Raw genomic sequence first — 72,089 nt, forward strand, 5'->3', positions numbered from 1 at the left:
GCGTGCATTCAGCCTACATGAATGCACGCCCCTGTCAGTCCCCCAGATGTGATTGGGCCAGCGGATCCAGTGGGCACATGTGGCAGCAGGCATCATGGCCTGCCCGGTATCCTGGGTATTCAACATTCAGCACACCCACAGCACATTCAGCGGTTCCTGCTACGGATGCACGAGCGAACGGCTCCTGACTTCATCAGCCGCGAACGGCTTTCTGGTCTCAGGTAGCCGCGCTCTGAAGTGGTCCCCGTGAAGCGCAGTCTTCACCAGTGATACCGACACCTTGCTGTGCCGCTGTTTAGCGGTGTGGGCAGCCGGCGCCCACTACAGGAAAAGACACTAAAGGGAAATTTCCATCATTTAAAAGTGGGTAAGCTTCATTATATGAGACTGCACAATCAGTGATTTGGCTAAATTATCACTGCACATATATGGAAATTTGCACAAATTAAGCTACCCATAGAAAGTCTACGTGATCTGGATAAGACTGCAATATACAAGCTGATTAATACCATATAAATACTTCACTGTGGATGGACTTCCTAAACAGCATCTAAGGAACCCATGTGAATTAATTAGCCCATGCATGGAGCTTAACCCTATAAGTACTAGTACATTTTAATTGCTGCAGCATTTATTGGGAATTAAGAGGTTATGTTCTTTTTAAAGGTGATTATTTAGAATCATTGAATGTTTGGTGTGTATTGTATGTTGAACATTCCAGGATAAGCGGATTATTTTATTGAGACTATATTAATTATTTTTAATAAATAAATTTATTAGACTGTTCATTGGTAGCGCTTCTCTGAGTATTTATTATCATGGTGGTGGGATCTGGCAGGGAAAGGGTGGCTAGCGGCAGACCTGTATCCGAGAGGATCCAGCCCCTGCCAGCCACCATGCAGAGTTCGGCAGTGGGGAGAGGCTTCCAATTTAAAAAATGGCGCCTCAGCATCATTTTTTAAATTCAAGATGGCCGCCATGAGCCAATCACGGCCACCACATCATCGCCCCGCCCCCTCAACTGGCTTACAGTATATAAGCCAGCAGTGAGGTAGTGGCAGTCAGTCTGGCGGCAGGGATGGAGCAGTCAAAAGCTCCTGAAGACCGAAGACGCCGGAAGCCCTGGGGAGGCAGCGGCCATGCAAAAGAGCTTAAAGGCTGCCATCCCCCAGGTGAAGATGTCGGAAGTCCTGGAGTGGGGGCGGCCATGCAAAGAGCTTAAAGGCCACCTCCCCAGGTGAAGGTCCTGCACAATAAAATATTAAAACATCAGGTGGTGTGTTTTTATTTTAATATTTTCTTTACAGGCGGACTACAGGTGCCAGCAGGCCCTTAATGTCCTGGCATGCTGGCATTTGTGGTTCTCCAAGTGCTGGAATGCTTGGGCACGCTTGCTGGGACCTGTAGGGTGACTGTAAAGAACAATATTAGTATGCCATGAACCCCGCACCCACCACCACCAGGGGTACGGGGCATAGCATTGGGATTTCAGCCCAGCGCTGGTTGTTGCTTAGGAGGGGGGACCCCATTTAAATTATTGGGATCCTTACTTCCTGAGGAATTCCAACCCTGAGCTGACTGGTTTGGGGGGTGTTCAATGCAATGGCATTACACCCACTGGCTGGTTCAGCCTAGTGCTGGTCTTTGTAAAAGAGGAACCCTATGTGTTTTTTTTTGTTTGTTTGTTTTTTTTGGGGGGGAGGTGGCGCCACCATCACTGCCCTCACCGCACGTCACTGGGGTAAATTTACTAACATTCATAATTTTCCGTTTGAGGTCAAAGTTCAATCACGAATGACATCGAAAGTGTAAATATGCAACTTTTTGAATTGATTACGACTAATTTACTAAGCTGCCGTATTCTGCATTTTCGTTTTTTCCGATGTCGATGTCATTCGTTTTTTTAGGCAGTGTTTTACGTGAGTGACTTGTAAAACACTGCCGACTTTAATACAATGAATCTCGGCCGGATCTGAGAGATTCGTGCTGGGCTTCATTGTGCACCTTGTAAAAAAAATAAAAAATGTTTAAACTTAAAAAAAAAATTGCGTGGGGTCCCCCCTCCTAAGTCAAACCAGCCTCGGGCTCTTTGAGCCGGTCCTGGTTGCAAAAATATGGGGAAAAAATTGACAGGGGTTCCCCCATATTTAAGCAACTAGCACCGGGCTCTGCGCCTGGTCCTGGTTCCAAAAATACGGGGGACAAAAAGCGTAGGGGTCCCCCGTATTTTTGAAACCAGCACCGGGCTCCACTAGCTGGACAGATAATGCCACAGCCGGGGGTCACTTTTATACAGTGCCTTGCGGCCGTGGCATTACATACCCAACTAGTCACCCCTGGCCGGGGTACCCTGGAGGAGTGGGAACCCCTTAAATCAAGGGGTCCCCCCCCTCCAGCCACCCAAGGGCCAGGGGTGAAGCCTGAGGCTGTTCCCCCCATCCAATGGGCTGCGGAGGGGGGCTGATAGCCTTTGTTGAAAGTTATGAACATTGTTTTTAGTAGCAGTACTACAAGTCCCAGCAAGCCTCCCCCGCAAGCTGGTACTTGGAGAACCACAAGTACCAGCATGCGGCGGAAAACCGGGCCCGCTGGTACCTGTAGTACTACTACTAAAAAAATACCCCAATAAAGACATTACACACACACCTTGAAAGTATAACTTTAATGCATACATACACACCACCATATACACATACTTACCTTATGTTCACACGAGGGTCGGTCCTCTTCTCCATGTAGAATCCATGGTGTACCTGTTGAAAAAATTCTACTCACCAAATCCAGTGTAGAGGGCTCCTCGGGTAATCCATTTGTAATCCACGTACTTGTAAAAATAAAGATAAACGGACACCCGACCACGAACTGAAAGGGGCCCCATGTTTTCACATGGGACCCCGTTCCCCGAATGCCAGAAACCCCCTCTGACTTATGTCTAAGAGGGTTTCCTCAGCCAATCAGGGAGCGCCACGTTGTGGCACCCTCCTGATCGGCTGTGTGCTCCTGTACTGTCTGACAGGCGGCACACGGCAGTGTTACAATGTAGCGCCTATGCGCTCCATTGTAACCAATGGTGGGAACTTTGTGGTCAGCGGGTGACCGAAAGTAACCTCACCGCTGACCACAAAGTTCCCACCAATGTGGTTCTCCAAGTACCAGCTTGCGGGGGAGGCTTGCTGGGACTTGTAGTACTGCTACTAAAAACAATATTCATAACTTTCAACAAAGGCTATCAGCCCCCCATCCGCAGCCCATTGGATGGGGGGGACAGCCTCGGGCATCACCCCTGGCCCTTGGGTGGCTGGAGGGGGGGACCCCTTGATTTAAGGGGTTCCCACTCCTCCAGGGTACCCCGGCCAGGGGTGACTAGTTGGGTATTTAATGCCACGGCCGCAGGGCGCTGTATAAAAGTGTCCCCCGGCTGTGGCATTATCTGTCCAGCTAGTGGAGCCCGGTGCTGGTTTAAAAAATACGGGGGACCCCTACGCTTTTTGTCCCCCGTATTTTTGGAACCAGGACCAGGCGCAGAGCCCGGTGCTGGTTGTTTAAATATGGGGGAACCCCTGTCAATTTTTTTCCCATATTTTTGCAACCAGGACCGGCTCAAAGAGCCCGAGGCTGGTTTGGTTTAGGAGGGGGGACCCCACACATTTTTTTCAAAAAAATTAAAACATTTCCCACCCCTTCCCACTGAAAAACATGCACGGATCTCATGGATCCGTGCATGCCTATACAAACACGGGATAAAAAAGCAGGTCTGTTTTTTTTTAGCACTTTTTCACGATTTGTATTTCATCACGGCAGTGTTTGGCTATTGTCGGCAGTGTTTGAGTTTTTCACTTTTTAGTAAATGACCGATTTCTACCAAATTGCAGGCGTATTTGACCGATGGTGTATTGATTCGTGATTTTTTCCTAGGACTTCCAAAATATTACGAATGCCCTCATCACTGCCGTGATTTTTGCTTAGTAAATTACCGAGATGACACTTTGAAGAAAAAACGGCATCTCGGTCAAAATCGGGACCTTAGTAAATATACCCCACTGTTTCCAGTCATTTTGACAACCTCACCAACATAGGCCAAAGTCTGGCTAAGCAACAGAGCAGTGGCACAAACACACGGCAGTTATTTCTGTTTAAAAATGTTTACAAATTAGTTATGTATTAGCAATAACCAATCAAACCAACTTGCAAGAACTATCAATAGAAAACAATCCAACACAGAAATTTCCTGAGAACTGTGTGTAGAATATAATTGCTCTAAAGCAGTTACCAAACAGCAAAGAAAAAAACTTGAAACCATGTGTAAAATAGCAATAGCTGACTGCACCCTGTGCCCATGTAATCCCCCGATCAATCAATCTTTTTGTCAAGCAGCTACCCAAAATCTCCCCAATCACAAAAAAACAGCATTCCGTATCTGTGTGGTACAGAGCAGAATACTTTGGGACACACAGTTAAATATTGACCAGGTTGCAGTACTGGTCAGATACAGTGCAGGTCAGACACATGGGGTAATTCAGACCTGATCGCTTATACACCGCAATGTGCAGGTGCATCGCACGGGTACAAAGCGAATAGTTGCTGTGCGATGGGTTTTACGAAGAATCCATTTGCACAGACTATCGCAAGAAGATTGACAGAGAGAAGGCGTTTGTGGGTGTCAACTGACTGTTTTCAGGGAGTGGTTGGAGAAACGCAGGTGTGTCCAAGCATTTGCAGGGAGGGTGTCTGACGTCAATTCCTGTCCCAGACAGGCTGAAGTGATTGCAGTGGCTGATTAAGTCCAGGGCTACTCAGAAACTGCACAAGATCTTTTTGTACCACTCGGATGCACATGCGATCGCACACTTGCGCAGCTAAAATATACTCCCCTATGGGCGGCGACTATGCGAACACAGGACTGCAAAAAACAGCTAGCAAGCGATCAGGTCTGAATTACCCCCACAGTGTGGTATACAGAGCAGATTGGATACAGAGCAGGTCATATACAATGCAGGTCAGTTACTCTACAATGCAGGTTACAGTGTAGGTCAGATACAGTGTAGGTGGATACAGGGCAGGTCAGATACCGTGTCGGTGTAATTCATTGCAGGTTGTATATAGTGCAGTTTGCATAAATTGCGGGTCAGATACAGTGCAGTTGGATACATTGAAGGTCAGAGTGCGGGCTGGATATAGTGCAGGTTATAGTGCTGGTCGAATAAAGTGCATGTTGGCTACAGTGCAAGGTCAGATACAGTACGAGATACAGTGCAGGGCGGATACAGTGCGGGATACAGTGCAGGTCGGAGTGCGGGTTGGAAACAGTGTAAGTTACAGTACACATTGGATACAGTGCGCTTCGGATATAGGGGGTCATTCCGACCCGTTCGCACGCAGTGGTTCTTTGCTGCGGTGCGAATGGGGTGGAACTGCGCATAGGTGGCATGCGCGGCGAGCGCATTGTGCACACATGTCATTGCCTGGCGGCATGGGTCACCGGGCAACCACGCGCACAGCAAAAAAATAAACCGCAGCGCTGATCACAAGAAGATTGACAGCGGCGAGGCTTTCCGGGGCGGATACTCACCGTTGGATGCCGTTTTCGAGGAGTGGTCATCTGAACGCAGGCGTGTCCAGGCAAACGGAGGGCGGATGTCTGACATCAAAGCTGGGTGGAACGTCGCTGGATTCGTCGCAAAGGGTAAGTAGCTCCAGGGTTACTCTTCCACTACACAAAACTTTTTTAGCTAAGCAGGGCTGCACAAGCGAACACAGCCCTGCTAAGCTAAAATACACTCCCCCATAGGTGGAGATTAGTTGATCGCACCAGCAGCAAAATGTTGCTGGCTGCGAACAACTCGGAATGACCCCCAAAATGTGGAATACAGCGTGGTTTGGATACATTGCAGTTTACAGTGTTGGTCGGATACAGTGCAGGTAGCATACAGTGTGGGTTGGCAATAGTTCAAGGTCAGATACAGTGCGAGTTGGATACACTACGATATACACTGCAGGTCAGAAACAACAATAGTGCACTTGCTGTGGCTGGGAGTGTCGGCGTTGTCCTCAGTGTGGGGCTGTGCCTAGTGCGGAGGTGTCCTCAATGCAGAGGTGCCATCAGTGTCAAGAGTGTGATGGTGCCAGCGGTGTCCTCAATGTGGGTATGCTAGTGATATCAGCAGTAATGAGTGAAGTCGGGGTCCTCAGTGTTGGTGGTGTCGGCAATGCAGTAGTGCTGGCAGTGTCATCCTTGTGGGGGTGCCAGCAGTGTGAGAGTGCCAGTGGTGTCCTCAATGTGGGTATGTCAGTCAGCAATGCAAGGGTGTCGGCTTTTCGAGTGGCCCAGTGGTGTCATATGTGCAGGGGTTCTTGCTGTGTCGGCAGTACAGGGGTGCCGCTGGTGTCCTCTGTATGGGGGAGTCAGCAGTGTGGGCTATATCCTCTGTGTGGAGGTGTCCGCAGTGTGGTGGTGCTGGCTGTGTCATCAGTGCAAGCAGTTTCCTCTGTGCATGGGGTGCCGGCAGTGTTGGCAATGTGGGAGTCATGGATGTGTCTTCAGTGCAGGAGTGCTGGCAATGTGGGAGTGCTGGATGTGTCCTCATGCAGGAGTGCTGGCAGTGTCCTCGGTGCAGGGGTGCCGGCAATGTGGGAGTGACTGAGGTGTCCTCAGTGCAGGAGTGCCGGCAGTGTCCTCAGTGCAGGGATGCCGATGGTTTCCTCACTTCAGGGGTGCAAGCAGTGTCGGCAGTGCAGGTGTCCCAGTGGTGTCATATGTGCGAGTGTTCCTGCTTTGTCAGCAGTGCGGGGGGGCACTGGTGTCCTCTGTATGGGGGAGTTGACAGTGTGTGCTGCATCCACTGTATGGAGATGTCGGCAGTGCTGGTGTGCCGGCTGTGTCAGCAGTAAAAGCAGTTTCCTTAGTGCAGGGGTGCCGGCAGTGTCGGCAATGTGGGAGTGATGAAGGTGTAATCAGTGCAGGAGTGCCGGCAGTGCTGGCAATGCTGGAGTGATGGAGGTGTTCTAGGTACAGAAGTTCCGGCAGTGTCCTCAGTGCAGGGGGGCCGGCAGTGTCAGCAGTGCAGAAGTGACGGAGGTGTCCTCAGTGCAGGAGTGTCGGCAGTGTCCTCAGTGAGGGGTTCTGGCTGTGTCAGCAATGCAGGAGTGCCAGAGGTGTCCTCAGTTAAGGAGTTCTGGCAATGTCCTTAGTGCAGAGGTGCTAGCAGTCTCCCCAGTGCAGGTGTGTCGGCAGTGTGGGCAGTGTGGGGTGCCAGCAGTGTAGGAGTGTCGGCAGTGTGGGTGTCGAAGGTGGCAGTGCAGACGGCAGCACTATTAGCACTGTGGGGGCATCCATCTGCCCATTGTAGCCTAAGGGGACATGCTTATTGACTGAGAGCCAAAATAGACGGCTCTCTCAGCCAATCAGCGGGCCTCCACAGGTTACTATGGAGACCGGTGTCCGAGCCAAAACCTAAGGATCTGACAGCGGAATCCTGAGGCTTTGGCTTGCTTGGGGATCGGGGGCAGGCAGGGAGGTCAGAGCTGTGGCTCGTATCGCCCAAGATCCCCTATGTTCAGGGGGGGTTTGGTTCTCTGAGAACCAAACCTGCTTATCTCTATTAGAAAGATACATGTAAAGTAACTATTTTTTAACACTATTTGGTAAGTGTTGCAGCCAAGTTACTATGTTGTAGATGTGTATATTCACCTGGCTCATGTAGATGTTATGTTCTATAATTTTATTCTCAATTGTTGAAATGTTAGTTTCAGTTTGGTAAATTGAACAGATGCGCAGAAGTTTACCCCATTTGGTCAGTTCTATCACTCAGAAATGCTTTCAAATTAGTTTTAAATGGAAGACATGTTCCTTGGTTTGAAGCAGAGATGACTGGTGGGTTTTCCACCAAGATGAGATTACAAAGCAAGGCAGTATGGTGTCCATCTTAATGGCTGTGCTGTATCCATCTAAGTGGCTGTGCTCTGTCCATATAAGTGGGTGTGTGGTGTCCATCTAAGTGGCATTGCACTGACTCTGCAGGCCGTACCCACTGCATTCACATAAGTAGTGAATTAAAAAAATGGAAAAAATAATAATAATAATAATAATAATAATAATAATAATAATAATAATATATTTTTTACGTTTTAGAAAATGGTATAATTTGTTTGTACTGTTCTGTCCACTGCACCCCAGTATACTGCAACCCAGTATGCGCTGTACCCTAGTGCATGCATGCAAGCTGCCAGTTAAAAAAAGAAAAAATATATTGTATCATTTTGACATATGGTCAGATCTAGAAAAAAAATGCCTAAAATAAGTTACACCTCTATAATAACTCCATCTGATATGGTCACCATCCAAAGACTATTGGAGGATTATTTGCATGACACTGTACAAATAGGCATGTCACAGAGTCCCTTTGACTACTGGTATGGAAAAAAAGACAAGTTGGAAGTCTTTGTACAGATTGGATTTGAATTACTTAAGCCCCCTCCCCCCCACCTCCCCTCCTCCTGAGTGTACAGAGAGTTTTCAGCACAGCCTGGAACCTTTTCAGCAATTGGCATAGGAGGTTACTTCCTCAAAATATGGAAAAGATGATGTTCATAAAAGTGAACTACAAGTTCAACAAGAAAGACCTTTACTGGAAGTGATATCAAATTACAGAGACTTCTGTAATTGTGGATATCAGCAGTCATAAATTGATATTGTGTGAGAATGATTTACACACTGATGAGGGTAAGGAGAAGGAGGGTAATGATGATGACATCTTGTCACTGCAGAGCTGTAAGCATAGCTGCCTTAAGCCCATTTTAAGCTTGTTTTGTAGAGCCTAAACAAACCAAGCACTTCAGCCATAAAAGTGGCAGTCCCTATTGCTGAAGTGCTTAGATTGATAAACTGTTCTTGTCCTTTGTTTTATCAAATATAAGGGTGGTAGGAGGTCCCAATGACTATTACATCTTGCACCATTTTTAATTTCAGCCACTGCTGTGTGGCAATGTTTCATACATGTGCTATAAACTGCCATGTGTTTGTGCTGCTGCTCTGTCGCTTAGTAAATAGCCAGCTCGCTGTAGCCTTTGGCCTAAAGCAGAATAAAACAATATTGTGAGCTGTGATGTGGTCAAAATTAACAGAAAATTTGTGGAAATTAAAGTTGTTGGAGTTAATAATACTCTAGCACAGGCATTCCCAAACTCGGTCCTCAAGGCACACTAACAGTCCTGGTTTTAGTGATCTCCAGGCTGCAGCACAGGTGACTTAATTAGTAGCTCAGTTATTTTGATTTAACCATCTGTGCTGCAGCCTGGATATCACTAAAACCTGCACTGTTGGTGTGCCTTGAGGACCGTGGTTGGGAATGCCTGCTCTAGCAACAGAAAAGGCCCTAATTATGTAATTTTAGCTTTTTTGGCAATTTTTGAAAACAACAAACAAACAAACAAACTGTCACAGTCGAAATCCAAAACTGAATCCAAAGCTAAAACTGGAAAATGAATAAGAACCAAAACCAGCAAAAATCGTCCAGCGCACATTTCTATTTTGAAACTTCCCTGCACAAAGGCTTTTAATGGAAATGCCCAAATACAGTAATTCAGAATTTGCATAAAAAGCTTGTCAGCATATATATCCAAGCCTTAGGTAGCCAAGGAGGGATCATATGTATTAATGATGTGGATTTGTTAAATGTCAAATACAGTCATCTATAGTACAGTATATACAGGATAGAGAAAATTTTGAGGAAAGACATCAGAGATAAAAATGTTAGGTTAATGAGTTATAACTTCAGTAGTTGGGTTACTCATAATACAGCAAGTTAAAATCTTTTTTTTAAATATGAAGGATGCACCATAATATATAATTTACCAATAACCATGGGGGAAAAAAAATAGTTACATAACCAGACATAACCAGACATGCAAAATCTGTAATTGGGAAGTTGTCATCCCCTTGCTTGCAGCCATACACATTAATTTGTGATGATGATAGAAGAACCATGATGAATGAAGAAGTTTAAACCCTTAGACAGGTTAGGATTTATGAACTGGTCAGTACTTTTTTGTTATGAACTATAATACATACCATGTTGTCCAATCAGCTTATAGCTGATGGAGAGCCTTCAGTCTTCAGAAACTGATAAAAGTTATTTGCACCTTGACGAAATCCTCTTGAACTCAAGATTTCCACCCTAACTCAATCAGTTTTAGTTGTTTATTGCACTGACGTGGCAGCAAACCAGCAGATTAATGGTGCATTGCTAATTTGTTTTACTTCTAAGATGGCCCTGGCTAAATTCCCCTGTACAAGTGTTAGCAACACCATCTACCTGTATGGGTCATGGGGGGTAATTCCGAGTTGATTGCAGCAGCAAATTTGTTAGCAGTTGGACAAAACCATTTGCACTGCAGGTGTGGCAGATGTAACGTGCAGTGAGAGATAGATTTGGGTGGGGTATGTTCAAACTGAAATCTAAATTGCAGTGTAAAAATAAAGCAGCCAGTATTTACCCTGCACAGAAACAAAATAACCATCCCAAATCTAACTCTCTCTGCAGATATTATATCTGCCCCCCCCCCCCGCAGTGCTCATGGTTTTGCCCAACTGCTAACAATTTTGCTGCTGCGATCAACTCGGAATTACCCCCATTATGTGTAGGCATGCTATTAAAGAGAAAATTGGAATAATCTGGTCTTTGCTCCTTAGGCACCTTGCATGCTCCTGTATACAGCAGAGAGGCTGCTGCAGGAGTGTGTAGTTTGATGCTGCTCTGTCTCACCAACTCTGTTCTGCCACTGTCCTTCTTCATCCTTCTCTTTGCTTTATTTTTATTATTATCCTTTATTTACATAGTGCCACAAGGAATCTGCAGTGCCCAGTCACACAGTACATAAAGAAATAAGCAAAACAAGAAAACAGTGAAAATCTGTATATTGATGATACTACTTAAATGGCAACTATATTTCCTTGGTTTTACTTCAGTACTGTGGGTAGAAGTATGGTATCAAGGGAAATAAAATGCCGACTAAGGTAATAAAGGTAGCCTCCACCATTAAGGAGTGGAAAGTATATGTGCAGCAGTCAATGAAAAAAAAAAATGAATTCACTGATTCTGTAGACCTTGTGAATAAACTAGAAGTCGGAAAAATATGACATACTGGAAATAACTTTTTACATCATATTTAAATTTAAATAAATACAAACTCCTTTATTTCCTTTATTGAGAACAGTGGAAATTAATGTTTTAAGCAAGGATATTGTGACCAGTGATGTGCGGTGGGGTGAGGCAGAGCCTTTGCTGTCATACTAACATGTAAACCAGAGGTTTGACTACATAAAGTATATGAAAAATTCAAAGAATATATAAGAAATATCTTCTTTGTATTGTTCTAATCATTTTTATAGTCAAAACTCTGGAGCAAAAGTCTATGGCAGGTGCGGCAGTGCCTCACCTGTGTATATTTTCTGCACATCTCTGTTAACAACTCACCAAACCACCAGCAGTATATACTGCTGTACCTGTGCATAATGCCCACATGAACCCTTTGGCTCATATTCTGTGTGTAAATCTTTCTCTGGTACTAGCCATTGCCTCCTGAGCCTTTTCCCTCACTGCACATCCCTGATTGTGACACATCCTATTTACAACCTGTTTACTGTATGTGTGCCAAAAAAAAAAAAAAACACTTTTTTATTCTTTATTTTGTTAACAGGGCAAACGCATATTAATGCCTGCCAGTATTTTATGGTGGATAATTAGTGGACATTTTTGTATTATTTTTAGAAACAACTGGACTGCTTTTCATAAAGGGCATATAAATTAGTTACAAATCTTGTTCAGAATATACTGTACAACATAATATTTTGTGGTACAGCTACTATAATTAATATATACTATTTACAGCAAGAAAGTGCAAGAATTCATTATCTATCTAAAACTGAAAGTTATGAAACAAGGCATACTTTTGATCTATTTAATATTCCGCCAACTGTATTAAGCAATTATTTATAAGCAGGCCCTCGACACTCATATCCTACAGTATATGGCCATCCTGGATTTTTTTTTATATAAGGATGGCATGTGTATTTTTATACATATTTGCTCTGGTTTCATATCTATTCTCTTAAAAATGTCTTTGAATTTGTAAATGTCACAGGAATTTCTTGACTCTTAAAGCATTAAAACAATCAAGCTACTGTATATTCAGAAAAATAAAACAACTTTGACCTTATTTAAACTGTTTTTAACTTACTTGGGTGAGTTCACGCATGGTCATAAACATTTTATGCAAACGTGATACAATGTGATGGATTTCAAGTGCACATAGAAAAACCTGCCTTCAGAATTTATGGTAAATTGTAAACATGTTTGTGGCCATCAAATGAATGAAGTTTGATTGTGTTTGCACCTTATGCTGATGGTGTCAATGTGCAAGCACACTTTTAATATGGAAGTGAAAATAATAGGCTACTTGATTGCAAAGTCTGCACTTACTATACTACTGTACATCAAAACAATTGTAAACTACAGTGCACAGTTCGCCACCAGATGATTTTAGAAAAACACAGAAAAACGAAACAATCTAGTGTTCTAGATGGAAACAACCACCTCATTAAAAGAGCTCAATAGTATTTAGCTTTTAAGGTACACGTTCTAAAGAACTAAGATTCAAGTATAACTGACATGCTGGATTAGATACATTCAGGTCAATGTAAATGCAATATATGATTTGGCTAGCTTAAGTAGAATCTTATTTTGCTCTTGGTGGCTCTTAAATATCAAATCAAAAAACAAAATATATTCATCAACTGTGGCTTTCTGGCCAACTCATTTTTTATGTTCTTATTACTATAATCATTTTACATTATAAAACATTGTTAGATTTTACTCATTCTGTACTTGCCTACTTTTGAAAAAGCTTTTCAGGGAGATTGTGAAAATAATATCTACAGATGCTTCCTCTTCCAGCTTTGTTCCGGGCACTACAATTCAAGCTACACATAACACGCAAGTGCAGTGTGACTCAGTTTTTCCACAAAAATGCATCTTAGGTGCAAAGTATTGCAATAGGATGCACAAGCAGCTTCTGCTGATTAAAAGGATATGCAGCATGCCTATTTTCTGTATGTGACTGCAACAGTAATTGCATACAAAATACTATGCTACAGTGTAACGAGGCATTTTGGATGCAGATACAACTGCAATCACGCACAGAATATACTGTAGGCATGCTGCATATCATTTTAATCAGCAGGATCTGCTCATGCGTCCTATTGCATTACTTTGTGACTTAGATGTTTTTTCACGGGAAAACCTACAAAAAAGACGCTTGGCTCTAACGATTCCTGCCACGCATTGCACAATTTCAAGGGCTGTTTAGCCTGACTGCTGCAAGTATATAATCGACACATCTATATAAGCATAGATGTGTACTAAAACATCTGAGATGCATGTCATAAAAATAAAATATATTGATTTCAGAAATTCAATAATAAGACTGGAAGACTTCTAAATGTTTCTCGCCTTCCAATGTTGGTCCATCCTTTAAAGATGTGTTGTGGCTATCTTCTCAACTCCAACAGTCAAATCTTATCACTTATGAAAGAGTTTTATGAAAATTAGTACTCTGCCCAAACTCCTCCTGAAGATTTTTGTCCATCCTCCTCAACTTCTGTCAGATATGATTGGTCAGGATTTCATATCCACAACTGCCAACAGAATTGACAGATTCTTTTTTAACCCTATGACACTAGGAAACATCTCAAATGCGAATTAAGTCACGTAAACTTGCTAAGGCCCCTGGTCTGGATGGACTGGGTGGTGATTTTTTTAAACTTCTCTCACAATGGAATGGGGAGAGTATGCTTTCCATATTTAACCATAATCTTGCTCACAACTCCATACCTCTATATTTTAACTCTGGAATTGTGAAAGTTTTCCCTAAGCGTAGATAAGATTTCTGTTTGCATGAGTCATAGAGACCAATCTCCTTACAGATTTCTGATTACAAATTTATAAGAAAAATCCTTGCATATAGATTGAAGATTCTCCTTCCACATATTATACACCCTGTTCCACTGCCGTAACTAGACATTTTAGTGTCGTGTGCAAGAAATAGCATTGCCCCCTTCATGTTTTGATATTACTAATTGTAAAACTGGATGTTTCTTCCAGTTCCAATATACAATGAAAGCGACAGGAACCAGGTGCAGAGGAGGATTTAGACCTCAAGGGGCCCTAAGAAAGAAACTGATTTGGTGCCCTCTTTCCTCAAATAATCTATAGCACTTTATCCTGTCATCACCACCCCCTGACTGTAGTGGGGGCAGATTCTAGAGCTTCATCTCATGCTCTTCTCCAGCCTCCACCACCACCATCAGCTCTCCTAGTAGCTGTGCTGCTGCTGGGAGAGCTGCTGATTGTGGTGGAGGCTGGAGATGAGCAGAATTGTCCCCAAACAGCAGAGCTGGATCTATAATTTTCTTTTAGGGGGAGCTGGCAGGACCTGATTAAGGGTACCAGATGCCCTAGGCTAATACATAGATGATCAGTCTAAGGCAGGACAAACCAGGAGACAGGGTAGAAAGGCTCCAGCTTTGCACTTTTCCAAAAAGGTAATATAATGTATTATTTATACACAAACTCTGTATTCTCCACAAGGTGCTCAAAGCAGACATACATACTACACACCCATGCAGCCCTGGATGTACACAAGCCTGTGCCAGTGACATGACTATTACGTGGGTGAGTGTGCGGGGATCTCCAGTACCTGGGTGACAGCCTATAGAAAATGTGACCCTGCATCAGCGGTGTATGGATGGGTGCTTCAGTAGAATGACAGAAGACACAGCAATTACTCTGACATCCCAGGGAGTACAGGAAAAACAATGGCTGTACTCTCTCCCTACACTCTCATGTACTCATAGCAGGCAGGGTGTAAAGCAGGGCAGGTGGACATACTGTATGCCACAGCACAGAGTGGTAAGTAGGTAGAAATGTAGAATTTGATGGCAGATAAGAACCACTTGGCCCATATATTCTGCCCATTTACACACACAATTTATGATTATTATTTTTTTTTGCTGGAAGCCAATTAACCTACATATGTGTCCCACTACAGCATGCTGTAGTGGGATCGGCATTGCGGCATGCCATGAGCTGTTGCATCATTTCAGGTCCCATGCAAGTGAACTGGGGTTGGCCGCATGTACATGCCAGCCCCCAGTCTAGTCTATGGCATAGCGTGATCGTGCAGATGAGCATGTCCCGCTATGCCGTGCTGGTATGTTAGCAAGGATATAAGAAGACACATCTGTACCAGCATGGGAAGAAACCAGAGTAACCAGAGGAAACCCATGCAAGTATGGGGAGAATATACAAACTCCACACAGTCATCCAGGCTGCATACACCAGTCTGTTTGCACCACTAACATACAATGATTATTCAGCATACACTAATCTGTGTGTAGTGCTAACATACAGCATATATTAGTTGAGTCACAACACTTACATGTACACACTATGTGTATCACTGTGTGAGTGGTGTCTTTGTAGAACAATGGGCTGTTAGGACTCATTGAGATAACTAGCTCAGGGTAGAACAGAGGGAAGTAGAGTGTTCCTACACCAAACACATCCAAGTGACCGGTATAAGCTGCAGAGCAGGACATCACCACCATATAATGGGACACAGCCTGTGGATTCTGACTGGGGTCAGACTGGTAGTGAATGATGGAACCTGTAGGTTCACTGTGGCTACATAGCCACCAGATGGCTGTGATTAACACGTGGTCCAGGTATAAGGGCATATACATATTCCATTGAAGAGAATGGAGTAAAGATAGATAGATAGATAGATAGATAGATAGATAGATAGATAGATAGATAGATAGATATTAACAGTTCACTTGCTATCCATGAACCATTATGCCTGTAGGGCCCCTACTCAGCAGTGTAAGAAATGTATCTCATGAGTTAATAAGAGCTGCACTGTATAAAGAGGACAAGTTGCAATAACAGCACCAGTGTAACTAGGAGGCAGTGTGACACTAATCTTCATTAGAGCATAGTGACTCTTGGCACAGACCAGACAGTGGTGAGTAATCTTAAAGATCAAAGCCACAGTTCCTGGATGCCAACTGCTACCTCTGCCAAGCAGGTGAAGAAGATGGGCTCACTAAGTACAGGTCCTAGGTACATCCCAGCTGTGCCAGTAACAACCAAGCTGGATATGCTCATGAGTCTGCACTCACACTGGAGAGGATGGTGGTGACAGGAGCTCCAGGGACTCTAGTCTGCACCCTCTTTTCCTGGCCAGAGATAGGATGTGACAACATACAGGAACTAGGAAGTGCGAGAGATGACAATGGATACAATGCACGGTCTAGCCTCAGCATCACTGCATCTCCCCCAGCAGTAGCTGACATGGCTATGTTGTTTAGCAGTACTGTAAATCTTCTACTGGCCAGTGGAGGCAGAGCACATGGCAGACAGCTGCAGTGATGCCCTCTGTAATGTATGCAGTGGTGGGCCCTTCAAATAAGGAGCTGGGCACACCACTTCATTCATACATTATGTGGACATCACTGTAGCTGACAGCAGAAGCACATAGACATCACAGATGGATGTGGATGGTTATCCCCCCACCCTGCATATGCGCTGTGTACAGTGCACCATCCCCACCACCCTAGTTTTGGCCCTGCCCTCATCAGACCAGGTTTATCTGGAGGCGACATTCTGTGCTTAATGTGAGAATAGTGTTATCTGCAATACACTGTGTACATTTTTCTCCTGATGCCTTTTCTAGTGTAAATCCTTTCCCTTGATGCCAAAAAGGCAGTTGACCTGGTTCTTTGGTCACATTTATTTCAGATACTTGGTAAATTTTGTTTCTCTTCACAATTCATTTACAGTACCTGTAAACATTGCATACTAATCCTATGTCACAAGTTTCATGCAATGGATATGCATCCTCTACATTTTCCATTCAGAATGGGACTCTACAGGGGTAAACCCTCTACCTCTCCTGTTTGCAATTGCTATTGAACCTCCAGCAGTTGCTCTGAGGTCCGCTACTGTGTATCGTGGAAACTCGACTGCTGATATTCAACTGAAAGTCACACATTTTGCATACAATATGCTGCTATTCAGATTGGATCCTGCTACTTCAAAATCAGTGTTTATGGAGATTATAAATGTATTTGGAATAGTCTTGGTCTAATGCTATTCACTAGTCCGAAGAATTCTTGCTCACTATGGCTGCTGCTGTTGTGAATTAATCTTCATCACAGAAGGGAATCAAGAAGACTAGTAGTTTCAAACAAAAAAATTCTGTGAAACAATCATTTTCAAGAGGAACCAAGATAGTATACAATCAATGCATCTCTTTTTTGCTGATTACTAGAGGTCATGTGTCCACACTACAACATTTCATCTGGATTCTATTTTCACAGATTAGCAATTTCTTATTGGGATGATACACAAAAATGTATTGTTTGCCTACAAAATGTTATTGTACTAACTGTCTCCTTAAATAAAGGCATGTGCACAAGCAGTTATGGTCAAACTAAGATTAAATGACAATGACAGCCCACTGGGTGGATGTATCATCTGCAACAGCACCAGCATCTACACACAATCCAGGCTCTTTCACAAGCAGGGCACTTTCTGTATCACTGGCTTCACTTAGAAGCATACTGGTGTCAATCTGCTGGAAAAACTCAAGTACAGTATGTGATAGCAAAATTATTTTCCCCAATAAGACTCTCCACTTGATTAGTTATTTCTGATAATGGAACCAACATTGAAGAGCATTTCGACTTGGTCAATTGTACCATATTTTATGCACACAATAATGGTTCATTTTTGGCATTCAGCAATTGCATGTAGAACTTTGCAGCAGCTGCAAGAAAAGTTTAATTTGCCATGCCACCAACTGAAACAAGTATAAGAAAAGAGGTGAAATTCCATCCTTTATATGCTTTAGCAACTAGAGGAACATGAACAAGCCTCGTTCCACTCCAATCTATCCCCAATAATGCTGCACATCTCATATTCCTCACCAAATCTACTATATCCACCTCTCCTCTCTTACAAGCACTTCACTGTCTCCCCTACCCATACAGAATCCGATTAAAGCTTCTCACACTCAACCTTCAAAGCCGTCACCCACTCTTTTCCCTCTCACATCTCTGACCTCATCTCTCTCTACACTCCCACCCATCTTTTTCGTTCTGCTAATGCATGCTGCCTCTCCTGCCAACAGATTACCTCATCCCACTTCTACCTACAAGATTTTGCACATGCTGCTCCCTATCTTTGGAATTCTCTACCTCTCCCCATCTGATACTGTACCTCTCTACAAAACTTCAAATGGGTTCTCAAGATGTACTTTTTCTCCAAATCTAGCCAACTGTCCTCCAAACCCTCTTGTCCATGCTCACGGTCTACCCCTTCTGTGTCTGTTAGCCCTTCACCTTTTAGATTGTGGGCTAACAAGAGCAGGGCCTTCTCCCGCTCATTTGTTTATGCACTCTGTAATGGGTGCTGCAGATCACTTGTGGTGCCATATATATAAAAGATAATAATTATAATAATAATAATGAAAGGGGGACATGTTGCCTTAACTGTAGCACACTGAACAATACCATAAATTCTATGCAAGCTACTGAAACCATTTGGGATTATGTAATATGAAGTGCATTCAGACACTGCCGGGTCAAACCCTTATTTAAACTGCTGGAAACGTTAGAAGTATGTTTGACATTTTGATCAAGTACTTGTAATAAGATCTCTATAGTGTGGCAACCTAGCTTTATCCTAGGTTTAAGTCCTACATAATGTCTTTGTTTCCAATATATACAGACCTTAAGAGATGCAAAGAGCTCTTTATGTCCATTCTCTCAGCTCAAATAACACATGATGCGTCTTCTGATTCAGTGACCTTTTCCAAGAGACCCACTGATCATGATAAAGAACAAACTCAGTGCACCAGAGTGAAACATTATGACATCAGATCAGGCTTAAAAGAAATCCTCACATATACTGTACTGACTCCTCTACTATGACTCTGATACAATATGCATCAATAGAATGTAAAAGGATTACTTTAATGATAATGAACAAATTAACATCTCACACAGTCACTCTGAATACTGGGAGGAAAGAAATGGCAATTTGGAGCACTTTGTACAAACTAGCTATGATGTAATGAAACTGCTCACTCTCTAGTGTGTTCTAAGAAAGTGTGTTTACCACAGCCAATAACCTTGTGAGCAATTGATGTATCAGACTGCTTCCAAAACATATGGAAAAACTGATGTTCATCAAATTTAACTACAAATTCTATGAGGATTACTTTTGCTGCCAGCTACAAAGAGAGACTGTAATGGTGGATTTCAGTGGGGATGAGCAAATATTTTGTGATGTTGATATCAACAACAGTTTTAAGGGTGATTATGTGGATGATGACATATTAAACTTTGAGGATGATTAACCCTGTTAGCATTTAGCCCATTAAGAGCTTGGTGTAACCAAACCATAAAAAATATTTTCTATTGTGGGGGCCCAAACAAACCAAACATATCAGCCACAAATGTGGCAGTCCCTGTCTTTGTTTGTTTTGTAAAACTTTCCTTTGTAATAAACAACATAAAGATGGGTAGTAGGACCCATTGACAATTCCATTGTGTACAAATTATTAAAAACCATGCTTCCAAATTCACGTTTTCAGAGGCAAACTTAATTCAAACAGCAATTCATAGGACTTAGGTCAACAAAGGTAATCCAAGCAGAAGGAACAGCCTAGTGGAAATTATCATAACAAACTTCTATAACCAGCAAATCACAGGCCTCATGTCTATACAGGTAAATGGAGATGGAGTAACAGACTACATTTCTTTACACCAACACAGCAAGTTGATAAGGCTTATAATAATAACTCACATTTGAAAGCTTGGTTTTTAATTTGTTCCACATTTCAGATATGCTTTTCCTTATAGCAATCAATACTAAACACACCACCTACAATCACTGGTACTGGTCTGAAGCCTGTGATTTGCTGTTTGGAGTAAGTTTGCATTTGTAAACTAACATTTGGAAGGTGTTTTTTTAATAATTTGTTCAATGTTTCAGATTTACTTTTCCTTATATTAGTAAATACTTTACTTTCACGAAATACTATATCCAGTCACCTGTATTAGTCTTGGGCCTGTAGTTTTCTTTTTTGAGTAAGTGTGTTGGTAATCTAGTTTTCTATAAGATGTTACTCCATGTGCACATGTGTATATTTGCACCTGCGGCCCATAGACATTACATTTTCTAGTCGCGAGTATAAAAAGTCACAGTCAGGTGCACCTAATCACTGCCATGATGCATGTGCATATGCGTATGCATGATTGAAATAATCTAAATTTCTCTGCACATGTTACATCTGCCCCATCTGCAGTGCAACATGGTTTTACCCAATTACTTGCTTTTTTGGTTTGCTAACAAATCTGAATAAGGCCCATAATGCAATATATTTAGGATTTAAGTAATCATTGTCAAAAAAAATGGTGATGAAAGAATTAAGTGATAAAACTAAAGGAGCACTTGCTAAGGTACCTATTAAGTATAAGATACATTAAAAATACATGTTAGAAATGTATTACCTATATATCTCCATCTTCTTAAACATTGACATTTGAAATGCCAGACACCACACGGATCTAGCAAGGTAATCAATACTAGAATGTATTACACAATTTTCACATCCACTTTCAGTCTATACCATACTACATTTTACAATATTGCTAATTACATCTTCATAAAGTCAATTGATTCTAAGACATAATGGAAAAGTTACAGTCCAGTATGTAGGAAAGAAGTTCGTTAATCAATAATCCACAGAGATAATTAATAATAGTTGTTTATCAAGTTCATCACCACAAAGCAAGTGCAATGTAGAACATATTTTGTAATAGTGTAATAAATTAAAACATTTAGAAATAAGATATAAGAAAAGCAAAAATAAAATATTTAGATTTACAAAATAAAATAATTATATGTTGCTACTGTATTAAAAAAGAGACTTGAAAAAGAAGGTCTATAGAGTGAAGCCAGTTCTGAAAAAAAATTAAGTCCTTTATTTAATACTGTACATATTCTTTCTTTCTTTCTCTCTTTTTTTTCTCTTTCTCTCTTTCTCTCTTTCTTTCACTCTTTATTTGTATCTTTCTTTCTGTTTTTCTCTTTCTCTCTTGTTCTCTTTTCTCTCTTTTTGTCTTTCTTTCTCTTATTCTTTTTTCTTTCTTTCTCTCTCTCTTTCTTTCTCTCTTTCTTTTTCTCTATCTTTTTCTCTTTCTATCTCTTTTTCTCTCGTTCTTTCTTTCTTTCTTTCTTTCTTTCTTTCTTTCTTTCTTTCTTTCTTTCTTTCTTTCTTTCTTTCTTTCTTTCTCACTCTCTCCCCAGCTTGCCACCCTAAGAACATACTTTTTCTGTACCACAGAATATACTGTATGCATGCGACTTCATTTTATCACTCCTATAACATACAGGAAGCAGATGCTATTATTATGGAACTATGATATTAAGACTTACATTACCATACATATTGCCCATATTACCTTACTTCTCACAACTCCATATTTTGGATGGACATTGAAACCATATTTCTTATTTTAAACTTTCTTTCATCTTTATGAGGTTTATGAGACATTACATTATTTCAAATAAGATTTCTAGAACAATCATAGTAAATGGAAGATTCACAGACAAAATGATAACTTGATTATATATTTTAACATTAACAGAAAATGTTTGATCTATGACAGAGAGGTTAAGCACAAAAAATAATATAAAAATAAAAACTGAAATAAAATTGTGATTAACTTGTAATGCAAGGAAGAAAAAGGACAAAAGAGCACTGAAGGTTAAATGACTAAATTACCTTTAAAAATGCTGTTCAATGAAAATATTAACCCTTAAAACTATTCTATATTTTGTATACTCACTTTCCTAACTTTCAACCATCCATCAGCCCTATGAGAGTCACAAACTCTATAAGAGTCACAAATTAAGATACACACCCTAGATCTTCACCCCAAGAACATTCCCTATATGTACAACACAATATCCTGTATACAAGTGATTTCATTTTTCCACTCCTGTATTATAGCATAGGAGACAGAGTCATGTTTCAAGCTGTAAGAAGATCAGGGTAGGGGTGCCCTCTCCTGGGGTAGATGGGCACATCCAAACACACAGCAGCTAGAAAAATACCATACCAGTCCAGGGTTTTGTGCAATTTAACTGTGGCTGGCTTTATTGAGCAATATAAAACAAAACATAAAAATTAATAATAGCAATTCTACTGAACATAGTAGATTCCCTCTCTCATAGTAGTAGGTCTTACTGCCCCTACCACAAACATAGGCATATGCAGTTTACTTACAGTCAGTAAATCACAATGTCTCACAACAAGCTTGCTGCCCATTTCCCTAGGTACTGAGCTCTGATCCAAGCCCTGACAGAGCTTATATCTGCTTCCTACAGGTGCAGGCCCTAATTAGCCAGATCTCAGGATGAAGGCATAAAGACCCAAAATAGGCCTTGTGGATGGAGCTCTCCCTTCAATATCATATCCACACCATATCTAGTATTATTAAAAGCCCAAGCTCTCATCAAGTCTGTTTAGCAAAACAGAAATTTCCTGGGGCTTTAAAATACATAGGCCAGAAACCTGGAACAAACATATCTCCCTTCTATCACTTTACCAGTGTGTCTATCACAAAGAATATTAATCTCCTCAACTTAATTCCCTTCTTTCTCTTGATTTTTTTTTAAAGCAGTTGGATTTCTGTTTGTCTTAACTTAATTTATTTTATTTTCTTACCTTTCTTATGATGGACAATATACAATTTTCTCTGTGGAAATATACATTTCCTGGTCTTAATCTAAAACAACTTGCAATACCAACATTATTTAGTATATTCATATATTTAAAACGTCTCCCTGTAATTGTTTTTTTTATTAGTTCTTCCAAATCAGGCTTTTGTGCTCCAACCTCTAGTGAAAAACACAGAGAAATGTATTCCTGTTCATGAGCCACCACCTGTTGTAGAGAAAAGTAAGGAAAAGGAAGATAACCCATAAAGTAGTTATTATCACTTGGCATGAAAGGGTTAACCAGGCACACTGCAGTACCTGCACTACTTTTGGCACTGTAATGTCTACTACAAGATTTCATGATAAACCTGCAGAACAGAATCTGGCCTTGACCAATAGCATCTCAAATTTTCCATAGCATACCATATGACCCCTGGTGCTCAGTTGTCCACAGATTTTGTTATATAGTTTACCTTTATAATAAATACTGATACAGTATAGATCCCTGTACCAAGCCATGGAAATAATAAAAGTAAAAAAAAATTGAGGAACAAGTAATGCATATGGCAAGAAAAGTCAGATATAAGAGCATAACAGATTTGTTGTGTTCACAGACTGTGACCCAAATTTTAATCAGTGTAAGCACCAGAAAACAAATAGTCAGAATAGGCAGTCCAGGGTGAGCAATTGCAAAAGTAGTCAAACAAGCAGGGTCAAACAACAAGCAGGCTTCAAACTGATATAGAGCACAATAGCTAAGTGCTGTAACAAGTAATAAGTCAATAGTGTAACTAGCCTTATAAAGCAGTAGTGACTAATAGCAGGATTGGAACAATAATCCTTCTTATTGTTAATACTAGTGCTTAGCACATAAATAATTTAGACGTTACGCAATGTTGAAGTACTGTAACTAGTGCAACCAGTAAAAACAGGCTTTGAAGCATTGGAATACCTTTACCTTTCTCTGTTTTTATCCTAGCCACTTGTAATAATTAACACATAACCCTTCTCTAGCAGTTTGCTAAATTGTATTGTAAACATGGGAGGAGATAACTCAAGCAAAGTCTAACAACAAATAGGCTTCAAACTAAAATAGTCTGTTGAGGATTTCCTCTTAAAATGTAGTCTTTTATCCTACAGCTTTTCCCTTTTTCATGCTAAACAGTCATACTGTACTTTAAACATACTTTCTACTTTATGCCCGATCTTTGAACTCATTCTGCTTCTTTCACCTTCAACACCCTGCTCAGACTCCTGCTCCACTCATTCCCTCTTTCATATCTGCACTTGAATTTGCCACATACTTTGCTATTAGAAACAAATCCAAATATAAGACCATCTCCTCCCTCAGCCACCTCCTGTTACTCTTCACCCCCCCCCACCCCACCTCAATATGGCCTGTCCACCTTTTTTATCTTCTTTCTCATGACCAAATCCTCTTATCTTCATCTCTACCAGCTTTCTTTCTCTAAATTGCTCTCACCACCTATGCTCCCTTTCAATAGATAATTATTGGCCTGTTGAGCTTTGTACCTAACCTGTTTATAGGTCTCTTCCTTTTATGGCTGATTTGTAAAACTTACAGCTAATAATTTTCACTTGTTTGACACATTCTGGCAGAAATGCAATAGCCTTTGTTTTGCTGGACCAGAAGCAATTCCAGTAAAATACTGCAGCTGCTAAATTTTAAGGAACAATTACTTTAAAGACAAAACAAGTTTTCCCATAAGACTACTTGTCACTTTATATCTAGTGGCTGTCTTTCTGGAATTGTACAACTGCAGCAAATTGGAGCCAACATTTGGGCATCTATTTTCTTACAGTACATCATGTAATCAAATTATTCGGGAATTTTGACTAGACATTAATATAAAGTACAAGAATACTATACTTTTAAAATACAATCTGAGTAAATCTTTTGATATGCCTGCAAGCCATCACGTTCAAGTAAGGAGAATTTCTCCGGCAGGGTCCACAGGTTATCCACAGGATAACATTGGGATATGATGGAGTGGCAGCAGATTGGCACAAAACGATCACAAGCTTTCAGGTCTCCCAGGATGCAATGGGCTCATCCATATAATCCTGCCCACCGACTCAGTCAAATCAGTTTTTTGTTTGATGCGTCAGGAGCCGGACCATGGTCACAGGGCTTCTGTTTTTTTGGCAGCCCTAAGCTTTATTTGATTTATATATATAGTCTTTCTATGTTTTCTGAGTGATCTTTCCTAACAGTGTCTTACACGCATATTGGAAAGAGTTGCTCCAACATCTCTCCACTGGGTCGCAACAACGCTTACCCATGGTACAAGTGCTGTCTCGACGAACGTCTGTGTCGGATGTAGCTAGCAGGTCCAGCAGACGTTACCAGGCTGTGGCCGGAGCACGGGGAGAAGATAAGGCATCGGTTCCGCTTAGAAGGGGAATACAGACACAGCCGCACTGTTTTGGGAGGAGACTACCAAACAGTAGCTGGCACGCCGCCACCATGGGTGCTCCAGGGCTAGGCTTTAGGGATCATAAGGCACCAGGATTAGTTTGAGGCTGTGATCCCTAGGGTTGATGTCAGCAGTGGGGAGTCAGATGCTCTCCTGGTTACCCCTCCTCCCAGTTCATGGCCAGTTACCGTGCGTCTCCCGCCATGAACTGATTGCCTCACTTCCGTCTCAGACGCTAACATGAAGGGATTTGGTCGCATCTGTATACACTAAAGTTTACCGATAAGAGACCAGGTCGCAGACATGAGCGTCTGCATGCACTAACGTTCACTGAGCATCTGTGTCCACTAAAAGTTAACGGAGCGGCAGTGTACACTAGTAGCGTCTGGATCCACTCAGCATTTGCTAATGTACTGATCGATCCTGGAAGTGGGGTGAGTCTCCCTGTATACCACTCTACAGAGTAAGGGTTATACAGCACTAAAATTCTATCTACTTTTTGTCAGTACGAATAGTTAAGTTTAGTGCCTATTGCATATGAGTTTATTTACAATCCTGTGGTTTTCTCAGCAATTGCATCTGAATACATTAAAATAACTGTATAGAACAGAATACAGTAGATGTACTCCTACATACTTGAAATGTGTTCGTAGTTGATAATATGCTCATATGACACGATATATGACTAATATATAACATGTGACTGACTGCTAGTGTGATTGCTGACTTTATATATGTTTGTCAGTGTTTTCTTCTGAACCTCAATGCTGGTGCTTTGGTGAGGGTCAGATTGATATCACTTTTATACATGTAAAGTGTTTTCAGTCACAGATTGTGTAGTATACTGTGAAATAGCTGATTGTTTATCATGTCTAAGAGCAGCAAAGGTGATGAGGTTACATTAACAGTAACACTAACACTCATAACATGTTTATCCTGCAAGGTGGGGTTATCAACTCAAACTCTGGCACACGATGGGTTATGTGCAAATTGTTTTGCGTTTCAGCAGATTGAAAGGCAGATCCCTGTTCAACGACAAGTAGATCCACCTTGGGCCATGTTTGCACAAACCTTATCCAGTATAGCTGACAGGTTGGTCCCTGCAGCTTCAACCTCAGGAATATTAACCCATACATGCAGCTCCCATCTTATGGTATAGTCCCTACAGCTTCTACAAATCAACGAGCTGATAAACCAAGGGTAAATATATCATCAAATTCACACGCTACACAGGATTATACAACAGATGATGACTCCATATACTCTACTTCACCATATGAAGAACAAATGGAGGGTTTCAGCTCAGGGGATATAGCTGAGTTAATTGGAGCAGTGAAGGCTATTCTGTCTCTAGCAGATTCAGCTGAGCCAATAATTAAAACTAAGGCACCTGTGTTTAAACATCCCAAAACAGTTAGGGTTGAGTTTCCAGGGTCAGAGGAACTGACAGAAATTATGGAGGAACCTTGGGCTACGCCCAATAGGAAATATATAATTAAAGAAAAATGGGATTCTTACTACTCTTTTCCATCTGGGGACTGTTTAAAAAGAGAAGTGCTTCCTAAGATAGATACGCACGTCATTCGATTAGTGCAAAAATCTATTTTGCCTTTGCCATCTACGTCATTAAATGATGTTACAGACAGAAGAGTTGATGGTTTTTTGAAAAACATATTTTCTCTGTCAGAGACATTCATAAGGCCGGCTATGGCCTCAGCCTGGATGGCAAAAGTGGTAGTTGAATGGGCTGAAGAACTGGAAAATGGGCTCTCAGCACCTACTAGGGAGCAGGAGTCCCATATAGCCCATATGAAACAGGCTGCGCTATTCCTAGAAGAAGCAGCAATGGATATGGGTACGATTGCTTCTAAAGCATCAGCCTTAATGGTAGATGCTCACAGAGCAATTTGGCTATGTACATGGAAAGCTGATTCAGAATCCAAAAAGATTCTTGAAGCTTTGCATTTTGTTGGGAAAATTATTTTTTGTATTGAACTGACAGATATTCTGGAGTCAGAATCTGAATCCAAGAAGGTCAGGTTTCCTGCTAGTTATAACCCTAAGCCTAAGGGCTCAGGATTTCTGCCATTTCGGTGGCAAGGTAAAAGAAAAGGTAAAAATGAATCAAAGCAAACCCAGTACAATAAGTCTGGTAAAGCAAAAAAGCAATTGGCCACTAGAGGGCCAGCTTCCAAACCAGAACAGAAACCAACAGCCTGATGGTGCGGGCCTCCACCTGGGGGACTCCAAGGTAGGGGGCCGTCTTCTTCAGTTTGCACACAAAGGGCAGCAGTCGACAACAGACGCTTGGGTGCAAGAAGTGGTATCTCTTGGTTATGTTTTCCCTTTCAAGAAGCAGCTCCTCGAAGGTTTTTTGCACCAGCCCATTTCATATAGAGCCGAAGGCCAGAGCCTTGCAAGAAGCAGTTCAGAAATTGCTTCAGTCCGGGGTAATTATTCCAGTGCCCCCGGCACAACGGGGGCAAGGTTTTTACTCCATCTGATTTTTGGTCCAGAAGCCTAATGGGTAGTTTCAGCCCATCCTCAATCTCAAAATGTTAAACAAATACATTTGGGTCCCAAGGTTCCACATGGAGACATTATGCTCCATAGTTTTGGCCATGGAACCAGGGGATTACATGGTATCTCTGGATATACAGGATGCTTACCTGCATGTGCTGATAGCATTGTCCCATCAGTGTTACCTCAGGTTCACTATCCTCCAGCGACATTTTCAATTCAAGGCATTACCCTTTGGGATAGCCACAGCCCCCAGAGTATTTACCAAGATCATGGTGGTTATGGCAGCTTATCTCCGCAAGCAGGGGTTAAGGATTTTACCATACCTCGATGATCTTTTAATCCTGGCACAATCCCAGGAATTGCTCTTGAGCCATCTCCAACAGACAATAACTTGTCTACAGAAACACGGATGGCTCATAAATTGGGCAAAGTCGTCTCTGATTCCGTCACAATGGATGATTCACTTAGGGGCTGTTTTGGATTCAAGTCTGCAGAAAATATTTTTACCTGTGGAAAAGATATCCAAAGTGCAGTTAATGACTCAGGAATTGTTGCACAGTCAAACAATATCAGTTCACACGGCAATGCGAGTGATGGGGTTGATGGTGTCAACATTCGGCATGGTGGAATGTGCACAATTCCACTCAAGACCTTTGCAACATCTGATTCTGACCAGATGAAATGGAGTACATCAGACAATAAAGAGACAAATGATGGTACTTCCAGTAAAGGTAAAAAGGTCATTAGCCTGGTGGCTACAGACATCCCATCTAGACAAGTGGAGACCCTTTTGGATATCAGATTGGGAGATCCTGACAACGGATGCCAGTCTTCAGGGCTGGGGAGCAGTGTCCGAAAAATTATGGTTCCAGGGACAATGGACCACAGAAGAAAGATGCCTGCCAATAAACCAGTCCAGATCCGCTTGGGCAATGCAACGGCAGTAGCGTACCTTAACCATCAGGGAGGAACTCGCAGCCAAAGAGAAATGAAGGAGGTAACTCACATACTAAAGTGGGCAGAACTCCATCTTCCAGCATTATCCGCAGTGTTCGTTCCAGGAGTCCTAAACTGGGAAGCGGACTTTCTCAGTCAACACACCATTCGAGCAACCGAATGGGCTCTACACCAGGAAGTATTTCAGACTCTAGTAGACAAGTGGGGGTTGCCAGAGATAGATCTCATGGCATCCAGTCTGAACAACAAAGTTCTGGCATTTGGGTCAAGAACAAAAGACCCTAGAGCGATCCTTGTGGACGTACTGTCAGTGAAATGGGAATTTCATCTGGCATATTTGTTTCCTTCAATCTCCCTGATACCCAGGGTGGTGAGAAAAATAAAGCAAGCAAAGGGTGCCGTGATTCTAATAGCTCCGGCTTGGCCCAGAAGGCATTGGTACATAGATCTGCAGAGGATGTATTTGGATGTTCTAATTCTGCTCCCTCAACGTCCAGATCTACTAATGCAGGGTCCTTGTTATCACAGGCATCTGGATTGGCTGTCTTTGATGTTGTGGCTGTTGAAACCTCTATCCTAAAGTCAAGAGGTTTTTCACAACAGGTAATTCAAACAATGCTCAGAGCAAGGAAACCCTCCTCTGCTCGCATTTATCACCGAATATGGCAAGCCTATATCCATTGGTGCAGTGAAAGAAATATGGATCCAAGATCTTTCAGAGTATCCAGAATCTTAGATTTCCTTCAGGCAGGAATGAATAAGTATTTGAAGGTGGCTTCCTTGAGAGTTCAAGTTTCAGCATTGACTGTATGGTTTCAAAAGAAAATTGCCACTTTATAGGATGTGAGTACTTTTTCCAGGGAATGCTGTGCATTCAACCACCTTTTGTTCCTCCTGCAGTACCTTGGGATTTAAGTCTGGTCCTCAAACCCTTCAAGGGGCTCCGGTTGAACCACTTGAGAAAGTGGATCTTAAATGGTTGACAGCTAAAGTACTCTTTCTACTGACTATGACATCAGCTAGAAGAGTATCAGATTTAGGAGCGTTGTCATGTAAATCTCCTTTTCTGATTTTTTTATCCAGATAAAGTAGTTCTCAGAACTAGGTCTGGTTATCTTCCTAAGGTGGTATCTAAGGTTAACCTTAACGAAGATATTGTAGTCCCGGCTTTTCAGGTATTGAGACTTTCTGCAGGAGAAGCGTCGCTGGACGTAGTCCGTGCATTAAGAATCTACGTAGTGTAGATCGTACCAGATTCTCTCTTCATTCTCTACGAATTTCACAAGAGGGGATGGCCTGCTACTAAACAGCGCTGGCTTCGAATGACGATTTCAGAATCATACTCTTGAGCTGATCTCCCTGTTTCGGCTAATGTCTCTGCTTACTCTACACGTAAGGTAGGTTCTTCATGAGCAGCACAACATGGTGCTTCAGCAGAACAGATATGTAAGGCAGCACAACATGGTGCTTCAGCAGAACAGATATGTGAGGCAGATATGTAAGTCTTCCATTAACACTTTCATTAGACATTATGCCTTGGATGCCTTTGCCTCTCATGACGCTGAATTTGGGCGAAAGGTTCTCCTGTCTAATCAGGAGCATCCCCACCACTAAAAATTGCTTTGGGAAGTCCCATTGTTATCCTGTGGATAACCGGTGGACCCTGCCGGAGAAATATACGTTATGGTAAGAACTTACTATTGATAATGGTATTTCTCCAATGTCCACAGGTTTCCACAGGTATCCCACCCTGACGTACCTGATTTGAGAATCTTTATACTCACTAAAACTCTTCCCTCTTGCATGGAAGGGTGTGCATGTGTGTTCTTCTCGCCTGAATAGGGTTCTACGTAATGCTCCTGCCTAAATGCTTTGGAAACAACTGATTTGACTGAGTCGGTGGTCGGGATTATATGGACGAACCCGTTGCATCCTGGGAGGCCTGAAAGATTGTGATCGTTTGGTGCCAATCCGCTGTCACTCTGTCATATCCCAATGTTATCCTGTGGAAACCTGTGGACATAGGAGAAATACCGTTATCAACGGTGAGTTCTCACCATAATGTATATATTTTATTTGTGTTTTTGGTGACCTTTTGAATTGGTTGAAGGGCTCTCACTGAATCTAGATTTTGCCTTGAATGTTTTCTACTGGTGTTATTCTAGTTATTCCTTAACTTTGCAACTCTTCCATTGTTCTCTCTCATAGCAGGTTTCCTATTTTGCATATGGACACTGGATACAGTCATGTGCCCACCCTGCCGGATGGGATTAGGTAGGATGTGTGACTTTATGCATTTGTTTGCTTAGTGTTAAGTTTCACTATATTGGAATGGGTCAGTTGTTCACATCTTTAGTTCAAGAAACCCCCCAAAGGTCATGTTTTCTTGATTGGTTTATCATGCACAGGTAAGTTCCTCTATTTTGCTAGGTCAGTAATAATTCTAACTGCTTTCAGAGACAGAAATCCGCAAAACATGACATGTTGGAGGGTTCTTGAAGTTTTGATTTTGGAACCACTGGTTTATTCTTTTCTGCATCTTCTTTTTCTTCACAAACAGTCCATTCCCATAGTATACACATTTTTTGGGGGAATGTTTTATGTTTTAGCAGTGCAGTGCAGTATGGGTATATCTAATCTGAAAAAAATGGCTTATTTGTTATGTTACAAGAAACTAGAAATGTACATGTTTTTCACAACCATCCTCATGTTTTGGTTTTGGATTTATAATTATTATTATTTTAATTGTAAAATCAGCTAAAATCATGTAATTTGGGCCTGTTATTTTCTTACAGTATTTTTAACCTCGATAACATTAACTGCCAGTCAATTTGAGCACCTCACAGCTCACAGTATGGTTCGCCAATATAGGCTGGCTGGCTGGCTAAACAAAGCAACAGAGCAGTGGCACAAAAAGAAAGCAGTATAAAAGACTATAGCACAGCTATGAAACATTGCCACAGTGGCAGACAGCATGGTTGTTTAATCAACTATATAACCCCATAGAAACCAATAATGTTTTCATTAATCAAAAACTATATCTTAGGCCTGACAGGAGTACAGGGAAATGGAGGTGGAATATGTCTGTAGTGAAAGGTAGGTAACAGATTGATTAATTGATTGATTGATTGATTGATTGACTAGTTAATCAAATATATTTTTATTCCATAATGTAGGATAGGGATTGGCTGATTTGGAGTTTGCAGCTCTGCTGCAACTATTAATTTTATTGGTTTCTCTTCAACTCTTGTCAAGACTTATTGGCTATTACCATTGTTCTTCAATCCTTGTCAGGATTCCTTGGCTATTGACATTTTCCTTCAACGCTTGTCAGGAATGCAGGGCTATTAACATAGCTATACAGTCCTTGACAGGAATCCTTGGCTATTAACATTGCTCTTCAATCCTGTTCAGGAATCCTTGGCTATAACCATTGCTCTTCAACCCTTGTTAGGAATCCCTGGCTATTAACATTGCTTTCCAACCCTTCTCAGGAATCCATGGCTATTGTATTACCAATGTATTTGTTTCTGGTTAAAATGTGTTGCAGATTAGTAATGTATTAGAGCTATAACCAATAAAAATTATTTGTCTATGTAAAACAAGGCCAAACCCAATAACCCCTCCCCCCCAAAAAAAAATACAGCTCATTTTTAAAAGAAAGTGGTGCAAAATAGAATTGTCCTTATGTTGCATATTTAAATGTCCACGCAAACCAAGCATGTCATACTGACATGCATGGTTTGTTTGGGCTCCCGCAAAACTACTTTTTGGAAGGACTACTGATCATTAATGAGGAGGTTGATGATAAGAGTGTTGGAGTTGAAGATTGCATGACAGGTATAAACTGCTGGTAGCTGATACTAGACTGTTTTTTATTATATTACACATTTTTATAGTTTTGTTAAATAAGTTGTATGAACTTGCTGCAAATGACATAATAGAAAGGAGGCGCCTAGATGGTAAATGTCCCTAATTCTACTAACTTTGGCCTATAAAATGGTATACATATCTTCACAAATGCAAGGTTTTGTGAAAAAAACAATTCCATATCCAAGATGTGGCTTTTTTTGGACTTATGCCCAGGATAGACAATGGCTTACTTTTTATCACGAGCAAGAACTGCTGACACTGGATGCTGATTTACACAAACAAAATTATCATACCCAACATACTCATTAGTGTCAGATGTTACACAAATATCCCACTTTTTATGTTGCACTAACAAACTAGCACACCCAATTTCTGTGTCACCCTCTGTATTGCTCATTCCAACATTTGCAAAGGGTGCAGAAATGGTGGAAGGAGGCATCTCTTTGAGTATAATGTCAGAAATAACAGACTCACACATAGCTAATTCTGGACACCCATAGACTCTCCTAAGGAATTTGTGAACACAGTTTGTTCTTCAGTCTTAATGTTCTTCTATTTTTGGGGGGCACTGATTTTTCTGTATTAAAAGTGACACCTCTACCTTTTTTCTTTAACATTGTAAAATATTTCAAATTGAGGTGCCCTTTCCTACACTTTATTCCCCCTGGACTACCTTTAATAGCTGTTATTATCATGTCTGGCAGCACTAATAATGGGTTGCTGCTCCTGCTCTTCTATAGACTGATCCATTTTAACTCATAACAATATTAATAACGGTGGCACCTACTGACGTTATTTTATACTGTAAGTTGTCAGTATCCATAGCCTTACCACCGGTGTGGTCTCCCAGGGGTGGCCATCCTGGTGGTTGGCACGGCTGTGACTGCAGGGAGCTGCTTGCAGTGGGTCCTTGGGGGCGTGTGCTGCTTTTGGTGGTCAGGGACTAGGGTCTGGTGATCCGGGCACTGCAGCGGGTAGTCGCTGCATCAGAGCCCTCTGGTGGTGACTCTGTTTCAGGAAGTCGGGGAAGGAGCTGGGTTAGCTAAATTGCTGCAGCTGAGAATGTACCCAGTGCTGGGGGCGGCCATGTTGGAGACCAGATATCTGCCAATTGAATTAACAATCTGCTTCTAGCCAATATGGTGTAGTCTTCCCTTATAAAAGGGGGATGGCTCAGGGAGAGAGTGCCAGTGCTTAAATTTACTTTCCTGTGAAAGGTGCTCCTGCTCTGTGCTCCCAAGCTGCTCCTGGTTCCCTGGTTCTGGTTGCTATCATCAGTCCGTGACCTATCGCTGCTGTAGTCCTGTCGCTTAACCCATTGCCACTTGTGGAGGCACTCACGGGCTCCCGGTCGTTAAGAGACTTCGGGTGCTAAATGGTGGTTCCTGTGGGTGTCTCGCTAGCCCAAACCACAGTGTTCATTTCTTCAGAATCCAAGTTATTCAGCCTCACTCTCCAAGCTCAAGCGACAGTCTTTCAGTTCTTCAAAACGAGTCTCCTTCAACCTCGTCTACCAGTCACAAGCCACAGTCTTTCAGTTCTTCAAAACCCAGCCTCCTTCAGCTCCATTCCTCAAATCATTTAATCATTGACTCCAGTTCTTTTCCCGTGTCTTTCAATTCCTCAAGTATTGGTGTACAGTTGTTTCTTCATTAAAGATACAGTTAACCTCCTACAGAGCCCTTACTCTTTCTTCTGCTCACCAGCCAACTCTACTCCTACTAGGCCTCCACCTCATGAGGAAGAACTACATTCAACCACCTCATCTACTTCCTACACAGTCAGCTGTCCTCCTAGCCCAAGCTCGGTTGTTGGAACCCCAATCTTCACCGAGCGTGACATAAGTACAGTACCTGAACAACAACAAACACATGTTATTTATTTTTAGCATTGCATTTCACAGCACTATCAGTAATGGTGGCACCTACTGAACATTATTTTTAAGTACAGTGTCTGAACAACATATGTTTTATATTTTTAACACCGCAGTATGTAATGTTGGTACCTACTGAGCACTATTTTTAAAGTATATTGCCTGAACAACAACACACTCAGATATTATATTTTTAACACTGCAGTGAGTGATGGTGGCACCTGTACTGAATGCTTTTTATATTAAGAACAGTGCCTGTACATCAAAACACTGAATATTTTCTTACTTGCAGCAAGTAACAAGTGGTACATTCACTGAATGTTATTTTTTTTTATAAAATGCTTGAAACAGTCCTAAACACACTTTTGTTATTTTGTTTTATAAAGATGATTTTCCTAACACTGACAGAGTCACAGTGCTGCTGGCCAAAGCCCTTTACTGATGACACTGACAAAGAAGCCCACAACCCTTATGCTGCAGCCCACAGCCCTTCACTGAGGACATTGAGTCTGACTCAGTCACAGACAGTGCTGCAGTCCACATCACTAGGTCACTGATGATGATGATGATGATGATGATGATGATGATGATGATATTGACACTGTAGCCCACAGCCCTTAAACTGTAGCCCACAGCCCTATTTCACACTGAGTGTGTGTGACACAGTATCACAAAGTCCTTCTTTACAGTCACAGTAGCCCTTAAATGCAATAACAGTAGCAATTAATCACACTGCAGCCTGCCCCACACACTCTCCCTATGGTTTCTGTGTAAAATGGCCCCTGAACCACAAGGAAGGTACTTTTATTGAATTAAAAACATATGAGATTCGATGATGGGAGTATGACATTTTCCCTTATTTTAAAATCCAAGCCTGGCAGAAAATACTTTGCCCGGGCTAAGAACTACCCATAAACTAAAACTTTGGGTGGTTTAAATTTTCTTGGAAACCAATCACACATCTCTACAGAAATATACTTTACTCAAGTGAAGGGGCATCTGTGCAATTTTAATACAAGTGTTTAAATCACAATGTGAATAACTGAACATTATCCTACAGTACATTTACTGTATCTTGACTAGAGATGTGCACCGGACATTTTTCGGGTTTTGTGTTTTGGTTTTGGATTCGGTTCCACGGCCGTGTTTTGGATTCGGACGCATTTTGCCAAAACCTCCCTGAAAATTTTTTGTCGGATTCGGGTGTGTTTTGGATTCGGGTGTTTTAAAAAAAAAAAAAAAAACAACTCAAAAACAGCTTAAATCATAGAATTTGGGGGTCGTTTTGATCCCATAGTATTATTAACCTCAATAACCATAATTTACACTCATTTTCAATCTATTGTGAACACCTCACACCTCACAATATTATTTTTAGTCCTAAAATTTGCACCGAGGTCGCTGGATGGCTAAGCTAAGCGACACAAGTGGCCGACACAAACACCTGGCCCATCTAGGAGTGGCACTGCAGTGTCAGGCAGGATGGCACTTCAAAAAAATAGTCCCCAAACAGCACATGATGCAAAGAAAAAAAGAGGCGCACCAAGGTCGCTGTGTGACTAAGCTAAGCGACACAAGTGGCCGACACAAACACCTGGCCCATCTAGGAGTGGCACTGCAGTGTCAGACAGGATGGCACTTCAAAAAAAATAGTCCCCTAACAGCACATGATGCAAAGAAAAAAAGAGGTGCACATAGGTCGCTGTGTGACTAAGCTAAGCTACACAAGTGTCCAACACAAAAACCTGGCCCATCTCATCTAGGAGTGGCACTGCAGTGTAAGACAGGATGGCACTTCAAAAAAATTGTCCCCAGACAGCACATGATGCAAAGAAAAAAAGAGGCGCACCAAGGTCGCTGTGTGACTAAGCTAAGCGACACAAGTGGCCGACACAAACACCTGGCCCATCTAGGAGTGGCACTGCAGTGTCAGGCAGGATGGCACTTCAAAAAAATAGTCCCCAAACAGCACATGATGCAAAGAAAAAAAGAGGTGCACCAATGTCACTGTGTGACTAAGCTAAGCGACACAAGTGGCCGACACAAACACCTGGCCCATCTAGGGGTGGCACTGCAGTGTCAGACAGGATGGCACTTCAAAAAAATAGTCCCCAAACAGCACATGATGCAAAGAAAAAAAGAGGCGCACCAAGGTCGCTGTGTGACTAAGCTAAGCGACACAAGTGGCCGACACAAACACCTGGCCCATCTAGGAGTGGCACTGCAGTTTTCTAGCGAGAGGATGAGTGCTTCCATCCTCATGTGAAGCTGAACCACTAGCCATGAACATAGGCCAGAGCCTCAGCCGTTCCTTGCCACTCCGTGTTGTAAATGGCATATTGGCAAGTTTACGCTTCTCCTCAGACGCTTTTAATTTTGATTTTTGGGTCATTTTACTGAACTTTTGTTATTTTGGATTTTACATGCTCTCTACTATGACATTGGGCATCGGCCTTGGCAGACGACGTTGATGGCATTTCATCATCTCGGCCATGACTAGTGGCAGCAGCTTCAGCACGAGGTGGAAGTGGATCTTGATCTTTCCCTATTTTACCCTCCACATTTTTGTTCTCCATTTTTTAATGTGTGGAATTATATGCCAGTATCAATAGCAATATCCTACTACTATATACACTGCGCACAACTGAAATGCACCACAGGTATGGATGGATAGTATACTTGATGACACAGAGGTAGGTAGAGCAGTGGCCTTCCGTACCGTACTGCTATATATACTGGCGGTCACTGTCAGCAAACTGCAAAACTAAAATGCACCACAGGTATAGAATCTAGATGGATAGTATACTTGACGACACAGAGGTAGGTAGAGCAGTGGCCTTCCGTACCGTACTGCTATATATACTGGTGGTCACTGTCAGCAAACTGCAAAACTAAAATGCACCACAGGTATAGAATCTAGATGGATAGTATACTTGACGACACAGAGGTAGGTAGAGCAGTGGCCTTCCGTACCGTACTGCTATATATACTGGTGGTCACTGTCAGCAAACTGCAAAACTAAAATGCACCACAGGTATAGAATCTAGATGGATAGTATACTTGACGACACAGAGGTAGGTAGAGCAGTGGCCTTCCGTACCGTACTGCTATATATACTGGTGGTCACTGTCAGCAAACTGCAAAACTAAAATACACCACAGGTATAGAATCTAGATGGATAGTATACATGACGACACAGAGATAGGTAGAGCAGTGGCCTTCCGTACCGTACTGCTATATATACTGGTGGTCACTGTCAGCAAAACTCTGCACTGTACTCCTCCTATATAATACTGCTGGTCCTCAGTCCCCACATTAAAGCAGTGTGAGCACAGATATATGCAGCACACTGAGAACAGATATGGAGCGTTTTTCAGGCAGGCAACGTATAATACTGGTGGACAATGGTCAGCAAAATTCTGCACTGTACTCCTCCTATATAATACTGCTGGTCCCCAGTCCCCACAATAAAGCAGTGTGAGCACAGATATATGCAGCACACTGAGCACAGATATGGAGCATTTTTCAGGCAGACAACGTATAATACTGGTGGTCACTGGTCAGCAAAACTCTGACTGTACTCCTCCTATATAATACTGCTGGTCCCCAGTCCCCACATTAAAGCAGTGTGAGCACAGATATATGCAGCACACTGAGCACAGATATGGAGCGTTTTTCAGGCAGAGAACGGATAAAACTGGTGGTCACTGATCAGCAAAACTCTGCACTGTACTCCTCCTATATAATACAGCTGCTCCCCAGTCCCCACAATAAAGCAATAAGCACAAATATTTGTAGTAACATTAATAAACGGAGAGGACGCCAGCCACGTCATCTCCCTAACATTTCCAATGCACGAGTGAAAATGGCACAGCTCCTTATATAGAATCCGAATCTCGCGAGATTCCGACAGCGGGATGATGACGTTTGGGCACGCTCAGATTAACCGAGCCATACGAGAGAATCCGAGTATGCCTCGGACCCGTGTAAAATGGGTGAATTTCGGGGGGGTTCGGTTTCTGAGGAACCGAACCCGCTCATCACTAATCTTGACCTATCTTCCATCTTCTTTCAGCCATCATGTAGATATGTAATGTGACTATGCCTACTGCACTCTCTACTCTGCCGATGAAATCTATGCAGTGATTTACTTTAAAAGTATAAATCATGGAATGCTTGCAATTAGAGATGTGTGCGCACCCCATGTTTTGGTTTTGCCAAAACTGGTCTCTGTATTTTTTTTTATTTATTGCCAGTTATTTATATAGTGCACACATATTCTGCAGCGCTTTATAGAAAATATTTGGCCATTCACATCAGTCCCAGCCCAAGTGGAACTTACAATCTGTATTCCCTACCACATGTACACGCAGACACATTCACACCAGGGTTGATTTTTGTTGGGATCCAATTACCCTGCCAGTATATTTTTGGATTGTGGGAGGAAACCGGAGTACCCGGAGGAAACCCACGCAAGTACGGGGAGAATATACAAACTCCACAGTTAGGGCCATGGTGGAAATCATACACATGACCTCAGTGCTGTGAGGCAGTAATGCCTCACAGTTTTCCGTTTTTGCCAAACCACCCTCACACACTTTGGTTTTATTTATTTTTTAAATAGCTAAAAGCAGCTAAACTAATATAATTTGGGTCTGTTTTTGTTCCTACTGCATTTCACAACAGTGATGCAGCTGATTTCACAACAGTTCGACACAGTCAAACTAGTGCTGCACACTGACTCTCTGGTGTTAAACCACTTAACTTATATTTTTTTTATAAATGCTCAGAGTTTTTTTATGATTGAATTCGGCTAAGAACATTTCCTTAAAGTATGTCCAATACAATTTTCTTTTAAAAAGAATAAAATAAAATGAAAACATTGGTACAAACATCGATGGTCAGAACATAGCAACCATTGATAATCAGAACATGGCAACAATTGCAATTTAGTTTTACAGGCAAGTGATCATCTCTGCAGCCTCCGGAGCATCTTAGAGAAGGTGAGGGATCCTTATTTATACATTTTATTGTATGCAGCCGCTGGGTGGGTAGTGCTGTCGGGCTGACCGAACAGCAGTGATCAGCAGTGTGGCATGCTCTAGGGGGGAGGTAACCATGAAGTAGAGGGACCAGAAGTCCTTCTGAGAATGGCAGTTGCAGCAAGCTTCTATTCCTGCAGTCACATTGTGTGGTCACATCTGATGCGACCATGACAGGCAAGTGGTTATATGGTAATGGAATACCTAGGCGCTAATAGTTCATATTCACAACAGATATTTAATATGTAATTATTAAAACAATGAGCTGTTGTGAACCTTATTCGCTGTTAGAAATAAACCTCGGTGGGTTTAAAGGAATTACCAATGGGTGATTAAAAAACTAACTGCGCTTAAGGATTCACAGATACAAAGTAAACCAACCATGCCAGAATGTAATAAAAAAAGTATATTTATTAACTACAATCAGTGATACAGTACATATCAATATAAAATCAAGAGAAAGGCATAAAAAATATTATGCATAGTAACACTATTTAATGTTACAAAAGTTGTAACTTGCCAAGGAAATTTAAATCCAATGAGAATAAGACAGCAATAAACAGTTTGGCTATGAATCACGTCAGTATTATAAATAGTTAAAAGCAAGTCAGGGGTAGCAAGCTAGCCCCATGTGTGCTTGTGAGATTCAGTGTCTATATACAGCGTTAATGATCCTTATTCCTTTAATTGGAAACAGTCAATTACAATCGTGAGATAGCAGGTTAAGGTGGCAGATATGCATGAAAAGGCAATAGTTCGTGGATGGCTGTATCAGTGGTATTGTGTATTGAGATGATCATAACGCATCCACTGAAAGAGGTAAGTATCATGTTGTTAGGTGAACCAGGCTACTTGGGGTGTCCCACAGTTGTATTTGCCTGGCTGAGCTAGGAGAATGAAGCCATGGCAGAGGCTGCGCTCACCTCTGGTGATGTTAGTGTTCAATTGAAGATGCCGGTGCAGAAAGGTGCTCATGCTGGCCACCAGGATGTGGTGTCGCTCAGTTCTGTGGGATTCCTGCCACTACAGAATGGAGCCGACCTAGCAAGAGGGGTGCACAGTTTTAGTACAGTCGTGGAACTACAGAGATCGGATGGTTTGATCTTGGTAAAACCTCAGAGATTGCGTCTAAATTTGTGTCATATTATCAAAAGCTATATGATACTGTTATTTTGTAGCTTAGATGAGCTATGTATTTATTTTTATAATATCCCTTTACCCTCTTTAACAAGTGAAGCACCAAAAATTTTTGGACGCTCCTTTAACATAAGGGGCAAAATTTAGTAAGTTAAATTTTGGAGTTTCAAGGGACTTGTCATTCAATTACCATTCGATTACCATTCAATTTGGATTGAAGATATTTACTAAAGTCCAAATTGAATGTCAAATTGATTCTAAAGCCAAATTCAACTCACATCCCAATATCAAATTTATGAAAAACATTGTTGTTTTCCCGTAGTCCAAAATAGAATCCCCTCATTTACTAAAATTAGATTTGCAAATCGATTTGAAATCGAACTCAAAATCGAAACTCAAATACCCAAATCTTTAGAATGATGTTAGACATTCGCTTCAGAACAACATCATATTGATTAGAAATTGATTGTTATGACTTTAAATGTTCCCAAAAGCATGTGGGGTAGTGTGGCTGTAAGAATAACGGCTGTCCAAGGAAATGCTATGCTGTGCACCTACCTGCGGTATGCAAATTACCAACTGAGAGAACCCAGGAGCATCAATCAGAGCAACATGAGCAGATTCATGAGGTACCCCGCAACCTACACAGGCCCAGGATCTTTCATTGCCAGATAAACCTCAATGCATTTTCGGCTGGTGAGATCATACGGATGTTCTGCCTCCCACGTACCAACATAATGATGTTGTATGACCTCATCAATATTTAGCTTGAACCAGACACTGCATGGTCACATGAGGTACCAGGCCTGCAAAAGCTGCTGTGTGCATTGCATTTCTTTGCTACTGACTCCTTTCAGTCAGTTTCTGGTAAAGTGCTAGGTATTTCTTAGCCTACCTTTATCTGACATCCGAGCCAAGTAATGCATGCACTGATCCCCCTCTGCAACACCTACATCTGCTTTCCTAGCCAGGAATCACAGTGGCATGAAATTAAGGTAGCTTTCTATAGTCTCTCAGACATGCCTAATGTTTTGGGAGCTATAGATTGCACACACATTAGGCTGAGACCACCCAGGAATACTGCACATGTATATACTAATTGGCATTATACCTATTTCATGAATGTGCAGGTGGTCTGTGATGCTAAATTAAAAACCATGAGTGTTGTGACTGGCTATCCTGGGTCATGCCATGATGCTTACATCCTTAGTAATTCATCCCTGAATGCAAAATTTGAGGTGGTTCAAATGCCAGAGGGATGTTTGTTGGGTATGTTAAGTATGTAAAGAATGTTTTTTTTAAGCTGCTAATAGTACTTGTTACTATATTTTTTTCTCTCCTAACAGTTGAGTTAGACTATGGCTGTTGCTACTGGCTTTTGACTCTATTGTCGGAGCCGCAAACTTCTGCACAGCATGAGTATAATGAGGCACATACAGTATAGCCACCAGATCCATAATATAGTGCACCTTTGGGCTATTCAAAACAAGATTCATGTGTATTGATAAATCGGGAGGCATATTATTATATCATCCTGCTAAAGTGCCCAATATTGTGCTCTTCTGCTGTTTATTGGATAATTTTGCATTAAATCAACCACATCCAGAAAATTATGTGATAGATAGCGAGCAGGTAGAGGTTTTGTTACCAACGCCTGTGGGCCTAATTCAGACCTGATCACAGCAGCAAAAATTTTCTCTAATGGGCAAACCCATGGGGCTGATTCAGACCTGATCGCTGCTCTGCATTTTCTCACAGGCTGCAACCAGGTCTGCACTGTGGCTGCGTATGCACCACAATGTGCAGGTGCGATGGACAGCAGCAAAGGGGATCACCAATCAGCAACAGGATGGTGTGAAAATTCTGAACGCACCAGCGATCGCGAGGAGATTGACAGGAAGAGTCCGTTTGCAGGTGGAAACTGACCATTTCTAGGGAGTGTCTTGAAAAACGCAGGAGGGACCCGGCGTTTTGTGGGAGGATTTCTGACATCAGCTGCAGCCCTGATCATCGCAGCAGCAGAGTAAGTCCTGGGCTGTGCAGAGACTGCACAAACTGCTGTTTGTGCAGCTCTCCAGCACAAGCGATCACACACCAGCACACACACAAAACCCTCCCCCTGTAGGCGGCAACTACCTGATTGCAGGGATGCAAAAAACGAACCCTAGCAATCAGGTCTGAAGTATCCCCCATGTGCAGTGCAGGTGGGGCAGGTATAACGTGCAGAGTTAGATATGGGTAGTGTGTGTTCAAACTGAAATCTAATTTACTGTTATATTTATAAGAAAACAAATTAACATGTATTTGAAACTGTATACCTTTAACCATGCAATCTTTTCTTGAAAAAAAAACCCAGTGTTGTTAAAGTAAAAAAAAAAATTATTTACACATATTAAAACCACACATGGTGAGCAAAATAATATATACATTTCTTTGTTATTCAATGTTTTTAATGAGAAATGTTTAAAAAAAACAATGCAAGAAAACAAGATGTAGTGGCCCTATAAACATACCTGTAAATAACATCACTTACAGTATTTTAGCCTTTTAGGATATGGTTCAGGGCAGGCTGATCTACAGGCCTACTGCTTAGGCCACCACATGTACAGAGACCACATCTTAGTGCTGTGGGTGATGTTGCATTTTCAGTTTTTGTTCTGCTTGGCAAAGTAGTTGGTGTATCTATTGGTAATCTTGCCAATATTTGTGTGCCGATTGTTGTTATTGCTTCAGTTAGATTATTAATTGCATTTATCTGCAACATTTCATTTGTGTATTTGTATTGATTTTGTATAGCTTTGTATAGATTTTGTATAGCTGTACTCAGTCACACTACAGTATGTTTGAATTAATTTCTGTTAACACTGAAGTTAGTATCCTAACTTGTCTTTTAGTTTGTCTATATTGTTGTGTTTGTTGTTGTAGAAATGCAACTTGGGCCTGTTCAAACGTTTGGTTGGCATGCAGTATGTCCCGATCTCTGATTATTGCAGGTGGAGGTGATGTATGTGGCAGCTCTTGTGTTTTTGGGAAATAAACAGGCGTTGGTGTTATGGTGTGCAAATGCAAGGTAAAGGTCCCTTCATAATCGTCATTTTGCACCAGCTGTGGAATGGACACTCCTCCAATCGAGAGTTTCAAATCTACATTTACAGAAAACAGGTATAACTGATTATGTTTTGCCAGAAACATTTCAAAAGGTTAAGATAATTTAGAACTGTAAAAAGTGCAAAAAAATACTAGTCTCAAAGAGTACTGTTTTTCCATTTTTGCAACATGATGTTTTTTTTATTTTTCATATTTACTTGTTTTAATATAGGATTGGCGCCCTTTACTAGAATCCACTGCAACAGCCAGAGGTGTGCATATTGTAATTGTGTTGGTGAAAGCTTCATATCACTTGTGTTGTTGACACCTCAGCAGTGGTATGCTGGGCCAATGTAGATAATGGACCTATTTTATGTTGTAGAAATTACATTGTTACTTATTTAATAATATGATTTGCAAAAATATGCAGATATATGTTATGCAGTTTCACAATAATCTTATACCTTGTCGTTTTTGTTCCAAGAAAACAAACAAAAAATTATACAGATGGAGCCACGCCCTAACTAAGCTTGATAAAGATCCTAGGATCTCTGACCCCTATCACCCTATCTCGCTGTTACCTAGAGATGTAAAAATCCAGGCCAAAGTGAAGGCTGCTAGATTAATTCAGGTTATAACTCACCTTATTCATCCTGACCATACAGGATTTATGCCCAACAAGTCCACATCTATACATTTTAGGCAGATATTTATTCATTAAAGTGGGAGTTCTTGGGATAAACAATAAGTAGATTCTGAATTTATTTTATCCTACAATTATTTTATCCTGCCCCTGTAGCTAGGATCTCCATCAATGGTTATATTTCTAAATCACTCTACCTTTCTACCTTTCTACAGGTACAAGACAGGGATGCTCTCTATCCCCTACTCCCTTTGCCATAACAATTGAATCACTGGTGTGTCTAATCTGGACAAGTACTGATATTCAAGGGTTACAGGTTGGCTCCAGGGATGATAGGATTGCTTTATATGCAGATGATATATTGCTTTTTGTTCTTGATTATGCTAATTCCATGCCCAAGGTATCTGATATTAATAATATATATGGTCGTTACTCTGGTCTTTTGATTACCTGGAATAAGTACTGCATTACTCTACTTAGGGGTAGAGCACCCCCTTCCACTGAAATGGGCAGACTCATTCAAATATTTAGGGATATGGGTAATAAACATTTCTCATCATTATATCCCCTTGAATATCATACCACAGATATCCTATCTCAGGTTCAGGGTGGCAGTTTGGGGTAAATTGCCATTGACTGTAACTGGAAGAGTAAATCTAATAAAAATGTTTTTTCAACCTAAACTCCTGTATGCTCTTCAACAGTCTCTGGTATACAGATGGAGCCTCCGTTATCTTGGCTGTTTCTCCACCTATACAGAGGTTTAGTCGCACCTAGGCGATAGCTTAGGTTGCTGAGTTTAATCATGGATAGGTGCGTTGAGGCACGACTACATACTCAGCATGCAATACACATCTCCACCACTGGGTGGCTAATGCTCCACTAATCCAGTATTTTAGAGCAAATAGCGGTGGAATGATCTACAGTACAAGCTTTGGTAAATGGTCAGTGATGACTGTAATGTTAATGTACACACAGACCAATGGTCAGACGGAGAGGGTCAATTAAAAAAAAAAATCTATAGTTTATTCGGTCACAAACGTATTAAAACACTTGTCAATTGCCGTGTTACTGCAATGTCCCCGTAGACAAAGCAATAGAGTACAAATTAATATAGTGTATGCAGACGCAACTAATGTGAGAAAGCAATAATGTAGTTCATTGAAGTTAAAGTATGTACAGTATACTGTATGTTTTGTACAATATGAGCATCCAAGTCCCTTAATGGCATAAACAAACACCAATGGTCTAGAAAAAGGCTTGTAAGCTGAAACGCGTTGAGATCTGAAATACACACAGAATACCGCCCCCCCCCCCTCCACGTCAGCACACCCTTCTCCGGCCGGAGAAGGAGAAAGACACAGCTCCGGACCTGTATCGCCCGCTCACGTGACACCACACGTGACGCCGGCACCAGGAAGGAGCAGACGAGACCCCGGAAGCAGCAGAGAGAAGCGGCACCGGCTACAGAGACGGGAACCGGCGCCTCTGAAAGAACACACGGAGGAAACGAGGAAAGCGGGCACGGAACTGCAGATACCGGCGGCAGACGGTTCAGTTTTGCCCCCGGCGGTAAGTGAGATCTCACAGTCCCACACCCGCTACCCACAGCCAAGGACAACACATATAGTGTGACAGGCGGGACGCCGCAAACTGTTACACTCAGAAAACCACACAAATAAACAAACTCACCAGAAGCACATAGGCTCACCACACCTATGGTAAAGGTGACCCGCATACAGGGTACACCCGACATTAACCCCAGCAGGGGTCCTTCTGAGAAGGTATACCATTAGGAGGGTATACACATAAAGGGTGGTCTGCAAGACACACCTGATAGTGGTAATCGGACACATTGATCATAAGGGGCTTCAACACAGGTGTACCATCTAGGAGGGTACACCCAGAAAGGGTAGTCTGCAGGACACACCTGAAGAGGGTCCACCTAATTTTAATATCCAATAAATATACACAACCCAGTCCATGTCTCACGAGATATCATTGTACTCATAAGATATATTGTGTCATTCCCCACCAGCACATATCAATCCCCCCTTCCCCTCATAATTTTCCTTTCCCCCGCCCGCCACCCAAAGAGCGCGCTGACCTACTTCTTCCAAATTGAGAACCTATAGACATACCAATTAATATAAATTAGTATATTCTGACACAACTAACTTTTCAAGCAGCATAGTACTGTATATCGTCGGTGTTAGAGAATCTGTGTTGTACTTTATGAGAAGGGATCACTGCTACTGTACCAATTGCTCATCTATCAAAGCAACTGCAGTTCTCTATCTGATTTTCATATGCAGTACAATATTTTGTTGTACATTTATTGTAATCTGACCTCCCTCCCTGTCTACTGTATGAACTATGCAGGCTCCCAGGGGGGAAGTGGGATGGGGGTAGGGGAGGTGCTGGCTAAATACCGTGTTCTGAAATATGAGCATCCAAGTCCCTTAATGGCATAAACAAACACCAATGGGAAGGAATCACTGCTTACAGTACTTTTACACATGAGTTTGTATATCTTCCATGCAGTGGTGTGGCAAGTGGTGAAGTCTTCAGCCTCCCATGCTGAAAGTCCTGGGTTTGATTCCCAAAACGCGAGTGTATTTTATTTTTCTGAAACTTACTTTATAATGTTTTTTACAATTTATTGCAGTATACCTTCACATTCAATAGAAGTGTGCACACAGGTTTTACATAAATCAGGGTAAATCTGCAGGAGCGACTCATTCAGCTATCTAAAATGCACATCGGCAATAAGGACCCATAGACATACCAATTAATATAAATTAGTGTATTCTGATGCAAGTAACTGTTCAAGCAACACAGTAATGTAGATCGTCGGCATTAGAGAATCTGTGTTGTACTTTATGAGAAAGGATCACTGCTACTGTACCATTTGCAAATCTATCAAAGTGACTGCAGATCTCTATCTGATTTTCATATGCAGTTAAATATTTTGTTGTACATTTATTGTAACCTGACCTCCTTCCCTGTCTACTGTATGAACTCTGCAGGTGCCCAGGAGGGAAGGGGAAGTGGGATGGGGGTAGGGGAGGTGCTGGCTAAATAATGTGTTCTGAAATATGAGCGTCCAAGTTCCTTAGCGGCATAAACAAACACCAATGGGAAGGAATCGCTGCTTACAGTACTTTTACACATGAGCTTGTATATCTTGCATTAAGTGGTGTGGGCAAGTGATGAAGTCTTCAGCCTCCCATGCTGAGAGTTCCGGTTTGATTCCCAAAGCGTGAGCGTATTTTTTTCTGACACTCACTTTATACTTTTTTTTTATCTATTGTAATATACCTTCACATTCAATAGAAGTTGAATGTGAAGCATTACAGGAGATTACGTTACAAGTTGTTCGTGCTATTTAGTACTCAAATACAAAATACTGTACAGAGATGCTAAGAATGGTGATTTGGCATCCAGGAACTTAGGGAGGAGCTTTTATCTCCCCCCCATTACACTTAGAAAGATAACACTTGCCACTGTACTTTACAAGCTTTTCGTTCTACTTAGTACTCAAATGCAAAATACTGTACAGAGATGCTAAGCACAGTGATTTGCATCCAGGAACTTAGAGAGGAGCTTTTATCTCTCCCCATTATATTTAGAAAGATAACACTTGCCGCTGTACTGTACAAGCTGTTTGTGCTATTTAGTACTCAAATGCAAAATATTGTACAGAGATGCTAAGCATGGTGATTTGGCATCCAGGAACTTAGAGAGGAGCTTTTATCTCTCCCCATTATGCTTAATACTACAGGATTTGGACACTCACAAATTCTTAACATCAATTGACCATACTGTATCTTTAACATGTTTATTTGTATCTGTAAATGTTGTACTATTTGCATCTGTACTGTGGGTGTCATTCTGACCCGATCGCTCGCTGCAGTTGTTCGCAGCGTAGTGATCAGGTTGAAACTGCGCATGCACCGGTGCTAAAGCCCATCATTCCCTAGCGATCGCCTGTGCCTGATTGACAGGAAGAAGCAGTCGCTGTGTGAAAGGGGGCGGCACGGCGGCATTTGGCTGCCATTTTGGGGGCACGGCCAGGCCAATGCAGGTGTGGCCGAACCATGTGGGGGGCAGGCCGCAGCAGCTGCGTGATGTCACATGCAGCCGCTGCAACCAGGGACAGTGATGAGCAACTTCCAGTCAGCTGCAGGGGCTGAGCTGGCTGGGAATTACTCAACAAGTACAAAAGTATCGCCGCTGTGCACAGTCATTAGGTCAACCATGGAAGATTCACATGCATTAGGTCAACAGGGTCATTAGGCCAACATACACTAGGTTGACAGGTCAAAAGGTCAACATGGGTTTTTGGACTTTTTTTGGTGTCATTTTCTTCATAAAGTTATGGGGAACCCCAATTAGTGCACCATGCTCTGCTGCCCTACTGCTGTGCTCGGAAACAAGTTACCATTCCCAAACGTAGTCCACATGGATCGTCAAGTATGAAAAATCCAAAAAATGGAAAAAATTTGAAAAACTCATGTCGACCTTATGACTTGTCGACCTAGTACATGTTGACCTAATGACCATGTCGACCAATTGCATGTCAGCCTTCAGTGGTCGACCTAATGACTGTAGACCTAAAATGTGTTGACCTAATGACCGTATCCCACTGTATCATATTGTAGCGTAATGAGAGACACCAGTACACCAGTAAAGTTGTTGTTACGCTGTAGTTCAGTATTGTATTTTAATGGAGACCACACGCATGCACAATGTTGATTTTAAAAAGTGACATCTGGTGGATGATTGCAGGTATTACACTCAAAGGTAATGCTAAACGCTCTGTGCACCTCCCTACGACTAGGTGTGCCTGCTTGCTCCCTGGGATGCTGTGTATGCCCGATCGCGACTAACATGCCAGCCAAGATAACGGAGGTTCCATCTTTACTTCCCTCAATTTTTTTTAAACAGATTGATAGTCTATTATCTTTCCTAATATGGGATAATAATAGGTCTCATTTGAAGCTTGCTACCTCGACTAGAGTAGACTTCATTGGGTTTTGCGTAGAGGCAAAGAGACAGTTTTGTCTATCTGGGGCACACTTCTAATATACTCTAGTATAAATGAAAAATGATGAAAAATACATTGACTAGATCAAGAGCCTCTGGTAGTGTAGCCCTCCCAGCATTCAGGCACTACTACTATGCTGCACAACTATCACATTTCTGGGATTGGTTAAATGTATCTGACTCCTAGAAATTGCCATCTCAAATGGTAGCTCAAGTCTATGCAACTTATGTCATAGTTACAGTATATGCATGGTCAGGGAAGGGATCCAAATGCACACCTGGATAATACCTACAGGTTTCATGTACTTTCTTCTTTGCACATAAGGGAAACTTGGGGCCAATGGGGATTACAATCACTTGGGAATGTGGTGTACCAACCACACATTTTTACAAATATCTCCACCTGAGGCATGCTATTAATGCAGTTTGTGGCTGCTCCGCAAATATTTAGTGAATCTACAGTCAAAAGTATGTTACAAAATAGTGCAAACAGGCATTTAGCCTCTGTTGTTTATTCCAATATACAACAATCTGACCCCTTGCCCTTACTTAAACTTCAGTGGGAGACAGATTTGGGGATAATTCCAGATAATATATAGATGCATGCCCTGGGCATCTCCTTCTACTACAACGGTTAGATATCAACAAATACAATTTTTCCTGCTTTTATAGTGTGTACTGTATATTACGCTGGAGCGACTCTGCCATATTGGGGGTACCCATAGTACAGTCTGTCCTAAGTGTGGATCATCATAGGGTACTTTTTAGCACTTGATTTGGTTATGTCCCCAAATAGTTTCATTTTGGGATAGTGTCATTAACACCCTAGACTCTCCATATTCAATTAGAGCACAACATATAGATAGATAAGATGGGGTGTTGTAGGGAATCTCTGTATCTGTGTGAAATCTCTCTATATATAAGCTGTTGTTGACCTCCTTACCTTGAACATGTTGGATTTACCCACAGCCTGCGGCCAGCCATGTGGTGCATATGTATTGTGAGCTCCTTATAATCAGCATTTCCTTTTTGCAATTTTTCTCTATTTTTGATGTAAAATTATGAATGAAGGAACTTCATTTTTATGTTATGTTCCTTGTTATTGCATAATAGAATGATATTACACATTATGCTATTTTCATTGTTGTTCTTTATTGAATTGTAAGTTTGTTTTGTTTTGTGTTTAATTAAAAAACAATAAAAACTATTGAATTGAAAAAAACACAAATTATTTAATTATGGGCTAAGTGGGTGACTTGCCATTGTAATGGCATAAAAACGCCATCAATGGCAGAAGAACTTACCCGCATTGTGGCCTGATCTCACCACGAACTTTGTAATTTTTGTACGCAGCGCGCAAACAAAAATCTATGATTCTAGCAGTACCATAAAAATGAATATAACTGAAATTACCTGAAGGGATAACAAATTTTGCACACAACTGAATTGACCCCATTGTCTTTAAATCAGAAAGTACATAACTTGAACAGTTAAAAATTAATGCAGCACAACATTTTCTATGATTTTAGTTATTTACTTAAATTTTTTTATGAATTGTTTTTGATAATATAAATAAATGTTCATTCTTATTTAAAACATAACCAGAGTCCACACATAATTTTACATCTATAGGCCTAATTCAGACCTGATCATAGCAGCAAATTTGTTAGCAGATGGGCAAAACCATGTGCTCTGCAGGGGGCAGATATAACATGTGCAGAGAGAGTTAGATTTGGATGGGTTATTGTTTCTGTGAAGGTTAAATACTGTCTCCTTTATTTTTACACTACAATCCTCCCTGTCTATAGGAGGCAGAAGGCTGGGTAGTGGGACCTGATGCACAGCCAAGTTTAGTGCTGAAGCTGTGGCTTAAATTGGTGGCAGCAGGCTGGGTGGAAGTTGGAGTGGTGGGGGTGCAGACAGCGAAGGGTCACAGCAAGATGGCAAAGTTTGGAAGGGCACCATGTGGAACTTGTGCATAGGTCAGTTGGCAGGAGAGGAGGCTGCATGAGGAGAAGCAGTGCGATGCTGGGATTGTTGATGAGGTAGCATGCTAGGTGATTAGCAGCAGGAGAAGCGGTATTGCAGGGGGCAGGATGTGGTGGTCGTGCATGGATATGCATACAGCTCATCATTGCAATGCTGTCACATTTCTCAGAACATTCTTATACTGTAAGTCATTAGAGCCACATCATCGTCCAAAAAAACAGAAGTAATATTTTTATGTGGTGTGCTTTAATAAAACATTAAATATGATTTATGGACATTTCCGTGCACAGTAGTCCAGTCATCACTAGTGAAATTACATTTAGCCTGTTTATTCATATATGCCTTTTAGGCATAAATAATAGTGCTTACTTCTGTACTCATTTGCATGTTTTTTTTGTTGACCTCTTTAGGAAATTCAAGGAATACAAAAGAGAAATAAATCTGCATATAAATGTACTCATGAAAGGGATCTAGCTTTACATAAATATATATAGATAGATTTATATTTAAAACAAGCAGTGCACTGGTGTAATATATATTTAAATGAATGTGTATCCTTTTTAAGCAGCACTGAAGTGACTGCAGAATAATTGTTAATCATATTCGAGACTTACAAACTGACAGCTAAAGCATAAGTGGTTTCTTTAGTAGTTAGGTCTTAAGGAAGACTATAAATTATATGATTAAGCTTCAATGGTCCCTTAATATGCTGCTTTAATCAGTCTAAGGAACCAAACTGTCAAAGAGATTGAAAATATATGCGACAAACACACTATAATTTTCATGGAGTGTAGTTCTTATTTTCAAGTAAATTACCTTTTGCAGCATGTAATTTGCAAATAGAAATCAATTGAGGCCAGTCATCAATAAAGCAGTGAGTTGATACCTTACGTTTTATTTCAAGACATTAATGTTAAATGAAAAATTGATCTTCATGTAGTTTTAACACTAGCAAAGTTATTAGCATCCATAAGAATATAAATACCAACTTCATCCAGTTTTTACAACCCTTTTAATTTTTTAATACAAAGAATAAACAGAAAGTAAAAAAAAAGGTTGCAGACTCATGTTTTATTTTCAATTCTTTCTGTACTTTTTGATACAAATTAGTAATTGAAACTCAACCGAATTCTTAAAAATTGGACCAAAATTATCTTAAAATACAGAGAATTAATCTTTTTTTAATTATTTTGTTTAAAATGTTCTAAATATAAACCCCCTATTTTTAATGTTGTTTAAAAAAAATCAGCTATTCTTTTTTCTGCTATTGGACATTAAAAAATAGCAAAAAATTCACTGCAAGTTTATGCACAATTTTAGGTAATGTTGTCACAGGAACTAAAGTTCAGACTCTGATATTTTAGGACTCTAATGGTCAAAACAATTGTGCCTCTTGTACACAGTGCCCACAGACATGCCCATTATGGACATAATGCCCACCATAGTAGTCCCCCTTACATATATTGCCCACAGTAGTAGTGCTGCTTATACACATGCCATCAGTAGTATTGCCCTTTACACATAATGCCTACAGTAGTAGTGTGCCTTACACATAATGTCCATAGTAGTAGTGTCCCTTACACATAATGCCCACAGTAGTAGTTCACCTTACACATAATACCCACAGTATCAGTGCCCCTTCCACATAATGCCCACAGTTGTAGTGCCCATTCATTATACACATAATGCCCAAAGTAGTAGTGCCCCTTACACATAATGCCCACACTACCTGAAGCCCCACTCCTGTGCCTGCTGCTCTCCAACAGCACCTTACACTCGGCATCATCCCTACACACACTGCCCTTCACTATGTCACTGTCTGTCCTCTCTATGTGCCCCTCCATGTCTCTATGTGCCCCTAAATGTCTGTATATGCCCCTCAATGTCAGTTTGTGTTCTCCATGTCTGTGTGTGCCTTTCTGTCTCATACATATACCTATATGTGTCCCTCTATGTCTATATATGTGCCTTTCTCCTCCACATTTGTTCTACATTGGTATCCTTGTCTGTGTGTACTTAATTGTGCTCCTCACATTCCCCTGAGTGTTTTTTGTGCTATTCACCCTCTTCCCCCCTTACATCTGTTTTGTTAAGGTGCTCTTTAACCCTCATCAGTAATTACTATTAGTGGGCTCCAGACAGCCCTTCCCTAACAGTAATGACCATATTTTCCTGCATACACCCCTCAACACCATGTGAATGGTTTTTTTTTTATGTGCTTCATCCCCCCACCACACACACACACACACACACACACACACACACGACATTCCCCTCCCCCTTTTTTTTCTCTTTTTCTGGCCATTATTTTTTTATTTTTTTTTATTTCCCCCTCGCAGTATGTTCCTCAAAGTTATACTCAGCCAACACCCTCCTTCTTCTCCCTTTGTCGTATGTTCTACCACAAAAGCTTCCTTATGTAAGTGCAGCAGTGGATATCAGTGGAGCAGGGAGTGTGCCTCTCCAGCCCAGTGCCTCCATGCAGTGCTTACCATGCTGAGCACATTGCACTGGGCCTGGGGATGGAGTTCACTTTGGTAGTTAGCTACACTGATGTTATACAATTTTTTTCTTTATTAGCTATAAGCACTGAATTCCATATTAAGTTTTATGCAACAGATTTTTTTGCCTAATTTGGCCTTATACAGTGAAAAATGTAAAAGTACAATTTTTTTTCTTTATTAGCTATAAGCACCGAATTTCATATTAAGTTTCATGCAACAGATTTTTTTTGCCTAATTTGGCCTTATACAGTGAAAAATGTAAAAGTATTATGACTGCAATTTTTTATATCAGCACTAAAAGTTGTATAGGCATGCTCAGTTACACAACTTTTATTCTCCTAGTTCCTCCACAGCAATAACCATAACAATGCAATTGTGTGTCGGTGACAGATGCACCAATTCTCACTTTAAGGGCCATATATTTACTTTTACTGCATATTGTGAGCTAACATTTTCCCAAAGTTAGTCTGAACTGCAGAGTATATGCTAACTTTGATTTAAAATGTTATCAAAACTGGAGATGGTGAGGTTGTGTACACTTGTAATGGAATGACCTACATGTATGTTGAGTTACTTGTATGTAAAGATCTCAAAAAAATATTTGAACCAGGCATATATCAGACATCTAAATGTTTCTGGCTCATACTTATAATGTAGGTATCCATTTTGTTTAAAATACTGCCAATTTATGATGTACAATATTGTATGTCTATTTTTAAAGTTGAGAATATGCTGTATGTGTCAGCAGACGGCTGACTATAAATATACTACTTGTGAATATGACACTTCCAAACATCATTTTCTGTTCAAATAACATAATTCTATAGCAGAAAGTCACCACTTTTTAATAAAACTGCTGAACATGCTGAAACATGGCAAGCAACAATATTGATGCTGCTCAACTTATATATTTTTGAGAATCAATGAAACAAGACATATGCAAATGCAATAATAATAGTTTAAAAATATGTATTAAACAGAGAGTAAAAATATTGATGTTGGTTGGGAAGTATTACCATATTATTATGAAGGTAAAAAATGATAACCAGGAAAAATGAATTCAAGGTCACATCCCCTTATATATATTGACAATGGTGTTAGAAGCTAATGGTGTCTTTATGTGGATCAAATCTGTAATGTGCAAGAGGGGAAGTCACAAGCTCAAATGTTGAATCAATTAAAAATATCTCAAATATTAAATCCTTATAAGAACCAAATGTAACAGTAAAGTAATTGAACAATCTGCTTTTACAGATATTCCCTTTTAATTATTAACTAATGTAACTCTAGTGCCTCTGTGGTGTAAATAAGCTGGCATAAACATGTATAGTTTTGTATATAAGTGCTTGTTTAAAATTTTCAATCCAACAGCCCAAACTGACACAGAGGCTTTGAAAAGCACTTTTAGGAAACTTTCCCCTAGAATTTATATCAGTTACTCTACAAGATTGTGAATCCTCAACTGTACTTCATGAGTCCCAATTTTCAATTTTTCAAAGGAATCAAAACTTTCAGTCATGTGCCCCTGTTTTTTACTAGTATTATTCTGAAGGTTAATAAATATATCCTCAAAAATGCAAATAATAGTCTAAGTGTTTATATTTTCAAGATGTTTGCGTCTGTTTGATGGTAAGGGCACTATCTTCAATTAATAATAATAATAATAATAATAATAATAATAATAATAATAACAATACAGGTTGAGTATCCCTTATCCAAAATTGTAAACCCCACATTTTTGGATTCCCTACTGAGATAATGACATATATAATAAATATTAAGTGCATATACAGATATATTTTATATATATATATATATATATATATATACATATATGTGTCATTATCTCAGAAGGGGAACCAAAAATGTGTGATTTAGAATTTTGGATACAGGATACTCAACCTGTAATAACACTATTGCTCAAATGATAACTGTAACTAAGAACTGTTTTATTGTAAATATAAGTTAAGTTGAATCCCCATTAGGTATGCTTTGTCATTGCTTGATATTTAGAACCTTCATGTGGGGTGTCAAGGAATATCAATGTATATTGAATGTAGAGCTCATATAAGGTTTATCATTAGCATGTAAATCACTTGAGAGTGAGATTGGCAGCGTGAACGTGAGATTGATGTAGTTTCATTAATGTGTATATTTATTATAATCCAATGAGCAGGAAAGAAATAACCTGTGTAGACCAGGTATACCAGGAAAAGGACATTGGTAAGCATAAGGTCTTTGTCTACACCTGCTTATAGATTACTCTTTGGCTTACAGTAAAAACAGCAGGGGTATTCATACAGCCATCTCATCACAAGGTGTGACTGTGCATAGACAAAGATCAAGAAGTTACAATACGTTTTCTGGTTTTGACTAAAATTTACTAAAATTGATATTTCCACTGGGAGCTTCCAAAATCATAGAAATGTTCATGAAGTCTATATGCTAATTAGATGTAATATGAGTCCTTAGGACCTACAGATTGGTGGAAATTAGGTATTTAAGCAATCACACATCCTAGAGCCATCTATTTTGCACTAATTTTATAGGTAAATAATGGAGTTTAATGTGTACATACTATATTTTATGTGGCTATTACATAGAGGGAAATTATGTACAGTTATTTATACTTATGTAAAAAGGTACACATGTAGTCCTTATATAGTCATCGGGTTCATTTTCAAGTAAGTTATTCAACAGGGATTGGATAATGAAAACATTATAGAGACGGGATAATAAAGTGTATGGGATCATTTTGATCGGTGTCAGACTTGGAGGTTCAATTCTCAGTTCATGCCTGTACCTACAATTCATGACATGCTCCCCTGCCCAGAGTAAACCAATGTCATTCTGTGTTAGTTTTTCTTTTGTCTTTTTTAATAAAGGGCCTTTATGTAAATAAAATGTTTTGTAATTAGTCTATTTTCACATATGCTCAAGATCTCCGTTTCTGAGGAAGCTATTAGACAGCTAAAGACACACTGTATCTAGTACTGATTGCTAGAAGCAGGAGTTGACCAACTTAATGCTAGTTTTTGTTGCAGAGACTACACAATTGAGATAGTGATTTAGGAAACCTGTGCCTCCTTTTTAATTTCCATGGTTGGTGTCAGTAGAGAGGAGTATGGTATAACGTGCAGATTGGATATTTATTGTGAGCATTACAGTATATTCAGCTCTACCCTTGCTAAATTAGGATTAGGGTATCTGATGCTAGGGTAGTACTGTTGTATATGTGTTCATGTCATGTGTCCAGTTGTCAGTGTTAGATTTATGTGTATGTTACCAGAACTTAATGATTTAGATATTGCTGTTTCTTAAATGTTTAAGAAAACTCATTATTCTCAACTACATAGTACATTAAAATCTGTGTTCAGAAGGCAATGTAGATAATTCAGCAATCATGTTGATAATCAAAATACCTTCAATCATAATGTTGACACCACAATATCGAGAGTTATGATATTGACATCCTTGAAATGTCAGTATGCACCACGTCAAAATATTAAAATGCCATTATGTGAAATGACAACATGTAAAATGTCGGCATTATGCAGGGAGTGGATGCATAGGAATATGGTCTGGGAGGGGAGTGTGAAGGTTATGCACTAGAGGGAGGGTCAGAGTTAGGGGTTAGGATTAGGCTTGGAGCATTACTCTCTGCTGGATACACTCCATCTCAGAAGGAAATCATCATATCATCACTGGACCTGAAAGACACCACTAACACTCCAGGAACATTTTGCTGACATTCTTATAATGTCAACATGTCACCACTGACAACAAAAACTATTGACATTGTGAATGTGTACATGCTAAGCATGTAAATATGCTGCATGTTGACTTTATAACATGTCAACATTCTCATTTTAACATAGAAACAAAGAATTTGATGGCAGATAAGAACATCTTAGTCCATGATGAATGTCAACAAAATACATTATATTGATCCCCCCAGTGGAGTGCTGCTTGTAGAGTGCATCTAATGATGTGGACACCATCAACAATACTCTTGCAGCAATGTTCTAGCAAAATGCAGCAATTCTGCTATTAGTCAGTTGTTAATTATATGACTATTAAAAAGGGATCTTGTAATAAATCTTACAATTATAATAAATGCAGTGTCTCCCTATTAGAACTTAAATTAATTTTCAACTCACCCTTTTTATTACCAGTTATTTATGTATACAGGGAATATACAATCAGACCAATGATGGTAAATTGCTTTCTACACAAACACACTAGGATTTATTTTTAATATGTATCTTAGCAAATGATTGCCTTACAAAACAAAAGTTTTGAATCCAGCATTTAAAGCATTTAAACCTTAAAGCAGAACAACAGTATAGTACTAAAAAAGAATAACATGCCAGAGCCATATTGGGGAGCATCACAATATTCCAGATTTTATTAAATAAGAGCTGAAAGCTTCAAACAATATTGTACATAAAATTATAACATAAATGATGTACATAACATTATAAGTTTCATGAGGACTAATGCTAATTAAATACAAAGACAGAGAAGCTGAGTGATACTAGGAATTAAGTGAAAAATATCATCCAACTGTATAGTCAAATTTTATTGATGGAGCATTAAGCAAAACTCAAAGCACTTACCAAATACAGTAGTGGGTGTGATTCTTATTTCGAAGTAAGACAAAAAAAAAGCAAGTAACTGTGCACCTAGGCAAAACGTTGCACTGTAGGTGGGGAATATGGAAATTGAGCAGAGAGATGTAGATTTGGGTGAACTATTTCTACAAAAAAAATCTAAACTGCAGTGTAAAAAAAAAGTTCTCTAACATTTTGTCAGCTACATGCAAAAGCAGCCAGTGCTAACCCTGTATTGTAATATTGTTTTTTACTTGCTTTTTTTAAGAATCAGTATTTTTAACTGTATCGTAATATTGTTTTATACTTGCTTCTTTAAGAATCAGTATTTTTAAGGAAGTAATGAATTTTCATGTGAGTGAGAAAGTATCACCGTAACTTTCCCAAGTGTCAAAAAAAATCGAGAAGCAAATTTTTCTTTGTTCAACCAGATTGGAAAGTCTCCTTTTAACCAGGTTAGTGTAGTCATTACATAACTGATCCATGTATGTGGTTCTGTTTTCCACAGGGCATCTGTAATTATAAATAAAAGCATTTTACATTTACTTGCAGTATTTTTACCCAGTAAAAAAAATTCTAAGAAGAGCCTATTCTAGGAAGAGTGAATAATAATACAGGTTGAGTATCCCATATCCAAATATTCCGAAATACGGAATATTCCAAAATACGGACTTTTTTGAGTGAGACTGAGATATTGAAACCTTTGTTTTTTGATGGCTCAATGTACACAAACTTTGTTTAATACACAAAGTTATTAAAAATATTGTAATAAATGACCTTCAGGCTGTGTGTATAAGGTGTATATGAAACATAAATGAATTGTGTGAATGTACACACACTTTGTTTAATGCACAAAGTTATTAAAGATATTGGCTAAGATTACCTTCAGGCTATGTATATAAGGTGTATATGTAACATAAATGCATTCTGTGCTTAGATTTAGGTCCCATCACCATAATATCTCATTATGGTATGCAATTATTCCAAAATACGGAAAAATCCGATATCCAAAATTCCTCTGGTCCCAAACATTTTGGATAAGGGATACTCAACCTGTAATAAAAAAATCAGTAAGTGAGTTGTCCTGTGAGAGCATAGTTATCTATTAAGAAAAGTGGCATTTAAAATATCTCATCACACATTGGAGTAATTTTTATGGATTACCTGGAACCAGCTGTCAACTAATGTAATTCACATACAAGGCACATGAAAATATACATAAATACTATTCACTTCTAGTAGTTTCCACACCAAAGATTGACATATTGTATGCAACTGGACTTCTTTCAATTTCCATGGAATCTAGCTTGGAGGAACGACATAAGTGTTATTCTTGCAGTACCTATAAACTCTCTATTGGCTGATGCGCTCCACACTGCATTCACACAAACTATATATATATATATATATATATACATATATATATATAGAACGAATCCCATATATATATATATATATATATATATGTCACAGAAATAAACAGTCAGACCATTAACAATTAGTGGTGAATAGGGTAAACTTTTTATTTGAGGGGATTTAAAATTTTAGCTTAAACACCCTTCACTCCAAGGCCACCACTCTAGGAAACAGCTCAAGAAGAAGCTAATTCCACATCAAGCTCTCACTCACCCAATGCTTGGTCCCAGGCACCGCACAACATTTCTCATTGAAAAAAGGGGACCAAAATCTGAGGATCCAGCAATGTCGACCATAAACTAAAGAACCATACTGTATGTGAAAGTGGCAGAGAAACCCCTATAAGATAATGCACCAATATGCCCCCAGAAAAGCTCATACTTAACCTTCTGAAACCCAACAGCAAAGTGCAAATTTCAAACCCTGCCCATCTGAACTGTCCCCAGAATATATAGAGTAAACCCATCAGAAAAGCCCTTCCTCAGAAGGGCTGAGCCCTAGTAAAGAGGATAGACATCTAACCATCATAATCAGGGACGTGGCTCTGAAAAGAAGTTGCACTTCCCACCCCCAACCTGAACTCATGCATTCCTTAAGTGTGTGTGACACACCACACTAAATGCATAAGTTCAGAAACCTACACCATGAACCTAAGGAACACTGACCATTATTAAAAATAAAACATGTACTGTTACTGTATACAAACACAAATCTAGCAGCGCTGTACAGTATTAAAAATTATATATATATATATGGATAGATTGCTTTAGCTGTAAAAATAGGTTTTATTAATACACCATGAATATCAAAGTATAAAAATGAATAAAAGTTTAAACACATAAAAAAATTCATGTATTATACACCTCTGCTCCTAGGATTAAATGTAAAAGTCCGGTCCTATACGGGCTTTGCACTTAAATTTAAGCTCTATTCTCCTCAGGCAGGCTGTTGTAAAATGAGCAATAATATTTAACAGTCCACCATTAGCATAGGTGTCCACTTGTATATTAACGTGGTGATGAATGTGAATCTGCTGGAAATTGCTTCACAAGCCTCCTTCCATTTGTGAAAACAGTGGAGCTATTTGGAATAAAGTGCAGTGCTGGTTAAGACAATTCTTGTAAAAATCCTTGAAGTCTTTTTAAGGTGCTAGTGAGGTCTTCCTTACATGTTTCGCTGCTTTCCCCAAATTGCAGCTTTGTCAAAGGTGTTTCTGGTGTATCTGGCTTGGGTTTATATTAGAGATGAGCGGGTTCGGTTCCTCGGGATCCGAACCCCCCCTGAACTTCACCCATTTTACACGGTTCTGAGGCATCCTCGGATCTTCCCGCCTTGCTCGGTTAACCAGAACGCGCCCGAACGTCATCATCCCGCTGTCGGATTCTCGCGAGATTCGTATTCTATATAAGGAGCCGCGCGTCGCCACCATTTTCACTCGTGCATTGGAGATTGAACGGAGAGGACGTGGCAGCGTTCTCTCCCTGAAAAGCACCGTAATCTGTGCTCAGTGTGCTGCAAATATCTGTGCTCAGTGTGCTGCAAATAATCTGTGCTCAGTGTGCTGAAAATATCTACGTTCTCTGCCTGAAAATGCTCCATATCTGTGCTCAGTGTACTGCAAATATCTGATCAGTGTGCTGCATTGTGGGGACTGGGGACCACCTGTATAAGTATATACATGATGTGGCCATTCACTGGTACCTGGTGACAGAACATATACTGGATTCCCCCACAATGTAACTTTATATATGTCACCTATATACATGATGTGGTTATTCACTGGTACCTGGTGACAGAACAAATACTGGATTCCCTCACAATGTAACTTTATATCTGTCACCTATATACATGATGTGGTCATTTACTGGTACCTGGTGACAGAACATATACTGGATTCCCCCACAATGTAACGTTATATCTGTCACCTATATACATGATGTGGTCATTCACTGGTACCTGGTGACAGAATATATACTGGATTCCCCCACAATGTAACTTTATATCTGTCACCTATATACATGATGTGGTCATTCACTGGTACCTGGTGACAGAACGTATACTGGATTCCCCCACAATGTAACTCTATATCTGTCACCTATATACATGATGTGGTCATTCACTGGTACCTGGTGACAGAACGTATACTGGATTCCCCCATAATGTAACTTTATATCTGTCATCTATATAATAAATAATTAGTAGTACAGTACAGTAGGCCATTGCTGTATCTTGCAGCTCTGTGTCACTGCAAGTATCCATTCCATATCTGTGCTGCATTTTTGTGAGCAGTATATATGTTATTACAATGCAGCATTTTGGTGACTAACAGTATATAGTTGTACAGTAGGCCATTGCTGTATCTTGCAGCTCTGTGTCACTGCAAGTATCCATTCCATATCTGTGCAGCATTTTTGTGAGCAGTATATATAGTATTACAGTGCAGAATTTTGGTGACTAACAGTATATAGTTGTACAGTAGGCCATTGCTGTATCTTGCAGCTCTGTGTCACTGCAAGTATCCATTCCATATCTGTGCTGCATTTTTGTGAGCAGTATACATAGTATTACAGTGCAGCATTTTGGTGACCCAACAGTATATAGTTGTGTACAGTAGGCCATTGCTGTATCTTGCAGCTCTGTGTCACTGCAAGTATCCATCCATTCCATTTTCTTCCAGTGATTTGGACCAATAATACCATTGATTAGAACGAATAATTCCAGTGATTTTGTAATTTTCTTAGAGTGATTTGGACCAATAACACCATTGATTAGAACGAATAATTCCAGTGATTTTGTTATTTTCTTCTAGTGATTTGGACCAATAATACCATTGATTAGAACAAATAATTCCAGTAATATTGAGGTGCTTGTGTCGCTTAGCTTAGCCATCCAGCGACCACAGTTCACCTCTTTTTCTCTTTTCTTTGCATCATGTGCTGTTTGGGGAACATTTTTTTAAGTGCCATCTTGTCTGACACTGCAGTGCCACTCCTAGATGGGCCAGGTGTTTGTGCTGCCCTCTTGGGTCGCTTTGCTTAGTCATCCAGCGACCTTGGTGCAAATTTTAGGACTAAAATAGTATTGTGAGGTGTGATGTGTTCAGAATAGACTGGAAATGAGTGAAAATTGTGGTTATTGAGGTTAATAATACTATAGGATCAAAATTACCCCCAAATTCTATAATTTAAGCTGTTTTTGAGGGGTTTTTGATAAAAAAACACCCGAATCCTAAACACACCCGAATCCGACAAAAAAATTTCAGGGAGGTTTTGACAAAACGCGTCCGAATCCAAAACACGGACGCGGAACCCAATCCAAAACCAAAACACAAAACCCGAAAAATGTCCGGTGCAAATCTCTAGTTTATATACCATGTTAAGTGGTGCTATTGTTAGCACCTGTTGCTATGCAATCAATCCAATTAACATTAATTGTTTAAAAAATACTTAGTAAAAATGAAGCAGGCAGACCTATTAATATACTATGCATCTACTCACTGTTTTATTCAAAAATGTCAAATATATACAGTATACAAAGGATTATTACACATTTCTTCTCTTTTTGAGATAAGTGGATCAGTTTGTTTAAAGCAGTTGCTTAGTAACTGCTAATCCACACATCTCATTGGTTCACCCAATCATGATATTTTTAGGTGGTCATGTGTTTAGTCACATGATACAGCACTAGCACCCAAGTAGGCTTAGTAATCCCCACTATATGTGGCATCATCGGCGCTGTGGCCCACGTCATCCCCCATGCGATGGTGCCAACAGCGCAGAACCGCCCTGCCGTATCCACAGCCAACGGCATGGGGTTCACCCGGGACACTGCATTCACCAATCACCCACATATAGTGCATGCGCACGACCTCCAGAGACTACGTTTCCAATGTCATCACATTGTGATGACGCCGGTCATGTTTCCATGGAGCCCGCACATGCACCATATTATCCAGTGATGTAAACGCATCTCCACTATCAGGACATATGTGTGCATGTGCGCTATAGCATCTAAGCAAATAGCGTTGACATATCAATCGCTGGGCTTTCTTTTAAATAACCACAATAGCTGGAAAAATATCATTTAAGCAAATCTTGTACAATATACAACATTTCTTCTAAACCCGTTCATATGAGGATAAATCTCTTATATAGAACACATTTCCATATCAATCCAGTTGTTAGGGCAACCAATCCGATAACCAAAACAAATTTCTAATAATTCAATTCACAATAGCTGAAATATACTAGAGATGAGCAGGTTCGGTTCTCCGAGAACCGAACACCCTCGTATTCCACGTGTTTCACACGAGTCCGAGGCAGGCTTGGTTGTTCCCGCCTGACTCGGAAAACCCGAACGAGGCAAAACGTCATCATCCTGCTGTCAGATTCTCGCGAGATTCGGATTCCATATAAAGAGCCGCGCGTCGCCGCCATTTTCACTTGTGCATTGTATAGAGAGCAGAGAGGATGTGGCTACGTTCTCTCAGTGGCAAATCTCAATATCAGTGCTCAGTTTCAGTGCTTATTGCTGCTCAGTAATACAAGTATAGTGTCTCTCTTGTGCTGTATCTTGCTGCTGAGTGTCAGTTCTCAATAGTCTCATCATCAGTGCTCAGTATCACTGCTCATTGTCTTGTGCTGCATTGTGTTGCTCAGTAATACTACAGTACATTACTAATGTACTAGTCCAGTGTCTTGTGCTGCATCTTGCTGCGCAGTGTCAGTTCTCAGTAGTATCATCATCAGTGCTCAGTATCACTGCTCATTGTCTTGTGCTGCATTGTGTTGCTCAGTAATACTACAGTACATTACTAATGTACTAGTCCAGTGTCTTGTGCTGCATCTTGCTGCTCAGTGTCAGTTCTAAGTAGTATCATCATTAGTGCTCAGTATCACTGCTCATTGTCTTGTGCTGCATTGTGTTGCTCAGTAATACTACAGTACATTACTAATGTACTAGTCCAGTGTCTTATGCTGCATCTTGCTGCTCAGTGTCAGTTCTCAGTAGTATCATCATCAGTGCTCAGTATCACTGCTCATTGTCTTGTGCTGCATTGTGGTGCTCAATAATACTACAGTACATTACTAATATACTAGTCCAGTGTCTTGTGCTGCATCTTGCTGCTGTAGGGTGCTGTGGTAGTGTCCTGTCACTGTGCATAGGTCATCATAATTCCAGTTATAGTGGTATCTGGTATGTATTTAGTGGTATCTAATTCCAGACATTACCGCCTGCTAATTCCAGGTATTTTACTGGCATATAATTCCACACATAAAAAAATGGAGAACAAAAATGTGGAGGTTAAAATAGGGAAAGATCAAGATCCACTTCCACCTAGTGCTGAAGCTGCTGCCACTAGTCATGGCAGAGACGATTCAATGCCATCAACGTCGTCTGCCAAGACCGATGCCTAATGTCATAGTAGAGAGCATGTAAAATCCAAAAAGCAAAAGTTCAGTAGAATGACCCAAAAATCTAAATTAAAATCATCTGAGGAGAAGCGTAAACTTGCCAATATGCCATTTACAACACGGAGTGGCAAGGAACGGCTAAGGCCCTCTCCTATGTTCAGCATGACTAGTGGTTCAGCTTCACATGATGATGGAAGCACTCATCCTCCCGCTAGAAAAATAAAAAGATGGCAAAAGCACAGCAAAAAATTGTGTGTTCTAAATCACAAATCCCCAAGGAGAGTCCAAATGTGTCGGCGGGTGTGATGCCTGACCTTCCCAACACTGAAAGGGAAGAGGTGGCTCCTTCCACCATTTGCACGCCCCCTGCAAGTGCTGGAAGGAGCACCCACAGTCCAGTTCCTGATATTCAAATTGTAGATGTCACTGTTGAAGTACACCAGGATGAGGATATGGGTGTTGCTGGCACTGAGGAGGAAATTGACGAGGAGGATTATGATGGTGAGGTGGTTTGTTTACGTTGGGCACATGGGGAGACACCTGTTGTCTGTGGGATGAATAAGGCCATTGACATGCCTGGTCAAAATACAAAAAAATCACCTCTTCGGTGTGGAATTATTTTAACAGAAATGCGGACAACAGGTGTTAAGCCATGTGTTGCCTTTGTCAATCTGTAATAAGTAGGGGTAAGGATGTTAACCACCTAGGAACATCCTCCCCTACACGTCACCTGGAGCGCATTCATCAGAAGTCATTGACAATATCTAAAACTTTGGGTGACAGTGGAAGCAGTCCACTGACAACAAAATCCTTTCTTCCTCTTGTACCCAAGCTCCTGCAAACCACACCACCAACACCCTCAATGTCAATTTCCTCCTTAGACAGGAAAGCCAATAGTCCTGCAGGCCATGTCACTGGCAAGTCTGATGAGTCCTCTCCTAACTGGGATTCCTCCGATGGATCCTTGAGTGGAATGCCTACTGCTGCTGGTGCTGCTGTTGTTGCTGCTGGGAGTCGATCATCATCCCAGAGGGGAAGTCGGAAGACCACTTGTACTACTTCCAGTAAGCAATTGACTGTCCAACAGTCCTTTGCGAGGAAGATGAAATATCACAGCAGTCATCCTGTTGCAAAGCGGATAACTCAGGCCTTGACAACTATGTTGGTGTTAGACGTGAAGCCGGTATCCACCGTTAGTTCACAGGGACTTAGAGAATTGCTTGAGGTAGTGTGTCCCTGGTACAAAATCCTATCTAGGTTCCACTTCTCTAGGCAGGTGATACTGAGAATGTACACAGACGTCAGAAAAAGTGTCCTCAGAGTCCTAAAAAATGCAGTTGTTCCCAATGTCCACTTAACCACGGACACGTGGACAAGTGGAGCAGGGCAGACTAAGGACTATATGACTGTGACAGCCCACTGGGTAGATGTCTTGCCTCCTGCAGCAACAACAGTGGCGGCACCAGTAGCAGCATCTCGCAAACGCCAACTCGTTCCTAGGCAGTCTACGCTTTGTATCACCACTTTCTATAAGAGGCACACAACTGACAACCTCTTACGGAAACTGAGGAACATCATTGCAGATTGGCTTACCCCAATTGGACTCTCCTGGGGATTTGTGATATCGGAAAACACCAGCAATATTGTAAGTGCATTACATGTGGGAAAATTCTAGCATGTCCCATGTTTTGCACATACAATTAGTTTGGTGATGCATAATTTTCTGAAAAACGACAGGGGCATACAGGAGAAGCTGTCGGTGGCCAGAAAAATTGCTGGCCCTTTTCGGCATTCAACCACTGTGTGCCAAAAACTGGAGCACCAGCAAACACTCATGAACATGCCCTGCTATCAGCTGAAGCAAGAGGTGGTAACGAGGTGGAATTCAACCCTCTATATGCTTCAGAGGATGGAGAAGCAGCAAAAGGCCATTCAAGCCTATACATCTGCCTACGATATAGGCAAAGGAGGGGGAATGCACCTGACCCAAGCACAGTGGAGAATGATTTCCAAGTTGTGCAAGGTTCTCCAACCCTTTGAACTTGCCACACGTGAAGTCAGTTCAGACACTGCCAGCCTAAGTCAGGTCATTCCCCTCATCAGGCTTTTGCAGAAGCAGCTGGAGAGATTGAAGGAGGAGCTAAAACGGAGCGATTCTGCTAGGCATGTGGGACTTGTGGATGGAGCCCTTCATTTGCTTAACCAGAATTCATGGGTGGTCAATCTGTTGAAATCAGAGCACTACATTTTGGCCACCGTGCTCGATCCTAGGTTTAAAGCCTACGTTGTATCTCTCTTTCCGGCAGAGACAAGTCTGCAGATGTTCAAAGACCTGCTGGTGAGACAATTGTCAAGTCAAGAGGAATGTGACCCGCCAACAGCGCCTCCTTCATTTTCTACTGCCACTGGAGCTGCCAGGAAAAGGATTACATTTCCAAAACCACCCGCTGGCGGTGATTCAGGGCAGTCAGGAACAAGTGCTGACATCTTGTCCTGACTGAGGGACCTGCCAATGATTACTGACATGTTATCTACTGTCACTGCATATGATTCTGTCACCATTGAAAGAATGGTGGAGGATTATATGAGTGACAGCATTCAAGTAGGCATGTCAGACAGTCCGTATGTATACTGGCAGGAAAAAGAGGCAATTTGGAGGCCCTTGCACAAACTGGCTTTACTTTACCTAAGTTGCCCCCCGTCCAGTGTGTACTCCGAAAGAGTGTTAATTGCAGCTGGTCACTTTGTCAGCGATTGGCGTAGGAGGTTACTTCCAGAGAATGTGAAGAAGATGGTGTTCATCAAATTGAATTATAATAAATTCCTTCATGGAGACATTTACCAGCAATTGCCTCCAGAAAGTACACAGGGATCTGTGATGGTGGATTCCAGTGTGGACAAATTAATACTCTGTGAGGAGGAGGAGGATGTACACACAGTGAAAGGGGTGAGGAATCGGGGGATGAGGATGAGGTGGACATCTTGCCTCTGTAGAGCCAGTTTGTGCAAGGAGAGATTGATTGCTTATTTTTTGGTGGGGGCCCAAACCAACCAGTCATTTCAGCCACAGTTGTGTGGCAGACCCTGTCACTGAAATGATGGGTTTGTTAAAGTGTGCATGCCCGGTTTATACAACTTAAGGGTGGGTGGGAGGGCCCAAGGACAATTCCATCTTGCACCTCTTTTTTTTATTTATCTTTGCATCATGTGCTGTTTATGGACTATTTTTTTAAGTGCCATCCTGTCTGACACTGCAGTGCCACTCCTAGATGGGCCAGGTGTTTGTGCCGCCCACTTGGGTCGCTTTGCCTCGGTGCAAATTTTAGGACTAAAAATAATATTGTGAGGGGTTCAGAATAGACTGGAAATGAGTGGAAATTATGGTTATTGAGGTAAATATTACTATAGGATCAAAATTACCCCCAAATTCTATGATTTAAGCTGTTTTTGAGGTTTTTTTTTAAAGAAAATACCCAAATCCAAAACGCATCCGAATCCGACAAAAATCCGAAAGGGTGGTTTTGCCAAAATGCGTCCGAATCCAAAACACGACCGTGGAACCGAATCCAAAACCAAAACACAAAACACAAAAAATGCCCGCTGTACATCTCTATAAAATACTGGAATCTACATTTAATACATTTTACATACATATAAAGTTTGGTCCAGATGTTTCGCTATTATTATTTACCATTAACCCATTTGGCTAATTCAAAAATCTTGGCTTTTGATCATTTTCCATTCTCAGCATAACTGTAATATGAACCAATTTCTCTATGTAGGGCAAAACAGCATACAGATTATAAACACCTAAATCTCACATATAAGGGAATGAGGGAGCAGTATATAATGATGCTGGGAGGAGGGATAATAGGCCAGATGAACTTTCTGGACCTGAAACTAGAGGTGATAAACAATGTGATTGAAACAAATAATTATGTGAAAGAAGTGGGAACAAATGCCTACCTACATTATCAAAGCCAACATCATCCACCTTGGAAAGCAAATATTCCAAAGGGGAAATTAACTCATTTAAGTTGTAATTGTTCCAATCAAGAAAAATTTGAGGAGCAAGCAAGTAATATGCTGAACTCCTTTAGACAAAGGGGATACTCTGAACCCCTATCGGAGAAATCATTTTCAGAAACTTAACAGTTAGATAGAAGGGAACTTCTCCTTTCACTGAGGAAATTACCTGTAGAAAAATTAGAAAGACCCATAGCCTTTATCTCAACCTATACTAATTATTGTCCGGCTATTAAACGCATTATTAAGAAAAATTATAATATCCTGAGACAAATATTGTGGCACCCAGTCTTTTGAAGGTAGAACCTAAATGATCTAGCATCCAAACTTGCACGGAATGAGATGACTATGATTTTTAATTGTAAAACTCTTGCTCCTAACAGATTGAATAAGGATTTTGAATTAAAATGGTTTTTAAATTAGTTCATGTATCAGTTCACTATTATCCTTATTCAAACTGTTTGTCTTAACTTGTGTATGGAAAACTTCCCTTTTTTACAGAAAAATGTTTTAAGAATTTTTTAAAAAAATTTTAGAATAAGAAAGTAATTTTTTATTTGTTTATATAATAATTTCTCCTTGACTAAAAGTTTTTATCTTCTATTTTTAAGGAAACCGCTATTTGCACAAAGATTAATATGTGGTGATATATTTGAATTAAGGACTCATGTGAGGTTTTCATCTATCATGCCTTGGTAGAGAGGTGTGAGAATAAGAGGAGGACGGGACACTTCCGGAAGGTCAAGCGAAGCTACAGCACCACAACATCCGGGTGTAGTGGGCGGGATTCTGCGCCTAAGGACGGAGGTCTATTTCCAGAAATGACGTTGCGGCACTCCGGAGTGATGACTTCCGGTAATCGAAGCCGAACTTCCAGTCATGTGACCGCCGCACGGAGCGCGAGTCACGAAGAATAGAAGAAATCAAGGAATGGATTTATGAAATGGGGTAGAAATAGTGGATAGAATAGGGATTTTAGTTTTAGATGAATCCATGTCTGGCAATAGGATGTTTGATGGGTGGGTCTTAGTGGGGTATAAATACCCAGTCAGTTTAATCCTCCGGTATGCCTTGATAAAGACACAATACGTGTTGAAACGCGTCGGCAGGAGGACTATAGGAGGGGAGACGGTGTGGATATCTCTCCATGGGATTTGGACAGCCGGTTCCAGGGACGCCTGTGTTTGACATCTTACCTATGCTGTTTTTGTCTGCTCCTGTGGTAGCCCATTTCCATTGTTGAGAGACCATTTCATATCCCCTCAAAATGTGTTTTAATGTATATTTTAAAGGAATAAAACAGTGTTGCACTATCAGAGAATTTTTTCTTTTTTTGGTATGGACACAATCTGCAAGGAGATCCTGATAGAAGAGAGTCCAAACTGGTGACATCCAGCTCCATGAAAAGTGTGTCTGTCTACCTGTAAAACGGTAGACCATTTCGTGGCGTGCGAGTAATTACCTATTTTATTTCATTGGATTACATGTGGAAAATAGAGTACACTATGGTTGTTCTTTTCTTTTTTTCTTTTATTGTATGAGCGCCTGTGGACTCAATTGGGAATTCTTTGTGAGGGTATCTACATAGAGTGGTTGGTGACACTCTCATCTTTCTCCAGTTTGAGATCAGAAGGCTGCTGTTGTGGTGCACAGCTTTTTATTCAAAGCATTCTTCTCACGTATTAATAGGCCTGCCTCCTTCATTTTTACTAAGTATTTTTTAAACAATTAATGTTAATTGGATTGATTGCATAGCAACAGGTGCTAACAATTGCACCACTTAACATTGTAAATAAACCCAAGCCAGATACACCAGAATCACCTTTGACAAAGCTGCAATTTGGGGAAAGCAGCAAAACATGTAAGGAAGACCCCACCAGCACCGTAAAAAGACTCCAAGGATTTTTACAAAAATCGTCCGAACCAGCACTGCACTTTGGGGGTAATTCCAAGTTGATCGCAGCAGCAAGTTTGTTAGCAGTTGGGCAAAACCATGGTGGTCATTCCGAGTTCAAGAAAAAATAGGTGGTAACACTGCACTAGGCGCCAATCTAAGTAACAATGAATAGTGACAATAGGTCCAAATTTTGGTGACAGAAATTAAAGCAGAGGTAGGTGAAGTGTAATGATGAACATTCCTTTACAATACTTTAATTCAGGCGTGTAGAAGATTCTCTGAACTTCTCATATGTAGCAAGACACCCTCAGCAAGGTCTCATTCCACAATGTCATAAAAAAGAAGATATGGAATATATCGTGTAACACAGTTTTTATTCTTCACAAAAGATTTCCAAACACATAAATTTTTTTTAATTCAAATAAAAATTCTCCCTCTAACTGAACAGAGCACATACAGCATAAACGATGACAGCCATGCTGTGTGTATAGGTTATAATTACCGGATCATGAGAGGATATAAATTCCTCAATCAAGCGTGTTTCAATTCACCAGATGGCCTCCCGGGAAAAGGCGTTCTGGATATACCGGCAATCTCCCTTCCACCAACAGCAAAGAAGCACCTTCAGCTGCGCCAACGCGTTTCAGGCCTTCCTAGGACCTTTTTCAATGCTAATGTGCTCCCTCTTAGAACTACAATGCTTATATTACCAAGACTAACCAATCAGGTCAATAATTGGAAGTAAATAGTGACATCTACAG

Source organism: Pseudophryne corroboree, chromosome 5 (genome assembly GCF_028390025.1).
Source record: "Pseudophryne corroboree isolate aPseCor3 chromosome 5, aPseCor3.hap2, whole genome shotgun sequence".
Classification (NCBI taxonomy): Eukaryota; Metazoa; Chordata; class Amphibia; order Anura; family Myobatrachidae; genus Pseudophryne; species Pseudophryne corroboree.